This window comes from Anser anser (assembly GCF_964211835.1).
Source record: "Anser anser genome assembly, chromosome: Z".
Classification (NCBI taxonomy): Eukaryota; Metazoa; Chordata; class Aves; order Anseriformes; family Anatidae; genus Anser; species Anser anser.
Window position 1 is genome coordinate 54289595 of NC_139723.1, and position 72089 is coordinate 54361683.

A 72089-nucleotide genomic window follows, 5' to 3' on the forward strand; every position below is an offset into this window, starting at 1 on the left:
ATCTGATGCATTGTTATTCTTTCTCTGCTACTTTGCCCGTGTACATACATGAATTCATTAGCCATTACAGCCACCAGGCAAAGATAATAAAATGAGTTATATAACCCAGTATTTACTCCAAAAACAGATTGAATATGAACTTAATCTATGGCTCACGCTCAATATGAAGGGGTAGGTTTTATGGCAAACATCTATCTCAGAATTACCGTAGTTACTATACACTGATATATATAAGGTTCTAAGTAACACTGGGGTCTGTAGAGTCATGCGCCTATTAGAGTAACCTCCAAATACAGTGGTTTAACATTTTTTTTCCCAATTGCAAAATTCATAATTATTTTCCTGCAAAAATATAGGTCATAGTACAATAGTTTTAAACTTACTGATAGTTCATAGATCCCCCAATGTTTGTGAGCCACTGACTGAAAACCAACTCCAATGAGCAGTATTCCCAATGAGCTGGGGAGCTTTCTAATGCACCAATAGGAGAATCCTTTAGCTGCTGTGCAATTCACAATTTGGGTGAGTTTTATAAATAAAATGAACAAGAGAACTCTAGGCAATGTGACAGTTCAGATTGAAGGTGGCTTTTTTTTTTTTTTTTTTTTTTTTTCCCCTGGAAAATAATTAGTAAGAATTAAAACAAAACAAAACACACACACACAAAAAACATTCTGTCATCCTGTTTCCCCTACAGTTGGGCCAAAACTCTTGTATGAGACCCAACTGTTGGGTTACATTATGTCTACAGCATAGAGTAAACTAAACTTCTAGGAGCAGAAGGATCTGACACATAAGGAAGAAGCAGAATAACAGCATCTTATGAATCATGCTTATCCTTTGCTGTTTTGACATGTTCCAGGAAGAAATGTGAGAATTGCCTGGGGGAATTTCTAAATTTTTGACCTAATATCACAGATGCATCATAATGCAAAACTTGAGTATGAGGATTGCTTTTGCTGTGAAATTGAATGTGTTTTATTCCAAAGCCATTTCCAGACAATGTCACTTTGTAGCCATTTTCATTTTACTGCAGAATAAGTTGACATGAACAGAAGTACCACTGTTTTATTCTATTAAAAATCCCTGCCTGTGCATTGAGCTGAGAAAACAACATTCATTGTCTACAGTGAAACATATCTAAAAAAACTAGCTAGGGAAGATCTGTGGGGACAATTTTTAGTTTCTGCCATACCGACATAGAAATGTTACCACTTTTGTGCTGGATAGGAAAAAAATCAAGAGAACAAGTGAGATGCATCAACATAGCACAGACAATCTAAAAACACTGAATTGGCATTCAGTAAAAGGAGACTTTAGTTTAGTGCTCAGGCCTTCTGAACACTGAGAGAATCACTTCAGATCTGTTTATACCAACCCCTGTATGTGGAGTGAATTAAATAGGGTCTTAAATCGGAAAGGAAGGAGGAAGGAAAGGAAAGGGAAGGAAAGGAAAGGAAAGGAAAGGAAAGGAAAGGAAAGGAAAGGAAAGGAAAGGAAAGGAAAGGAAAGGAAAGGAAAGGAAAGGAAAGGAAAGGAAAGGAAAGGAAAGAAAGGAAAGGAAAGGAAAGGAAAGGAAAGGAAAGGAAAGGAAAGGAAAGGAAAGGAAAGGAAAGGAAAAGGATAAGGAAAGGATAAGGAAAGGATAAGGAAAGGATAAGGAAAGGATAAGGAAAGGGAAAGGGAAAGGGAAAGGAAAGGGAAGGAAAGGAAAGGAAAGGAAAAAGGAAAGGAAAGGAAAGGAAAGGAAAGGAAAGGAAAGGAAAGGAAAGGAAGGAAAGGAAAGGAAAGGAAAGGAAAGGAAAGGAAAGAAAGGAAAGGAAAGGAAAGGAAAGGAAAGGAAAGGAAGGAAAGGAAAGGAAAGGAAGGAAAGGAAAGGAAAGGAAAGGAAAGGAAAGGAAAGGAAAGGAAAGGAAAGAAAGGAAAAGTAAGGTAAGGTAGGTAAGGTAAGGTAAGGTAAGGTAAGTAAGGTAAAGGTAAGGTAAGGGTAAGTGAAGGGTAAGGGTAAGGGTAAGGGTAAGGGTAAGGGGGAGGGGAGGGAAGGGGAAGGGAGGAAGGGAAGGAGAAGGGAAGGGAAGGGAAGGGAAGGGAAGGAAGGGAAGGGAAGGGAAGGGAAGGAAGGGAAGGGAAGGGAAGGGAAGGGAAGGGAAGGGAAGGGAAGGGAAGGGAAGGGAAGGGAAGGGAAGGGAAGGGAAGGGAAGGGAAGGGAAGGGAAGGGAAGGAAGGGAAGGGAAGGGAAGGGAAGGGAAGGGAAGGGAAGGAAAGGAAAGGAAAGGAAAGGAAAGGAAAGGAAAGGAAAGGAAAGGAAAGGAAAGGAAAGGAAAGGAAAGGAAAGGAAAGGAAAGGAAAGGAAAGGAAAGGAAAGGAAAGGAAGGAAAGGAAAGGAAAGGAAAGGAAAGGAAAGGAAAGGGAAAAGAAAAAAAAAGAAAAGAAAAGAAAAGAAAAGAAAAGAAAAGAAAAGAAAAGAAAAGAAAAGAAAAGAAAAGAAAGAGAAGAGAAGAGAAGAGAAGAGAAGAGAAGAGAAGAGAAGAGAAGAGAAGAGAAGAGAAAAGAAAAAAGAAAAAATAGTAAAATCTAAGGATATAAATACAGCTTCCGTGAAAAAGCAGTGTTTCAAAGAAGCTTTATTCTAATTATGATAGTTATTACCCAAATGTGAAATAATGAAGTGTATTGTTATTGTCAAAGTTTATCATTATTTTGGTTCTGGTGATTTACTTCCAAAAAAAATAATCTATTTTGTCTATCTTTGTCCACAAAGGGAAAGAGTTTCCATACTACTGAAAACTCACCCACCTTTGTGAGGCCCAGAAGTCCACAGTCTTTCCTCAAACAATCCTCACATATTCTCATGAAAGCATCCAGTGTATCTCACACAAGTGCCAAAAATACCTTTGCAAACAGCAACAGTTTTTGTTCAGTTTTTGTGACAGAAGTACAACTTTCGGTTGTATAGCAAGTTATAGTGAAACAATAAAATTCAGCAGGTTTCTGAGAAGTTTTCTTAGCAGCATGCAAGAGAAGAGGAACAGTTGAGTTGACTGGCAACTCAGTAGGTTACTCAGAAACTGTACATAAAAGTGTACAATTTTGCTTATTGCTTACTCTAAAAATCAAAACGAACAAACCAGAAAATGTTTTCGAAGAACTTTTCCTGAGCACTTAAGAACATGTTACCCTTCCATATCTCAGTTTTCTTCTTGTCAAAGAAGTTTTGGCAACTTTACATGCCTGTATGCAGCCTTACACATTTGAGTCTTGGCTACATGAAGTCCTGTGCTTTCACATGCTTTGCAGAACATGCATGCTTTGCTTTCACTTCTCTTTCTACATTATCAGCTTTCTACATTACCACATCTGACGGTGCAATTGCATTTGTTTATACTATCTATATAAAAACATTTTTCTGTAAAAAGACTTAGGAAAGTGGTGTCATGAGATAAACATACTCTTACAAATGAATCCTTCAAGCTTCTCTTGCTCACCATCTCCAAGATTAGCATATATAACAAAATAGTAGACCATTGTAATGTTTGATGCTTTCATGCTTTTGATTGTAAACATTGAAACCAACTGTACTGTATCACTGAACTCAGTGACTTTGCATTTTTCTTCAAGTCTTTAGAGAAAATATACATCTTCTATGACAACTACAATTAAAGGCTAGTCACTATATAGCATTAGTTTTCATTTATGATTTAGCCCTACTACCTCTTTATTTGCTAACAAAGAACCTCTTCCTGCCTACAAGATGTATCCATTCCTATGGTGATTCCAGAAATCAAGCACTTGGAAGTTAGGAAGTGTTGCAAGAACACACATAACTGTGCAGGTCATTGCAAACTATCTTTATGTATACTTTTTAAATTGTCTTTAATTATATGATTACAGGATTTATTTTCACCCACATCTCACCTCTTCCCATTCAATTCAATTAACTTATTGACTCAACTTCATTTCTCTCACCTGACTCATTCAGTTCCTGCCCTCTTCTTAGGTTTCTCATCTCAGTCTTTCTCTCCTTCTGGCCAGGGACATCAAGGGCAACAAGAAAGGATTCTATAGGTATATCAGTGATAAAAGGAAGACCAGGGAAAGTGTGTGCTCTCTCCAGAAGGAAATGGGACACCTAGTTACTTGGGATATGGAGAAGGCAGTCTTCACTGTCAAGTGCTCTAGCCACACCACCAAGATGCAGAAGGCAAAGACAGAGACTGAGAGAATGAAGAACCACCCACTGCAGGAGAAGATCAGGTTCAAGACCATCTAAGGAGGTGCTCAAGTCCATGGGACCTGATGAGATGCATCCGAGGGTCCTAAAGGATGTGGATGAAGTTTTTAAGCCACCGTCCATCATACTTGAGAAGTCATGCCAGTCTATTGAGGGTCCCACTGACTGGAAGAGGGGAAACGTAAACTCCATTTTTAAAAAGAGAAAAAAAGAAGACATAGGAAACTACAGGCCAGTCAGTCTCACCTCTCTGCCCAGCAAGAATATGGAGCAGATCATCCTGGAAACTCTGCTAAGGCACATGTAGAAGAAACAAGTGATTGGTGACAACTAGTATGGTTTTACTATGGGAAAATGGGGTTACAGCATTGGTGAAGAGCAACTGACATCATCTACCTGGATTTGTGCAAAGCATTTGACACTGTCCTAGATGATATCCTTGTCTCTAAATTAGAGAGACATGGATTTAATAGATGGACCATTTGGTGGATAAAGAATTGGCTGGATGGTCACACTCAAAGTGTCATTGTGGTCAATGGCTCAATGTCCAAGTGGAGATCAGTGATGAGTGGTGTTCCTCAGGGGTCAGTACTGGGACTGTCACTGTTTAACATCTTTGTCAACTACATGGACAGACAATCAACACGCTGGAGGGAAGGGATGTCATCCAGAAGGACCTAGACAGGCTTGAGAGATGGGCCTGTGTGAACCTCATGAAGTTCAACAAGGCCAAGTGCAAGGTCCTGCATCTGTGCTGGGGCAATCCTAAACACAAATACAGGCTGGGTGGAGAATGGATTATGAGCAGCTCTGTGGAGAAGGACTTGGGGGTGCTGGTTGATGAGAAGCTCAACATGAGCCAACAATGTGCGCCTGCAGCCCAAAAAGCCAGCTGTATCCTGGGCTGCATCAAAAGCAGCGTGGCCAGCAGGCACAGGGAAGTGATTCTCACCCTCTTCTCTGCTTGCATGAGACCCCACCAAGAGTACTGTGTTAAGTTCTGGGATGCCCAGCACAGGAAAGACATGGGCCTTTTACAGTGATTCCGGGCCTTGAGGATGATGCCTTGAGGATGATCAGAGGGCTGGAACACCTCTCCTATGAAGACAGGCTGAGAAACTTGGGGTTGTTCAGCCTGGAGAGAAGAAGGGGAATTCTTATAGGAGCCTGTCAGTACCTAAAGGGGACCTACAAGAAAGCTGGAGGGGGAGTCTTTATCAGGGAGTATAGTGATAGGACAAGGAGTAATGTTTTTAAATAAAAGATAGGAGATTTATATTACTTTCCTGCTTTCATATCCGGCACCTGACTCCTCATTTGGACTTGCTGAAAACAAACATCAGGGTCTGTACTGACAGTCAGTGACCAACGTAATAGTGCATATGCTTTCTCATTGACTGTGGTTGTATGAGAATAGAACAAACCCCCACCCTGCTCCCTGAAGGAGCATGTTACTTGAGGAAGCATAAATCACTGAGAGTTTTGTGAGTTGAGGGTAGAGAATGCCAGAGAGTGCAGGTGAGTTACTGTTCTCAACAGCTGCCACATTTACAAGATTTGGAGGTATATTGTAAATATTTCGACTGGACAGCAAAGATATGCTAGAAGAGAAGCAACAATTTCCAAGGGGAAAAATTAAACATAAAAAAAGTGCTTGTCTTCTCCCCTCCCCCTACTCTAGCTCCCAATTTCTTTTTCCTGGTGAAAACTGTTGGACTGTGTCTTATAACTCTTGATTGAGTTTTCACTTCTATTCTATCTCTACCCTGTCAAACTAGAAGGAAAAAAAAATACAACTTCCCTTATCTTATTTCAATAGTTGCCATGAAAATCTACCCTTTTACTAGATGTCAAGCAACTACAAAGTTGCCTGAGGCTGCTGCAGGTGGAACATGCTCTGCAAGCCAAGAGGGCATGTCAGTGCCGTGACCAACGTGTCCTAGCAATCCCATAAGACCTTCATATCACCCCTTGCAGGTTGCTTCCTCTTACAGGTATGCCAGGTCTTAGCCTTGTTATTGGAAATTGTCAGACATCTGGTGAACTCATTGTTTTAGTACTGTGAAACAGTTAGAGTTCCTAGTGCATTTATAGAAACAAACAAACAAACAAAAATGCTGTTTATCTGAATTATCATTAAATTATACACTCATCACACAATCTTCACGAACTTCATTTACACCAACAAAAGGAATTCCCAACACCAAAATCAACATAATATCATCACAACAAGAGTAGAAAATTTAGACACTCCAGCTCCTGCCTCTTCACCAAATTACAACACATTTTCCACACTGAAGTCATGTTATGGCTTTAGGATTCACAGTTTGATCCTGGAATGGATCATATACATATATATATATATATATATGTATAATTTGTAGGTATTTGTCCAAGACGGAGTTAGAGAAGAAAATCTGTATTTTAAGAAATGACTATCACTGCTGCAAAGCATAGAACATGATTACAGATAATGTGAAGCTACTTAGGGCTTCCAGAACTCATATGCTCACTAAACTATTCCTGGGAGGATAGTCATTCTTATACTTTTGAGAAATAGCAAAGGAGCAAACTAGAGGTAGGTTCAAGTGGGGTCCAGTTAGGTCCAACTCACTGGGTAAGGAATACAAATTCTGTTTTCCACCTGAAAGACCTGGATGGAAGCATCTTTTCATACTACATTGAAAATAAGTCTCTTTATTTGGAAAATGGCAGCAAAATAGTTAAATACTGCCTGGAGCAACAGATGAAAAAAGAAAGCATGGGAAGTGAGATCATTAATTTAAAGAACAGCTACAATAATACCACATACAGTCACGCCAATCCAACCAATAAACAAAGAGTATGTAAGATTTCCTTTATTAGACTGATTCATAAGGAACACATGACTTGCAAAGACATTCACATTTCTTTTGGTTCAGCTTGACTGGACAGAGAAAACTTTGTGGCTTTGTTAGCCAGTTGTGATATTTTACTACTCTGGCACCATGAAGACTTTCAGCATCCTGAAACTTTTGTATGACATGAAACTTAGTAATTTGGTGGTGCATATTTGCAGTTTCAGTGAAAACACAGGAAACAAACTGCTCATTCCTATTTTTGTTGTTCCAGCAGTATAAATGAAAGGCATTCCACACATTAGTCATGTTAATAAGTGGAAGACAGGGTTGTTCTTGCTCCACAATTATATATTTATCAAGCATTATGCTCATTTCTAGACTTCAAAATAAAAAGATTCAGGATAGCCCTATTCCCTACAGTAGGAGCTGGTCAGGTATTCAAGGGAAAAATGACTCCCAGAAAAAGAATCACAGTAATAAAGGACAAAACTTCATCACCAGAGGCTACACGGTCTCAGGAGAAGCTAAGGCATATCATTCTCAACTTCCACCAACTCAGTCTCAAGGGAGGGTACTCATCAGCTCTTTTTATATGGACATACTATTGATATCTAAGCTGTAAAACTCTTAGTGAAGAGAAACTATAAGAATGCAACTTGTCACTGAGACACCCGTTGAGACACCTTGTCTAAATACATCTATCATTGTTTCCAGTCGTGCAAATATCCATGCAAAGTCTGCTGCATGCCATCATTTAGGTATTGTCACCTTGATTCTCATTGCTTCATTCCCTCCCCCAGGAAACTGCTGATCATTTGCAAAACAACTTCCTTCTGTCAGTCAGGCCTTTGCTGATTTTATGTCCTCAGAACCTTGTACTGCTCTTTGCTCTGGCTCCTAGGTGATATCTGAAAAGTTTGAGGGTTTGTTATGATCCATGTTTAGTTTCATTTAAAAAGAGTGTTAGTGTGTTCTTGGTTATCAGCAAGAAACTGCTTTGCACGTCAAATCTTCAAGAAAAGTTTTGTCTATCAGCACTGTGGGAGAGCTGAGAGGGTAGAGAGAGGAAGGAAGATTCATGGGGACAAAATGCTTTTGATATCACTGGAATTTTTACACCTTATAAAGGTGTACAGTTTACAGTCTGTCTCCAAAAATGTAAATGCAAGTACAAAGGATTTTTCCCCCTTACATCAGAAGTGTAAGTGAATGAAGTTGTTTCATTTTTGAGATATAGTATTGGATTTTTTTATTTTTTTTTGGATTAAATTCTCCGTGTTCTGATGTTAAACAAGTTCACTTCAGGAATTAAATATATTCATGTTGGTCAGTAAGCTAAAATAGTCTCTAGGATTTGTGGGATTTCATAATGCATATTAATCATAGTGGTTTGCTGCTAAGAACAGCTTTCGTTCCTCAGGAATTTCAAGATGATAGCAGAAGTATTGTCTTCTGAGCTAGGAAAGCAGTACTCTTGCTGCAAGCACATTACTCACTCTGCTACCAGCTCTGAGTTTTCTAAAGAAATAGAATCTCCCAGGGAGAAAATAACAATCCAAACCCAGACCTGGCTCAAACCTTCTGGGCCCTCCTAACTAAGATATCACATTCATTATTCAAATTACAATGCTTCTCACCCTCCCCAGGCAGATAGTGGAAGAGCATGGGAGGTCAGGAAATGCATGCAAAAGAAGTCATGAATGCACTGTCCTACTTCATCTTGCTGTTGAAAGATTCACTTTTGACATTTTATTAAAGATAGTCTTTATGCAAACTCTCCCTTTTTCCTTTGCATACCACTTTATGTTAGCTATTCTTTACTTATTGGATAAAGGAAACAGATGTTTATTCACTGCAGTAGCAGCTATGCAGACAGGCTCGAGATCTTGCACAAACACAGTAAGCTCTGTGTTTAGCCTTGCAGTGACAGAAAACATAGTATCACAAGATAGATGTCAATGAAAGTGGTGCTGAAAGCTGGTCCTATTTATTATGGGAAATGAACAGTGTTATCAAAGCTTCCAGGTGTAGAAGACTCATTTATTACAGACAGCTTGGGTATCTTTGAAAGGAATGAAATAAAGAGAACCCATTCAATTATTTCCAGGAATGACTCCTCAGCCTCCCCCAAGACAATTATTTTAATTGCTGGAAGGAGAGGAAATAGCTCATTATTTTAAGTGGCTTGAATTGTTTTCTATCCCTCCCATTTCTACTGGGAAAATATTAAACGTGCAACAAACACAATGGGATCAATAGTCTTCCTGTTGTCAGCTTTTAACAGTAACTTCACTAATATTTTATGGGCAGGGATCAAGGGGAAAAATAATTTCTAGTCTGACTTATTTTCTGCCTAGATAGGTAAAGCATACCCAAACTGTAACACTTTCCTGACTTGTTTACACACAATTTTCAGCTGATGGTTTTCAGGTTATGCATTTGTCAAGTATAAACAGACACCACATACCAGTGTCTGCTCAGGTTGACCAAAATATCTTTATCAATGGAATGCTTTGCTGTGAAAAGATCAGTTCCAAATGCAGTAAGCAGTTGAAGCACTCCTCCAACCTCATTTCAGCCTCAGCACAGTGGCCCTGTATCCAACAAGCAAATTCAACCAGGAGGATATGCAGATCTGTCACAATGGCCTTAGCCCTGAGTGTCAGTCTTAAATGAGCTGTAGCCACACCGCTTGCCATTTTGTACCCAGGTCTAACCATCTCATTTGCTCTGAACGGCAGACACACCCATGATGTAGATTTAGCACTTTTTTTTTTTTTTCCTCCCTCCAGCTACTAAAACAAATTCTACTAATCCAAGTTATCCAAATTCTAGTTACCAAACCAGCTGAGTTCTGGCTGGTCTGAGCCCTAATGCCATGATTAACCTGTGACTCCTGACAATCCCTATGGATTTTATTATTAGGTTTATTTTCTTTAATATAGATCTGATCTAATGTTATAGACAGACAACCCTAATCCAGACTAGGAAACCTGTTTCAGAGATTATAGTATGCACTTTCCTGCAAAGCATCTCTTAAAGGCATTCACATACTCACCAACTGCAGCCAGGACCACAATGACCTGTATTTAAATTTTTCTTGGTGGCCTTGGTCACGTAACCTTCACTATCACCTTCACTAGGCCCACAGGCCTAGTCTTGAAAACTTCTCTTTAGAAAAGTAATCCTTCCTGCTCATCTCCCCTGCCAGAATGAATGTTAATCCCTATACTATCGTTGTTAGACCATCAACTGCCTGCAAGTTTAAGTGAGACCTATACAAAACCTTTCCAAACCAGTTATAATACCTTACACCTTTACTTAAGTTCAAGTTTCAAATTACAACCATAGCTATAGATGTATGGGTTAAGTAAGTAACCCTAATTTCCTGAAATCCCTTATCAGCGTCCACCTGCAACCCTGAGCAGGTCCCTGACCATGTTTGATTTAAACTATCAGCAGTAATCTGGAATTGCACATACATGCACTGTGATATTACCCCTACCATTTAATCTTAGCTGATGGTGCCTGCATGCCCTAGATGTGGAATTATATAGTTAACAGAAGCCCCTCTATGAGCATTAAATTTCTCAGGGCAGCCCCTACAAAGCCTAAATGTAACTCCAGTTGATCCCCTCCTGATGGCTTGGATTGGTTAATTCAAAATCTGACTCAGGCACATATAAAGATTAGTTGCCCCTAATAGCAGGAGTTGCCTAGCACAAACTGTAGCCCAAATCACCTCTCCTGGAGTTTCCTGATCCTAATTAAGGTCTGCTTGCCTCAGGAGAAGAGTCAGACTGCAGCCTGACCAGGTGACTAAGTCCAAAGTTCAGGTGTAAGTTTGATTTCAGGCCAAGGTTAATTGCAGCCACCTGATTGTTACCACAACAGATCTAAATTTTGTCAGGTGGCTCTGGGTGGGTCTGTCAAGTCTTAAATATGGTCAGACATCTCAGATATCTGTCAAAACAATTCTCAAGCTTACTTTTGCTATCTTTGTGGACCCTAACTGCAGTTGTTGGGAATCTCCTGCCTCTGACCTTTCCCCTAACTGGTCCGTTCCCTCTCAAGCTTTTATGTCTGATAACCTAAATCTAGCAAGGCAATGTCTAAAAGCACATTTTAAATGGAAGAGCGCTATACCTAGCCACAGCTGAGGAATGTACCAGATGAAATTCTAACACTAGAGTAGATTTAGGAATTTAAATTCTCCTTCTGTGTTGAATAGAATTTACCCTCTGTGCTTTATGAAGAGACATCCAGAAGCAGGATCTCTGATAATAAATTAAAGAATGTACTCTTCTCAGTGTATCTGCTAGACAGGTTTAAGTGAAAATTTAACACCATCAACATCTGGTTATGGGCAAAATACCTCCCAGACTGCATACCTGGGACAGCAACACAATTTTATCTGAGTCTATTTGCTTCTCTGTGGTGGAAACACGGTGTAAATCGATTGAGAAACCAGGTGTGCCTAGAAGTGCCTGAGCACAGGGGCTGAAGTTGAACTGCTCGTTAAAAGTAGGAAGCAAACACACTCGGCAAAGGGCTGGAGGGGCTGGTGTGGGGAAGGAACGCTGTGGTATTGCTGCTGCCAAAGCTGAGCACCTCACTCCCAGAGCACAGCCCTGCCCAGGATGCTGCGGCGTGCGGCCGGGGAGGGCACTGCTCTGAAATATTGCCATCTCGTGGCAGGCCGGGGACAAGGCACCGATCCTGCTCCCGAGGGTGGCCTGCGCCATTCTGAAGCCACATCCCAGAAGGCAGCCCTGGAAAAAAAAAAAAAAAAAAAGAGAGGCTCTGGCTGGTAAATCCAGCTCCTCGGGAAGATCTGCGAAAATCCAGTGCTGTGTTGTTTTTCTTCCGAGATTTTACAAGAGGCTGTTGCCTGGAGAAGGAGATGATTAGAAGAGGCTGCTTCAGCTTGGATCTGGAGATTTTGAAAAAGTTATCAGGAGGCACAACACATAGTTTTGCACAAAACTCACACATGTCAAACGATAAACATGTTTGTCTGTTATCCTGAAAAGAAGGCTGTTTTAGAGCTATAGAGAAAGAGTTACTTGAACAGGAAGAGCCATACAGAAGGGAAACTACTGCTGCTTAGACAACTATTTCCACTATGGAATAGTCATTACTTCTCTTTTTAAACATTTTACCAGAACTTGTTTAAAGTAAGTAAAACTCATTTAAAAGTTAGTTCTCTTTATTGCCTTCCATCCCTAGGTTCTTTCTCTCTCCCTCCCTCCCTCCCTCTCTCTCTCTCTCTCTCTCTCTCTCCTCTCTCTCTTTCCTCTTTTCCTCTTCCTCTCTTTTTCTTTCCCTCCCTTCTTCATTTGTCAGCTAAACAGTGTTATACTCCTTTGGATAGAATTTTTAAGGCCAAACTTTGCATGATTTTTTTTTTTTTTCAGAATGGAAAGTTTCCCCTCAGATAAGTGAAGTTTACCCATGTGCAGAGGGCCTGCTTTCAGCAACGCGTGATCCCAACTAACATAAGTCCTTTGAAAACTCAGATAGCAAATGGACATTTATACATTAAGGTGAGTTTCCCCGTGAATGAACCAGCAATAGTTACTTTCTTTCTTTGCCCCTGCTTATTGAGGTCTCCTGAACAATCCAGCTCTCCAATACTGTCATTACCAGTATCTGTTCACGTTTCCATCACAGACTGACAACATATTTGAAAAGCAAACTCTGCTCTTACCTGTTGTCTGACACATTAGCCTCAGAATTACTGGACTGTATCTGAATAGGTCTGGGAGAAGAGGAAAAACAGGAAGGGGGCTTTTCAGAGCAAAGGAGGATGAACCACAGTGAACAGTCAGTTTAGGAAGCTGCTGTGTCCTAACATGACAAGAAAATTTTAGAACTGAGGTTTCTGCTTGAGGGGATGCAAAATGTGGCCCCTGCTCCATGAGGTGCAAAATGCAACCCCTGAAGATGATACAGGGCATGACCCTGAGATGCCAAGCCTCACAGTGTTCATGCCAGATAGCCACTATTTGTTGATTACCAAGAACAATATTTGAACTTTGTTTTCCATGCCATTATCCTTCATTGTTCCACATTTTACTACATCTCATCTTTTGTAGCTAAGAGGACAGACTCTATCTTCCCTGCCACTTTGTTAACATCTAAAAGGCAAGAGCCATAATTAACATTTATGGCCATTTGCCTCTGGTTCAGAAATATTTTCTAAGGTCATTTTTGTGCAGAGACAGCACTTGCTGTCTGTGATAAAGCTAAAATGTGAAGTACTTTACTCTTTGACCCTAAATCTCCATTCCTAGAAAAGACATTTTAAAGAGCCTATTAAAACAATTGTAACAATCCTCAGATTGATGTCAAAACATGTGGAAAACCTATTCAGAAAGGAATCTCCATTGGTGAAATACTATTTCAGTCTCTTTTCTGTAGTTCATGGCCTAATTTTAGCCTGTTTCCAAATTAATTTTGATTAATAATTACCGTACAGTTTTTCACATTGTCTGTTGGGATGTATGGGCTAACAGGTCTCCTGTTAGATTGCAATCTCTTTCACTCACCATTTCAGAGAATACCACAGGGGAAAAGACACAGTGGTAGCAACAACAGCATGGTCTGCAGGGACCTCTTTAAAGTCCTCTTTAATATTTTTATCGATGATCTGGATGAGGGGATTGAGTGCACCCTCAGTAAGTTTGCAGATGACACCAAGTTAGGTGCATGTGTCGATCTGCTCGAGGGAAGGAAGGCTCTGCAGGAGGATCTGGATAGGCTGGACCGATGGGCTGAGGTCAACTGCATGAAGTTCAACAAGGCCAAGTGCCGGGTCCTGCACCTGGGGCGCAACAACTCCAAGCAGAGCTACAGGCTGGGAGATGAGTGGTTAGAAAGCTGCCTGGCAGAGAAGGAACTGGAAGTATTGCTTGATAGTCATCTGAATATGAGCCAGCAGTGTGCTCAGGTGGCCAAGAAGGCCAACAGCATCCTGGCTTGCATAAGAAGCAGTGTGGCCAGCAGGTCTAGGGAGGTGATTGTCCCCCTGTACTCGGCTCTGGTGAGGCCGCACCTCGAGTACTGTGTTCAGTTTTGGGCCCCTCACTACAAGAAGGACATGGACGTGCTCGAGAGAGTCCAGAGAAGGGCAACGAAGCTGGTGAGGGGTCTGGAGAACAAGTCTTACGAGGAGCGGTTGAGGGAGCTGGGATTGTTTAACCTGGAGAAGAGGAGGCTCAGGGGTGACCTTATCGCTCTCTATAGGTACCATAAAGGAGGCTGTAGCGAGGTGGGGGTTGGTCTATTCTCCCACGTGCCTGGTGACAGGACAAGGGGGAATGGGCTAAAGTTGCGCCAGGGGATGTTTAGGTTGGATATTAGGAAGAACTTCTTTACTGAAAGGGTTGTTAGGCATTGGAATGGGCTGCCCAGGGAAGTGGTTGAGTCACCATCCCTGGAGGTCTTTAAAAGATGTTTAGATGTAGAGCTTAGTGATATGGTTTAGTGAAGGACTTGTTAGTGTTAGGTCAGAGGTTGGACTAGGTGATCTTGGAGGTCTCTTCCAACCTAGACAATTCTGTGGTTCTGTGACCTCCACCCATACCACGCTAAGGTGAAAATTTAGGTGATGGGCAGCGATTAAATGCTGGTGTCCAGATGAAAAAAATAAATGTATCTGGCCACCTTTATGCCAGCTTGGTTGTCATCAGCATCACTTTTCTGAATTCCTGCTTGAAGAAGTGATACTTTCGATGGCTCTGCTGTTGCAGCAATTGGTTTATCTTCCAAAACTGACAGAAGAAAAACATTAGCAGTGTTAAAAGGACAAACTCAAATAATAAATTGCCAATATCAAATAATATCAATGTTTGGTAGTCCCACATTTTCTTTTTGCTTGTATATGTAAGAATATAAAAAAAGAAAATATTACAATCACTTTTATGCTTCTGCTAAAAAAAAAAATCGTCAATTTAACTTTCCCCAATAGGTTGGTTTTACTTGCTCTTATAACAAATTAATTACAGATATGAGATAGTTGGGCATGTATTATTTCTTGTAAGTATTTGTTTTTAAAACAGTGAGCCTGGAACAATTTAAATAATGTCCCAAAAATAAGAAGGTAAACTTCTCTTAGTAGGAAGTTGAAAGTAGGAAGCTGAGGGATACAAGCTAAAATAATTTTCTTCTAGAATTTAAAATGACTTTTTTTAGTTAACAACTAGGAAAATTTTCCATCTCAAGTTTGAAAACAAGTTGAATTTTTTTTTGGTGAAATGCCACCATGTGGTAAGTAGCAAACCCTGTTTATAGCAGAAGACCACTGTGTTCTCTCTGCTTGGACACAGTACTAGTGGTTTTGGAGGTGTGGTGTAAAAATGTGGTTCCTAAAGATATATAAAATGGAAATTTGACCATGTTACAAACATGAGACTTTTGTTTAATGCTCATATTAAGTGCAATTGCATAGCAGTGGTTAGCATAGGTGACATTTTCTTCCATTTAAAAAAAAAAAAAAAAAGATCCCTGTCATCTAAAGTACAGTTGAAATCAGCATTTTCACTTTTGATTCCTGCATGATGTAATCTTTCAATCACTAAGTACTATTTCCTTTTATTTTATTATTTGCCTTTAACTATGCTGCTCATACTGAGAATCATTCCCATTTATTGATTTGTAGAAGGTGTTACAGGCCAAATTCCACTTGAAGGCCTTAGGTGTCAGGATATTGTTTGGAGCTACTTGTTTCAGGTATATTATTAACTGGTAGTCTAGAGAGGATTTATTTATTTATTTATTTATTTTTTTCTTTCCCTGCAAACTTCAAGCTTAATAGCCTGAGACCATTTCAGCTACAACACAACTCACAACTTTCACCTCCTAAACAAACATTTTCTTCTCCTGCCTTCCTCTCCCTTGAGTTTTCTTTCTCTGGGAAAAAAAAAAAAAAATCAGCACAAGGTTTTTTATCAATATCAGTAGTTTACTCTCAAACTTTATGAACTGAAGCAAAATAAAGCTTAACACCAGTAGTAAGCAGGAAGCTTGTGTGGACAGATTAAAATATTATTAGGCTGTCATCCTATCACCACTTCAGCCTCAAATTAAATGTGTTTAATTTTGCAGCATTGCTTCTGCCTTACCTGTGTAGCTTCTTTGTTCTTGCAAACTACCTTGGTTCCCTGTTCTTGAACAGGAGCATTGATTTCAGCAAGATATAGGCCTTATTCCTTGATGTGACTGATCTTACTAGTTGTAAAATCCAAACTCAAGCTTGGCTGATTGCCAAGGGTCTTAAAGTCAGTTCATATGTGCATACAACCATAGCTTACTGCAGTAAATTACTATTTAGATCCCTTCCTTTGTCTGCAATATTTGAGGGATAACAGAGACACACATTTTCAGTGGTTTACCTCTGGACATCAAGGATGGGATTTACAGGATGACATAAAATGTTGCACGCTATGTTCTATGTTTGAAAATACACACAGAAATAAATGCAAGGTTTATTTTAGTTGGAATTCTGATCTTTTAGTTTCCATTAATGAACATCAAGAAACAGTTGTTGTGAATGCCATTTCCCTTTACCATCTTCATAAAACAGCATGTGAATAAAGCATCTGCCAAGGCCAGGGTTTTCATTCTATACTGGAGATTAAATGAGATTTGAAGTTAAAATTCAATTTTGAGAGAGAGGCTCTACACATTTTGCTACAAATTAATATTCTGAAAATAAACATTTCAGTTTTCATCAGGCTTCCTTGCCAGATTATTCTTTTGTTAGTGAAATCTTTAGTTGGGAGGCACTTTTTTGGAGAAAAAATATTGGGATGACAAACTGAATATATTTCAGCAATGCATCTTGTTTTGGGATGCATTCCAATTCCATGTCAATTCTATATTCTATGTCAGTAATACCATTATTGACCAGTATTGCTTATATATTATTCCATATATAGAAGAGGTAAAATTTTCAGGATTGGAAATATTTCTCTAAGTTACAAAATTGTTCAGTTCTGTGTCCAAAGCAGATGTTCGTGCAAGCTATGATTTCATGACCCACCACTAAAGGAAGATACCTGGATGGAGTAATCTTCCACCAGCTTCTTCTAGATTCTTTAATCTGCCTTTGAGTGTCGTTTCTTTAGAACTTTTTTTTTTTTTTTACCAGATGCAGCCCTTACTCTAGTATATATAATACATTTATTGAACAAACTATGCAACATCATATGAACAATTACCTTTGCTATTTTCATGCTAGTATCATATTGGTGTCAAAGGATTTATTTGAAATAAACTTATTTGATTTTTTTTCTTAATTATTATTACTTACTTGCAAATTTTGCATGTGGGAATAGAAATTAATTTTATTGTAATGTAGGAAAAGTGGGAAGATATCATTACTGTGCCATCTCACTTTTTTTTCCACTGTTCCTCAATTTGTAAAGTTCACAAGTTATTTATGTAAGTTTTCCTTATTCCTTTGTATGTTCTCTTCCAGCACTGTCGTATGGGTGATGACTAACCATGCATTGCTGTTTTATGTATCAACATCTGTCTTGGAAAAACTAAATAAGGCTTATTCAGTCTTCGTAACTCAGTACTAAAGGGCTGCAGGGCTAGTCCTTGTAGCCCTGGTATTTCTTTCAATACTGTATTGTCATCTCTGGTCTGGCTAGCTCACTACCCAGATCTCAGATCCCATTCAGATTCCCAGATTTTTGGATGTAAGCACACAATACTTTGTCGAAGATTTCAGCATCAACAAAATTCCTAAATAAAATATTTAAATTATTGTATCAAAGAGAGGTATTTAGCTAGCTAGCATGGTATGACTTTGATAAATCTGTTCTGTGTTTGATTCCAGTGGAATTTTTATGGTTGGTTATGGAGCCTGTCATACTATTGATTCTAAATAAGCTTGTAGTTTCATAGAACATTTTTACTTTTCCTTCACTTCCCCATAAAATAGTGCTGCTCTCAACTACACAATACTTTTGCTGACTCGATAGTTATTCAAACACCTTAGAGATGGACTTACAGATTTGTATGCAATTTTAAGAGTCCTTGGACAGAAATCACCTGCTGTCTCGTTGCAGAAATGCTAATTTTAGTTTCTATCTTTAGCAAGATAGATCTTTTTAGATATTCTGTCTTTAGCAAGATAGATCTTTTTCTATCTATAGCAAGACAATTTCTGTACTCGCATTCCACAAACTCTTTCTGTCCACGATCAGCATAGTTCATCATACTGAAGATGGAGGTTGATTGTCACTGACTTAGAAAGATGTATTTGGATCATGCTAATCTTGACTCTGCATTTACTGCATTTTCATTTATGTGGTCAAAGAACATTTATAATATTTCCTTTCCAAGGCCAAATGCTCAAGAGACTTTGTCAACTCTCCCTTTATTTCTATGCTTCCTGACCTTAGTTCATTTTCTCTTTTTGCAGATTCTCAAAACATTTATCTATTTAATACTGTGTGGATTGAGTCTGAATTGCCTTTTCAATATTTTAATTCTCCACTTACTGTCTACATTTCTTTTTTAATAAGAAAAAATAAATTTCGAAAGGCAAAACTTAGATGCTGTCAGAGAACTAAGAAGGCAAATAAACTCAAAAACTCATTAACAAGCTTAGGTACAGCAGACACCTAATAGGCCTAAACACACACACACACACACACATATATTTAGATACTTTCACTGCCAACTAATTAAAAACAATAACAATATGGAATGTTATTCAGCCAGTAACTACATGTGGAAGAAAGTTCAATCACCATTTACATATAGGGGTTTCAGTTCCCTTAGAATCATTATCAGCATTTTTTTTCCAGTCTCCCAATGTTATATCAATTACATAGTTCTAATTTATTTGTAAGACTCTGTCTGACAACATTTCAGAGACCTCTGGTCATAACCAAATCGAGCTTCCCTTCAGTTTTTCCTCTAATAGAGTCAATCTTTTGGTTCTTATGTTACAATTGTTCTGGCATGGTCTTCAGTTCAACATGAACTTAGTTCTATTGTCGCATTATTTCCAGGTATCCTTTACAGCTGCCTGTATTACAGCCCTTATAAAAATAAAACTTCTTTTTGATATCCCACACTTCATGATTACTACACATAGGACTTCTCAATTAGTTTATTTTCCAGCTCTTCTCTTCCTGTCTTCCCCTTGTGTCTTTTGCTTCCTGTCCTTGCCCTCACATAATAAGTGAGACTATGGCTATATATTTTCTAGTATATCTTTTTTTTTTTTCTTTTTTCTTTCTTTTTTTTTTTTTTCTTATATGTAGTAGTTTCAAATTTCAAACCTAAATCAGTTTTCCCATCAGATTACCTCAGGAGCAAACACCGAGCAGCTTCAATGAATGGCAGGAACTTTTTTCTTCATATCCAGATATAATTCAGAGTACAGCAAAAAGTGACTGAAGAAAGGACTTGTGAGATTCTTATCATGAATGGGTCACACACACAGTTCTCTACTTTTCTTCCCCCTCTAATTCCCATGCTTACTGCTTTTTTTTTTTTTTTTTTAAGAAAAAAAAATCTTTTGTAAAAATCTACCTTGCCTTGTTCATTTATGTGCAGCAGCTCTAACTAGTAGGCAGGTCTTCCCAATCCCTGACCTACAAGACTCATGGTATGCTCAGAACATGAGAGTATATTTTTGCTTGAAGGATTGAATAGCTTTAATGTCTGAATTCCTTCTTGTAAGATCTGATTTTGTCATGATGTTTTCCTTCTGGTATCAAACTTCTGTACATTTCTTTTCATCCACAGAAGTAAAAGCACCTTATAAAGGAAGCTCTATTATCTCCATTTTATAAATGAGTAAAATGAGTCACAGAGGTTAAAAATATATTTAGCTAAGAACATTCAGAAGGTCACTAAAAGAGCTAAGAATAAAATCCAGGTCTCTTGACCCCAATCCAAAGTACATTGGATCACCCTGCTTTAATCCATTGAAATCACTAAAGTGGATGACTTGTTAAGTTGCTACTCAGTGCAGGCAAGAATGGTAGAACAGGCATTTAAGTTGAAATCCAAGCTGCTGCTGGTGTGCCTGCTGTACTAATTGATAGCTAAATCCAAGAGTGCAACCGAAAAGACTTTTGTCCAATTTACTTTTGTGCCTTGGGTATCAGAGATGAAAAATTTCTTCCTAAATACAAGTTATGTGTGTAAAATTTTGCTGTTGTCCACACCCCCTGCTTGGTAAATTGAGTGTTGGGTACTTGTTTTCCTATTCACAAAATCCTTCATGTATAAAATATGCATCTCTTTGCAACTGACTTAGTGTGCTTCAGCACGCCTAGTACTCTCTGAAACTGTACAGGTTAGGACAGTACTTAGAAGATGTAGCTGGAAGGAGACTGTAGGAGTTCAATCCAAATTACTTGCCATTTCTTTTGAAGCTGGGGTCAGCTGGAAAGAGAGACAAGACAGATCTTAGCTTTATAATTTGACAACTAAAGGACAGATTACATGGTATGGGATTCATTAATTGGACCCCAAGGATTTATCTGCATATTAACTAATGAATGCTAATTTAGATTCCATAAGCTATCATAGGAAGGTGATCAGTTGGTTTATTTGTATTCAGCATGATGAAAGAGAGAGGAGGTGAGGCTGAAACCAGGCTTCCTCAAGCCCTACTTCAGGGTGTAAAGGCAGGTGTCAGAGTGCTGCTCTTTTGCTGGCTCATAAATCCTGAGATTCTGGTGCAATAAATTCAACAGCAGTTGCATATAGCTATTTTTACAGGTCTATCCTACAGCATGATGCCTAGGTACTTCTCTTAAGGTATAAGAGATGTATGTTTAAATTCCCTCAGAAGGAGAGCATTGAATCAAGGTCTCTCACTGCTGGGGAGAATGTAATCTGCCATGGAGATAATGGGAGAGAGAAAGGAAGTGGGTGACTGAAAAATTAAAAAAGAAAATAATAACATTTAAAAATGTATATATACATAAAGAAGACTGTTTTCAGCTTCCTTTAAAAGGGGATACACCCTTTAGGCAGCTGCGTTTGAATGCACAGCTGAAGTGTCCAAATGCTGGAGTAGGTTCTCAGTATTGATCTCTTTTCACAGAGACACCTAAAAGCAATGAGATCAAAACTAGTATCTGAGATGAAAGATGGATTTTATATGTGCTGTTATCCTTGCATTCCTTGTAGCTCCCTGACTGGCATACTGGCTATTTCAAAACACATTTCCATGCATCTATTTGAGATGTCTGACTTCTGTTTTGGATTCTATTTCTGAATCAAGCTGCCTTTGCTACTCATATCTGCAACTGCTCTGTCCCATTCTAGACTTTATTTTATGTTTTCACAAATGTGCCCTGTGAAAGAATTCTAGGCAAAAAGGCTAAGCAAAGGCTGATGACATTAGGTGTCATCAGGTTACTAAATTTTACCATATTTGTCAGAAATAAGCAAGAAAAGACCTGTGGGTGAACCCTGAAAAATTAGTGAAGTTCTATTAAATTCAACATAGAATTAACATTTCAAAATGTGTTTTATTGACACCTAGCTGTGACAAGAGAGAAGGTGAATGCTGAAGCAAATATATCAAGACAGCTGACAGTTTATGCTCTTTATTTTAAAGCAGATGGATGACCACCATTTACAAAATACAGCAAAATAAACAGTTACAGTCACATGCAAAAAGTGCCATCTCTTCATACAACAGACTGGCTTGGTGTTGCTATGCCATCATAATCATCTGAATAGTGTTGATACTGATCAGTGAGAAGAGGCTGATGCAACTCATCCTTATTTTTCTTGACACGTACAATACATGCAGCAGCAGCAAAGATAATTGCAACAAGAACCAATGCAGTCACTATTGCAATAGTTATCATCTCTGTTACACGGAGAGCCCGACCTACAGGAAGGAAAGCACAAGAAAAAGTTATTAAATGTCATTAAAGAGACAGGACAAAACTCAGTATCTGTCATTATTTGTCATTATCACATGATGAGTTGTGTTTTAGAACTATTTGAAATTTTGGTTGATAATATTTGTTCCAAAATGTGAGAAAAATGCAGTCTCTCTTGTTACACTCTGAAAATAGACCTGGACCTTTCTTCTGTTACCTGGTTTGTGAGGGGTTTGCACTCTCTCTAGTGATTTAATGAAGACATATGATATAGGAATAAGCATGTGGTGCAAGGGTTAGATCTAAATGAGAACTTCCCCAGAAACTGAAGTGGTTTGTGGGAGCTGTTTGTAATGATTAGCTATATGCCTGTACTAAACCCCAAACACAACTGATTTGGAAAGCAAGACAAAAAAGAGAAATAGGCCTATACAAATACATCAAATATTAGTGAAATTTGAACCAACTTTGTTGTATGATGCATAAGCTTTCAGGGAGGAAGACATGATGAAGGAAAAAGAACACCTAGGTTCAACAGTTTACCTGGCCACTCAACCTCATAGCTGTATCCCAGGTTTTCTGGTGCAGTAACAAACATTTCATTATTGGTTACTGGAGGCCAAAAAGGCACCATGTTGTATTGCCGGTTGTGTCCGATAGGGGCATTCTCCAATGGATATGTTGAGGTATCTAAATCAGAAAGTCAAATCACACTTCTGTAAATAAAATTAAAATAATTTGAAGTATTTCAGCTTTATGAAATAGTGACTCAGGGTTTTTGATTCTCATTTTATTTTATTTTATTTATTATTATTATTATTATTATTATTTTATTTACTTACTGTTCCTAAACTGAATTATTCTAGAAGGATTGGTGGATTGATAAAAAATTCCAGCATGGAGGGCTCAGCTTTGTCAAAAAGCAAGACTGTCCAATAATACCTCTGTTCCATTAACAGAAAACACTAGTAAAAATTTAGGCCTGCATTGGACTTTTCATTTTTTCTTGCATGAAAAAGGAGGAACAGATATATGAAGTACATGGGAACCCTTTTTTCTACAATCTGACTTTGTAGCAGTGATAAAGAGTTCTCTTAGGTAGTTCAGGAAGGCAGCTGGTATAATCTCTAGTGGAAGTTTTTTGAAATTCTGTGGTAGATCAGGAAAAAAAGTCAGCTGCAATAACAACAAAAAAATCCATTTTGGTAAGATAATGCAAAGCTTGTGACAGGTCATGTAAGTACCACAAGGGGATACAGTTGGTTCCCTGAGAGTTGGCATGGGAAAGCCCATGCTGCTGATTGTGGAAGCTGCACAAAGAAGTCTCAGTTGTGCAACAGCAGCTGTCTTCTGTAGAAGTAGGAGGGGAATGGATTATCCCAAGAGTAATATAGTTGCTGCTTTGTGCAGAGCAGTGCACAGACATTTAGGTTATATAGAATTCTCTCTCCAGTTCACTGATGCCAATTTCTTTTCTTCTTTCTTTCCTTTTTCCTTCCATTTTTCCTTCCATCCTTCCTTGCAGTTCCTTCCCTCTGTTCTTCCTTCCCCCCCTTCCATTCACTTCCTCTCTTATTCCCTTTCTTTTTGCATTTCAGAACTGACGAAGGAAAGGCAGCAATATTTAACTATTCTTTGAATAGATATAGATGTGGAAATAATTACAGAATGCAAGTAGTAAATTGCAAAGGTGGTCAAAAACAGTCATGGGGGAGTGCAAGGCATCTGATTTTGTTTGTCAAGAAGAAACATAGAGATTTATGCCACAAAATAACAGAATATCCACAGTGTTTCAACCTGTCATGATTACACTGTCTTTTCTCTACAGAGACAATGAATTTGCACACACAGGTTTGTTTTTTTTTTAATTGTACCTGGCATCTCTGGTCAAGTCCCTTCGCAGAGAGTGATTTGAAAATGGATAATGGATGTCAGTGGGGTGAGAAGACAGGCTTGCTTGCTATTACCCTATCTTCATTAACTTTACTGTTAGAATTCCAGTCCTCTCTCCTAAGCTTAGGGGCACCTTGCTAACTCACAAGAAATAATTGATTTCCTGTGACCACAAAGACTGAAAACCACCCCTCCCTCTTCCATCCGTGAGCACATCTTACCAGCAGAATACCTTCTCAGCCACTCATCAAAAACAGCATCTGTAAATGTGTGCAGAAGGACAAAAATGGGATCATTTGGTGATAAATGAGTTTGTCCTCCTGTCCCATTCAAAAATAGATGAGCCAAGTTGTGAAGACTTCGAACTGCTGGGTCATATTTCCCTGAAGGATCACTGTACCCTGAATATGGAAATAAAGAACAACACAAAAAATCCCAGTGAACCTTTTGTTTAGAAGCTACAGTCCCAGATGGATACCATTTTTTTTTCCCTCTGGAAACCTTTCATGTTTTTGTGTTGCCTTGTTTAACATAAATGAGTAGCTAATTCTCTACCAACTGGCATTTGAGAAATGTCCCTAGCATGTGTAATCCCCATGTATAACTCCCATGCATAATTTTCAGATTAAAATAGACTTTAAAAAAGAATGCTGAGAATGTGGGGTGCAATGCTGGTGGGATCTAGTGTATAGATAGCCAAAATAAACCACTTCATAGTATGAACATAGATTTTTATATCTGGGACCTAAATATCTCTCAGCATAACAGAATAGCTGTGTGTGTTTTCTGACTGCTGACTAAAATGTGAAGTTGTTGACATCTGTCCTAATTGGCCAGCTGTTATGTGTTACGGATCATTTCCTTATGTGCTGCCAATACATCTCAGAAAGCTTCACATACTGTTTTTTTTTTTCAAAGAAAATTCCCTACAAAACACTGTCAGTATCTACCACCTAGTAAACCTGATGTCAGAGGTCAGGATCTGAAGAATTCTGAAAAGTTTTCCTGTTTTCAGGCTCTGGCCAACCTTCCAGAGAGGGGTCCATACACTTAATTGGCTAAAGCCATGTCTAGATACCTAGATATTGTTAGGACATTTTTTCAAATGAGGTAAGCATCTAAAACTTTCATATATACTTAAAAGATTGGTGCAAATTCTTGGTTTTGTTCTCCAAGAGAAAGAAAATGGAGCAGGTCCACTGTCATATGAATGATGCTTTTTCAAAAGAGCCAAAGGATTTGCAGGAGGTCTGACAGTGATCTGAAGTGTCATTTCATAAATGATTCCCATGAATCCTAGTTTTCTATTTAAAAAGTGTGGATTATTAAAGTGCAGAAGCAGTCAGCAGGATACTGCCTGAAAAATGTGGATCAAATCTTTAGGTTGGATTCTGTGCTGGGTTCTGTGTTCAGATGTCAGTGACTGAAAACTTCATTTGAAAAGTGTGGAGATTAGGGGAAGAAGAATAGAGTTATATAGCACAGTGAGAAGGACTAAAATGTCTGGCAGTTAATCTAGTAGACCTCAATTACTACTACTACAATGCAATTGCATGCAATTCCCTAAGCACTACCAAAGCTTACAATTACTTTTACTTTCTTTTGTTTGTTTTAATTATGATACAAGAGTAGCTACTATGAGCACTTGTTTGACTCACTTAAGGATGATGCTTAAGTTTTAAATGCTTCTGCACCATTCTGCAGTCAAGGGTTTTCTGTTCTCCACTGTAACAACCTATTACTAGCAGACTTGCACTCTGGCCATGATCTCAGCTAATTTCTGCTTAGTGACAGTGACAGACTTTTAAGGCTTTTATACATTTCAAGAACTGGCATAAGCTATCAATATAAAATAGTTCATCCAGAGCTTATTTGCACTTAATAGTAAGCTAATACTTAATGCTAAGAAAAATGTGTTGTTAGTGTCCATAGACTGTCTCCAAACTCATACTTCCAACAGGAAGAATGTTAGGTCTGCTCCCCTGACTTATTTGGAGTTGTTTCAGGTCCTTTTGTTTGCCATGCTTACCTTCTACTGTGTTACGGAAACTGTCTGTTGAATTAGAGTAGAAAGGAGGAGTATCAAATACACCAACTTCCAAACACTGAGCAACATCCTCAGGCTCTGGGAGACGTTGTACCATAGGCCGTGCAACATTTCCAGCAGGATTCCTCCGGATGGGACCACCTTCAGTGCCTGTGAGAGAAGACAGAAAACAATAATGATGAAGAACAATAGACCAAAGAAGGCATCCTTTTAATGACTGAATTGTGAGAAAAAAAAAAAAAGGAAAAAAAACCTCACAAATGACCTTAAAATTGGACCAAAGGGTCAGATCTTACAGTTAGGCAAAGAACCTGAATCTTCATAAGGTTCTCTGAACTGGTCCTTTGATTAAAAAACAAACAAACAAACAAACAAAAAACATCAAAATGCTTCTTACTTAAATTTTTGATTCTATAAGTTCCTTGGGAAAACTTTTTGTTATTTTTCAATGTGATTTCTTGTTAAATTGAGATAAAAGTTTTGTGGACTTCCTGATAGAGTAGCTTGGTAAAGGATTATAGAAGATTAGTTAGGCAACTAACCCCCTCTTTTTTTTTTTTTAACCCTATTTCCGTGCAGATGCTGAGTTGTGGCTTGATGGTGATGAATAAATAAGAGTCTTATTGGGACTTTATAGATCTTGTAGCCAAGGTAGGTGTGTTAGCATTCACTACTCTTGTATTCAAAACATGCTCCAAACATTTAACACAGGTATTGTTATATGTTTTCCATTTAGAAACAGGAAACCTTGAAGGTGATATGTGGAGCAGGAAGAAGAAAACTCAAGCTTCAGTTAAAACATGATGCTGCCGTATGTAATTATACATGCCATCAGAGATGAACAGGTACTGCAAAAGAAGGGAAGTCAAAGTGTTTAATTCTTTCTCTGCCTCAAGCTCCTGATCAAATATTGAGCTGTTTAGTGCCTCAGTGCAAGACAGATAACTTTTTTTCTTTCTCAGAAGACTGATGTATGAAACTAAAGAAATGTACAAAAGCTACTTTAAGACTTTTTTTTTTTTCCCTAAGAAGAGCCATTGCAATGTAAAGTGTTTTATTAATTTATTATTAAAGGGATATTCTCTCCAAATATCTGTGAGCAGTCATACTTACTGTTACAGATGGTTCCCAAGGTCTCATAGTCTTCTATACTTTCACAGAGCACACGCCACTGAGAGAAGATTGAATTCTGACTGATCAGAGAGACATCAAAATTGCTTCTAGCTCCCATCAGGTCATCTAAGCAGATATCACAGGTGTTTTGCCCTGTTGCAAAGTTCCAGTAGGGAAGGCCAAAAGTGGGGTCCTGTAACATATTCTAAACCACATAAATATGGCATTAGTACACATCTGTCCCAGATATCTACAGTATGTACTGCTTGAGAGATTTTCAAAACCAGTTAAATACATCTTAGTAAGAGTCAGAATCTGGCTTCATGAAAAGGAGGAAATCTCAGGAAATCTATGGAAAAACTTTCAGTAGTTTTTCACTTTGATGCCTTTGTCTGTTCAGTAGAACAGATGGAATGCTGAACTAGGCTGTGGATTCCCCTCTAATGAGATAGTACCCCTTCCATGAAACCATATTGTGGATAGTAAGAAACATCACTCAATACTGATGAACACAATTTTCCAAATATTTTTAATGACAGCAATATTTTTAAAAGCAGCAGTGTTTGTAGCACTCTGAATAACTAACTAAGCCAATTGTGGAATGACTGAGCAGGTAGAAAAAGAAGGAAAAATAATAGTGCCCTTTCATATTTGCCATTGTTTGGTTCTAGTATGGGTTGGAGTTTAATAATTCTGAAGTATTCACTGGTTTCCAGTATTTATTAACCAGGATGTTTTGGCCAGACAATTTAGTTCATTAATGATCTAATTTACTAACATAAGCAAGAATATATATTAAGTCATTAAGAGCTAGAACTCCTCAGGGTTTCTACATAATGAAATTACACTAACGTCAAATATAAGTTTTGGTTTTGGAGGGAATTTGATCTGCTGGAACCTGAAGCAGCACCACTGAAGCTACTGGAAACATTTGAAATGGTTGCCAGGACCATTTAATCATGACCTTGAAAACCTAATTCTCTCTTCTTTAGAAATAATGATAGTACATAAAATAATGTATTCTTTTTATAGATAGGTCTACACAAAGAAAGGGAAACAAGAGAACCACTGATTTATGGAGCAGGGTCTCAAAAAACACTAATTTCTCTAACCAGTTGCACTAATTATATAAATAAAATATGATTCAGAATCTCTGTAATATTTTTGTTTAGAATTTCTGCTGCTTTGATTGGTCTATCTAAGCCAAGGATCATGGCCTTGATATTAAAAATAATACTAGCAATAACGTTTGTTGGTCCAATAAAATATTTTCTGCATATATGTTGAGAATTTGTATCTACTTTTACAAGTGAGTTTTATGTAACTTTTATGTTTGCTCTTACTCTGACTGAAATATTATTTTTAACATCTCAGTAACAATGACTGTCTAAAACTTAAATGCACTCTATTTAGTGTCACTAATACAGTACTGAAACTGAAGCAAGATTACTTTGACACAGAAAGAGTTGCTTTCAATTTTGTCAACTGGAATATGTAGATAAGTTTTTCCACATGAAGCACAAGAACACATGGCTTAACATTAACTCTAACTTTACCTGCATGTCTCTTTCAAGCTGCAGTAGATGGTACCTATGCCATGTAACAAAAGCTGGTCCCTCATGAGAGAAATCAACTCCTCCAAAACTCTGCTGCCCAGTACCAAGAAAAGTCTTCCTGACAGAATAATAATGAGCCCACACAAAGTAGTTATAAATAGAGATATTCTCAAACTGTGGTGTGTTTCCATCTGGTCCAAATATTTCTTCACGTCTCCTTGTGGCAATAACAATGTCAGGGTGGATTGTCACCTTGGCTTGGTGCAAGGCATTCACAAAACGCCTCCTCTCTTCTGCATTCAGATCCAAAAGATTCCTCCTGACTGTGAGGTTACAGAAGAAGTAAGTTACCAAAGTCTTAGACACTGAAGTCTGATCTCACAAGACAAATTTTTTTTGTTCCTAATAATTCTAAGTTCCTTTTTCTTCAAGCACTCCTCCAGTTTTTATTGGTACAATTAAGAGAGTACTGAATATAAATAGAAAATATTGTTTTCTGAAAAGTTAAGCTGAATAAAAATAAAGCCTGAAGCCTATTATTTATTTATCTGTCTATTTATTTATTTATTTATTCATTGCTTTTAGAAATATTGTTGTAAATTATATTTCCTGTCAGAGAAATGATGAAGACAGTTCTTTGTTCCACAAATCTCTCAGAACTTAATCCAATATACTTAAGGTTTCTTGTGATAAAACTTTAACAAGAGGAAAATAAATTATTGCAATTTATATTAATCAGAAACTCTACCACTCAACCATTTAGTGAAGTACATTGTATTTGAAACTTTGCAGTGAAAATGGCAGATCCACCAATGAGAGTTTCACACATTACATCATCCCTTTTGAATGTCATTACCTGCTATTATTAACAAGCCTTTTTTTTTTTTTTTTAGCAGTGTATCTCCAAATCATTTAAAATTATTGTTACCTATATACAGACAGGGAAATTTACAAACAAGGAGAGCAGCTGACTTGTTGAAATACCAGTATATCAGTAAAAGGAACAGAGTCACCTCAGTACCAGTATTCAGTACTCTCTTACCTGGATTGATAAGATTTCAAGGTAAGTTTAGACTGAGACTCAGATAAAAGTCCACACAGCTGTTTGTCATCATGCACTCATTTTCACAATTAAACATACTGTAAAATCTAAAATTGTCAAATGAGTTTATGTTGATATAAGAAACAGCAGGTCTCCAGCATGAACCAGTATGAAGAATAAAAGTAAATTGCATTTCACTATATAAAGTGAAGTTGATTCAGTGAGGGATATTTCAGTAATGTTTATACATATTTTAAAATACTAAAATGCTTTTCTGAAGCATGAATTTCATCCAAGGACTGCGTATCTTGAAACACATGCTTTTCTGTCTTGCAGACCTTAACTGATATACTAGCCCTGCTCACTGAAGGTTTTTGGTTGTTGATTTCAAGTAGTACACTAAAAATAACCATCAAGTTTTGATTTATGCAGACATCTTAACCTTTTCATTTTGCAAAATATGTCTGAAACACAATAAAAAATTGGGACTATTATGAAAGTTAGGCATGAATTTAGAAGATATAAAGGCACCAAACTGCATTTTACAGCTATTTTATATGGATATGCCAACAGTAATCCAATAATTATTCCTAAAGTCTGAGCAGCTGGGGCCATCTTTCTCGATGGGCAGTAGAGGTGACCTTCATGTGTAAACATAACACATAATAAGAAGATAATTTCTCCTATTTAAATTCATGTTGTCATGCATGATAAATGTGATTTGCTTAACATTTTAGTGAAAAATAAAGGATTTTATAAGTGAGAAAGCTAAAAACTGCTTTTATATACTGTAGAAAATCAGCTACAGCAGTTTTTTTCTTGCCCTCATATTTACTATTATAAATTTGTGTGTTCTAATATTTATTTCTTGGTTAGTTTTTAGAGTTATTATCATTGTTAATGAGAACAGGCCAGAGAATCAGAGAGTGAAATCTGGCTTAGCATATCCAATCCATGAGGCATACTTTCTGCTTTCTAGTTTGCTTTTTGGAGCTTAAAGGATGAATAAAATCCTAAGGTCTTTCCTGCAGCCCTTGATAAGGCATTTTTTAAAAATTTAAGTGTTAAAATTTTGAATTGGTAAACAATACTTTGTTAACCCTTGCTGGAGCATGTACTCACATTCTTGAGTATTTCCCATCTCATGAAAATAATGGCAGTGCTGATTTTTGTTTCTGCAAGAGGCACTACACATTTGTGATACAGACCTGTTGTTTCTCATGCCAACAAAATCTATCACTCATTTTGAGGATTATGAACTTTACAAGATCTCAATAACACCTTTGGACTTTCAGTAGAAAACACTGAATTTTTGTTCATTCAGAATGCTTTGACTTAGGAATAAGGATTTGTTCCCAAGCCTGTTTGTCTTTTCCAATTTACCTACAATACTCAACATTTTTTTCAGTCCACAAGTATTTTGTAACCATTTCAAATTCTGTTTTAGACATCTGTTTACTGATAATCTGGGCTAAACTGAAACTGGGCAGCTCTTAGAAATATCCATCATCTCTGCACTGATTCACCTGCATAACTTATAGTCATGAGTTAAGGCTTTTACGAACATTGGCAGAAACTAGGTAACTAAAAAATTACAAGGTTAGGTGCATAGGCTGGAAATGCATTAAGGGAATCTGAATCAAAATACCTGTTGTCATACCTTAGATATTTATAAGATATTGATCATGATACGTATTTGTAGATATACTCACAAACACACATAGATGTCTATATATGGTTTTACTCTAAAATAATTCCCCAAATTACAAAAATGTAAACATTAATACGTCCTATTCTTTAATGGGGTTGATCCTAATCTTGTTCTGACTACAGGCGTTGTTTCTTCCTTTTACTGGGAGGTAAATGTAGATATTTGCCAACAAAGTAGACAGCTTATCTAGTAGCTGTCTTAATAACCTCTATTGTACATTTCCTATATAAATATAAGGGATATTTCAAAGAAAACAAATAGTCTAGGTGCATTTACAATGAAGTTCTGCCAACATATGGTTTTTATGTCATATTTCTAATGTTCTTACCTATATTGATTCGTTGGCTACAGGTAGGTCCACTCCATCCAGGGCGACATGACCCACAGTTATAACCAGAGAAGTTACCACTGCACCTGCAGGTTTGGTTGAAGAAGCGTATGGGCCACTGCTCGCGGTCATCCCTCCCATCATGGATGTACTGTGGGCCATGGGGTCGCCAGTCTACAGTCACCTGCACACACCGTCCCCTCCCTGTAGACACACCACACCGATCGGTACCAGGCCCAAATACAGGGAAATAGTCTGGGCAGCACATGCCACTCCTCAGAGACTCAACGGTAGCACACTGGCGAGGGAACTGAGCTCCAACTTTGTTGAACATGCTAAGAAGCGGTGGCAGGGAAAGGAGCAGCAGCATGGGGAGCTGCATGATGACAGATCCAGCAGAGCCGTCTCCTTCTGAGAGCTGGTGGTCCGCACACGCTGTTGTCTCCTCTCCGTCTACACGACAGCCAGCTCCCTCTACACCAAGAGAAAGACAGAAGAAATGAAAACGACTGATACAAACCTTCAATCTGCCCCTTCCACCTCAGAAAGTGCCGCTGAACACTGCACTTTGATAATCTAACTGGAAAAGCCAACAACAACTTGGTGGATAGCAATACTCTTCCCTCCTCTAATTGTCTGCACAAAAGGCAGTAACTACCTACAGCTTTATCTACTCATTGACTTCCAAGTATTTCCCAAATGTTTATTCATGTTGTACATCTGCCAGCCAGATTTACTTCACTACCACAATATGCTAAAACTTCTCTATGGCACCTGTTTTTTTGAACATTTTTTTTTTTTTCCCCAGTTAATTCTTTCCCTTCTTCATTTAACTAGCATATCTTGTTTTCTAGTCAGTGTTACAACTCTGTGTCCCCTTGCAGTTCTTAAAAGCAGTTCTGCTGGAAAGTAAAGCTACAAATCTCTGTGTGTTGTACCTCTTCTCTCTTTTTTAGTACCTCTCCTCTGCTGAGATCCTGTTCTATCTCTGTGTGTCCTAGGGCTGTGTCTAACCCCAAATCAGCACTACTAATTTCTTTCCTGTTTCAGTCTGCTTGCTAATCTGTGTTCTACCAACACAGCATGGTTTGGCCTCACCCTCCTCTTCTGTTAATCTCCCTTTCTACTTCAGTGCATTTCCCTGGACTTTAAGTACTTGAACAGCACATGATTTCTTTCATGCTTATCTCCTTGTGATTTTACAAGTTTTAGCAAAGGTCAGAGACAAGTACTTGAATTCAAAACAGAAGAACTATGAAGTTATTTTTTTTTTCTTTTTTAATTACTTGCAAAGAAAGGTTCATTTGAAAACAAACAAAGAGCACTGGGGAAGTTCACATTTAAAAGACTTTTTTTTTTTTTCTAAATACTTCAAATGGTTTTTCAAGATCAGGCTGAAACAAGTGACAAAGATACATTATTTGGAAAATGAAACACTCCAATATTAAACTTATGGCTTGCTGTTTAACTATTTGCTTTGATAATCAAATAAAAAGACAATGCCAATACCGGAATATCCTGAAATACTAAATTCTGAGCAGGTGCAGTAAAATATATAGAAACAAAAATAAAAAGAGGAAAACAGTCTCTGAGCTGAACAAAGTACTTCTCTAGTGTTTTCAGAGACCATTCCCATTAAGCAAAACTGGCTTCATTCAAGCTCACATCCTCTTTTTTGATCTGTCAGTAAAGATGGATTTCAGTGAGGCATGGATGTTTTGTCAAGATACATCTTAACTGGCACAAAGACAATAAATTAGCAAATTCACAGAAAAGGTTCAACCACAATGTAACTGGCATTCAGCAGAGAATTGGTTACCTGTTCCTACAAAAGTCAAAACATGAGGGGTACCCAGTGGTAGCAGGCCATTGAAATAGTTTTTCTGAGCACTATTTATTCATGTCAACCTGCCATGGACCACAGTAGTGAACTTTCCCATTATATTTGTCATTTAACTAAACACACTATATCTTGATTCAGTGTAGTACAAATGCTTTTAGGACACTTCTCCATATCTATTCATTCATTGTCCACTTGCAGAGAACTATTTGACAACCCTTAAATGAAACTCTTTACTTTTCCTGGCTTTCATTTTATTCCCCTTTTGAGCTTATCATATTTATTTATTTACTTTTCCCTAGCTTGTTCTATATCTCACTTCCTTCCAAGCTTAAAGCTTTTCTCTTTGAACAAGTCTATTGGGACATATGCGACACAGATTCTCTGCTATTGTATCATAAGGTAAAGCAGAGCTAGTAAAGAACCTCTGGAGTTTTCATCTACAAGTAACTCCCAGATCAAAGAGAAATCATACTAGTTTTAGCTATGAATATTCAGCAAATGCAGCAAAATCATAATAAGCTTAGAAGGTATAAATCTTGCTCCTTAGACAAAGCCCTGGTAAAAAGAACAAACAGAGACCAACTGAGAACTGATTGGGGTTGCCTGGCACCAGAAAACTTCCCATTACAATGATGGAAATAGTGTAGACCTTCTGTAAGGCTTCTCCAACAGCCAATGCCTAAAAATGTTGTTCAGCGAACTATTAGAGCTGTGTAGCTAAAGATCACTTTCCTTCTCTGAACCCCAATGTTCCATTGGGTTTGCTGCTGCATGGTTTGGTGGTATGCAAGCCCTGTAACAGTCTTTTTTTTTTTTTTTTTCTTGCTATTATAGCCTCCTTCTCCTGCACAGTGCCTAGAAAGATTTGACCTTGGAAATTATCCAATTGCACTGACTTTCTGTTTCTGTGTCTCTGTTAAGTGAGGGCTTGTCTACATACATCAGGTAATGGGGAAAAGCTGGTGTGTGAATCTAGCTCACTAATTGACTGTGTGGACTAAAATCCCTGCAAAGAGTGTTAGTTTGTATGCTAACCATTTGCATCTAATTTGCAAAATTTTCCTTACAGAAACATTACTACTTGATGCCTGTAACATGTCTACGAAGTTCCATGAGGTTTAGCTGTCGCCTGTTCCCTAACTACCATAGAATGTTACAAAAAAGCAGGTAGTTCTAGTTGGGAGTGAGTGGCAATGAAGATGAGATGGAAGGGACCCACAAGGATCATCAGCTACAGCTCCTGGCTCTGCAAAGGACACCCACACCATGCATCTGAGAGAGTTGTGCAAACACTTCTTGAACTCTGGCAGGCTTGGTGCTGTGACCACTGTCCTGGGGAGCCTGTTCCAGTGCCCAACTACCCTCTTGGTGAAGAACCTTTTCCTGATATTCAGTCTGAATATCCTTTTCATGATATCCTGCCCTGCTGCAGCTTCATGACATTTCCACTGGTCACCAGAGCGAAGAGTTCAGTGCCTGCCCCTCTGCTAACCTCATGGGAAAGCTTGCAGGCCACCATGAAGCCTCCCTTCAGCCTATTCTTCTGTGGGCTGAACAAACCAGGCAACTTCAGCAGCTCTTCATACTTCTTGCCCTCTAGATACTTCACCATTTTTGTAGCCCTCCTTTGGACACTCTCCAATAACTTTATGTCCTTTTTGTACTGTGGTGCCCAGAACTGCACACAGTACTCGAGGTGAGGCCACACCAGTACAGAGCAGAGCGGGACAATCACTTCCCTCAACCAACTAGCAAAGCTGTGCTTGATACACCCCAGGGTACAGTTGGCCCACCTGGCTGCCAGGGCACACTGCTGGCTCATGTTCAACTTGCTGTTTACCAAAGCCTCCAGATCCCTTTCTGTGGGGCTGCTCTCCAGCCTCTCATCCCCCATCTCTACATACAGCCAAGGTTGCCCTTTACAGGTGCAGAATCTGGTACTTGTTCTTGTTAAACTTCATATTGTTGGAGATTGCCCAGCTGTCTAATTTGTCAAGATCTCGTTGCAAGGCCTCTCCACCCTTGACTGAATAAATAGTTCCTCCCAATTTAGTGTCATAAGCAAACTTACAAAAAACATATTTTAGTCCTACATCCTAGTTATTTATGAAAACATTGAAGAGAATTGGTCTTCACATAGAGCCCTGGGGAACCCCACTAGTGACTGGCCACCAGCCTGATATAACCCGATTTACTATAACCTGATTTACTATAACCCTTTGAGCCCACTTCTCAGTTTACATAGCTACTCAGTTTACATGGACAGATTTGAATTGTTTTGGGTTTCATCTGGATTTTGTTTTGCTTCCTAGTAGAAGAAAATCATGCTGTGCTGTATAAAAAAAGTAGAGCTAAATATCACTTATTTGATAAGTGGGTGCACTGGAGATGAGTCAGAACCAACCTTTTGCTTCCTGTATCTAAAGACCTTAAGCCAAACTTATGCACAAAATCTGGGTTCATGTATGAATCCAAATGCTACATGGGATTTTTCTTTGTGTAAAGGGCACACTTAATTCTGCATCTAGGTCTGAATGTGAACACATAATTTTCCAGAATTAAACTCTATGCATTAAATAATAAATAAAGGCCTATTTTCATTTGATTTTGGATATATTATTGTGTCAGATAATTATGAATAAAACTGCCATTTCTTTTATTGAACATGATATATAATTTCAATGTTTTATAAATAGATAGGTATTATTGTTAACAAAAGTGGTTCTCTCTTGCTTTACTTATAAATTAAATAAGGTTTGTAGATGTTGCAGTTAAGTTGTTGGGAGAAAAGTACTCGGAAAAAAAGATATTTCTGTCAATCATTTTAAAAGTAAACTTGCATTTTTCATGGAAAGGAATTTCCAGAGATGACAGATGTGCTAGTGTTAGGATTTGCTGATGGATCATGTAGGACTGTAAGACTTTTATGTCAGCTTGAAAATGCCTGCATTTCTTGATATCTGTCATAACCTGTGATGTATATACTAGAAAACATAAGAAAATATTTTTCTTTTTTGTTTGACTAAGTGAGGCTTTCATATTCAAAGTTAAATTAACAAGGTCATTTTAACCACTACTTCACCCCCCACCTCAAATAAAAATCAAAAAAAAAAAAAGAGAAAAAAATCAGTTGAAGAGTGGAGCTTCTTCTACACAAATTAGAAAACAAAGCTGAAAGAACTGTCCTCTGAAATGTTTGTGACAAATGTGAGTGGTACTCCATGTTCTGTCAGCACTATGGGTACCTTCCGCCCTCATGGTGGTATTAAGAAAATGAGCTAAGGTGCTCAGTGAGACAGGGTGAGACAAGACAGCTCCATCACTGATGAGAAGAGAGCCCTCCTTCCCTGAGGAACTGTGGTTTAGAAGATGCTGTCTGTGCTGTCCCTTCCTGAGCTGTGTTTCATCTGCACAACAGTCATGTCTGTGCGCTGGTTTATACTACCTTGATACTGACCCAGACCTTGGATGTGACATCCTAACTTGTTGGATCTGCCTTGCCACAATGTGTGCCTTGTATCCCTTGCCACAACGGACTTACTGGTCCATTGCTAATGCTGGCCCTGAGCACTGTCTCTGACCCTGATACTGACCCTGGTTTGCTGCTTCAGTACCCCGGCTCTTTGTTGGGAGAGGACATTACCCTGCCTGCCTTGCTCCTGTCTCCCTTCCCACAAGGAGCAGCCAGCCCTTCCTCTGCTGTGACACCTTCCTCTCCCAGAGTTGTGTCTCTGTCATTGCAAGGGTGTCATTGTGTTCTAAGATGACTGAAGCAGTGCTAATCAGAGAGAGATTGGGACTCTATACCATGCTTGCTCTTGAGCTCTGCTGGGCATCCCTCAGTAGCTATGTTTGTCTATTTATTTATGTCATCAAACGCAAGTATCATAATGTAACACTGCATGGTTAGATAACTGAAAAAGATGAGGAGTACATGGTTTCATGCAAAACAAATTGGCTAAAATTATGACTTTAATGATTTATACTTTAATGGTCCCCAACCAGATGTTCTTATCTGCAGGAAAAGTATAGTATGGCAGCCATAGTTTATATTAAATGTTCTGGTTATGGTACTAGTATTACAGCAAGCCTAGAATTATCTTTTACAGAGAGATAGGATGGCTACAGCCATTTGGATCATTAATTTTATTAGGGTTTCTTATTAAGATGTTTCTTTATTTTATTTTATTTATTTATTTATTTTTTAATTTTTCCCCTGAAAAATCAAAGAATTCCATAAATTTCAGCTTTTGGGAAAAAAAGAAATTTCAGAAATAAACAGAATACAAGTGAATAGATTTACAATTTTTAACTAGAAGGCTATTCTGAATCCATTTCTGTTTAATCAAGGCTAAATAAATAAGTGATTAAGCAAAAAGACTTCAAGGTCACAGAAGAAAACAAGCATAAAATAAAGTCAGAGACAAGTAATTTTTGCAAAGTAGAATGCTATTCTCATGAAGGCTCAACAATCTGAACCCTGGATACCTATAATGGTGTTAAAAACATTGTCCATTTCTTATAACATCACTTCAGGATGAAAAAACATACCAAACCAAAACACACATACACACACACACAAAGAAAGAAAACAAAAATATGTAGCTGTTTATTTATTTATTTACATATTTACTTTATGTTTATTTGCATCTCTAACAGTAGCAGAACTAGAAAGATCATGCAAAAAGTTAACAAATCAGTTTTCTTTTTGATTTGGTTATTTATTTCATTTAGCTAAAGAAATCTAGAATTTTATGTGAAATGAACTCTATAAATATTGAAACCACTTGACCATATCTTATGTCTCAAAAATTCCATGTTTAATGACAAAACTGTTGCAGAAGAATGAAGTAATATATACATAAACAATCCAGCATCTGAGTTTCCAGAGGAGCGGTGTTTCTGATATGCACACAGAGATTGATAACAGAGATAAAACGGTAACAGCACTAGCAGCACATTTTTAAATGACTTGTATGCATTTATGAGTAAATGTCAAGGTCTGGACTTGATAGACCAAATATTCTAAAGCTTCTTTCTCTCTTTTTTTTCCCTTCAGCTTCCACTTTTTCATTAGATACTATTGAAAGGATAAGTCTAATGTGTGGGAACCAAGATAAAATGAGGTCTGTCTGCTCACAGTAAAGAGCCAGGTTTTCCCCTGCTTGGTATTGGTAAGTGTCCATTGCTAAATGTGTACCAAAACACAATTAAGTATTTCCTTGTCATACATATCTACATCATTAAGAAGAAGATGCCAGTTTATAGTTGTGATACTGGATCCTATGGTAAGTAGTTTTTTTTTTTTTTTTTTTTTTGGATCATAGACCCCTCTTTTTCCTTTTTCTGACTTAATGCCAGCCTACTCACTGGGAAAGTATTGTTTTTCTACTGTTCTTCTAGATCTGCTCTTTCTCTGTCTTTCTTTCTTGTATATCACCATTTCTTTTTGGTTTCCACAGCTCCACATTATGTTCCAGAGAGCATGATTTTTTTTTTTCCCAAGAGAGAATATATTTTTTGTATTGTTTTTCTTTCAAGCACCTATCCTGGGACCTTGGGTTGTTTCTTGCTACTTTTTCCTATAAGAGTCCTGAATAATGTTTTTCCTGTGCCAAATTAAGTCACTTTTAGTCCTTTCTTGCCCCTCTTCCTTGGCACTTTCTCTCAGTCTTGCTGAGCTAGTTCCAGTTCTTAACAGGTTATGACTTTCCTCCAGTTTTCCTTACTCTGGGTCAGAACCTCTTGTTTAAATTTATAACCACTGTCTCTCATCTTGTTATCTACACCACTGTAAGGAACCCAGGCATGTCTTTCTGATAACATTCCCATGTTTTTGGGAAGTCAACATTGGTAGATTGCTGTTAGGTGCCCCCAAACCTCTCTGTTTTACCGGCTGAAACAGACGTAGTCCTGCAGCCTGTGCTCACAGAGGAAGGGCTCCAGCCAGAGGTGGTCTTGATAGCCACCTCTGGATTTAGTCTAATGGAGGTATCTGATAAACACTGAGCAGAGGGGACAGTCCCTGTCCACCCCTGGCTCTTGGGGCCATATTCTGCCTACACTGCTCTGGCAGCTGCTCGTTCATGTTTCTGCCTGGGCATATGGTTGGCACCCATTGAGCTTGCTGCCTGCAGGGCCCAGGACCATTTCCCAGAGCTGCTCCCCAGACCCAGCCTGCATCCCTGCAGGGCTCTTCTTCATTCTTGCTGAATTTCCTGTGATCATGTCACTCACCCATTCCTCCTCACTGTCCAAGTCCCACTAATCATATTTTCATATCATATGACATTCATCTTTTTACTGTTAGTATTAAGAGTGGAAGCTCTTCCTGTTGCCCTTTATGTCTCTTGCAAGGTTTCAACTTTGCTGAGCTTTAGTTTTCCTAACACTACCCCTGAGTGTCAGGCAGTGCTTATTCTATATTCCTCCCTTGTTATCTATTATTGTTTCCACTTCCTGTACATATTCCTTTTCTATAAGATATATTATGAATTTCCTATTTTGCCACATTGGTCTTTTGCTATTCATATCCTTTTTTCCATCAGTCCTTGTGACGGAAGGATGTTGTCCTCAATACCTGCCAAATTTTCTTTATCCTTCAGTGCTGTCTTCCATGGTATTTACAGAATAACAGAATGGTTAAGTTTGGAAGGGACCTCTGGATGTGATCTGGTCCACCCCCCCCCGCTCAAGTAGGGATACCTAGAGCAGGTTGCCCAGGACCATGTCCAGATGGCTTTTGAAGATCTCTAAAGAGGGAGACTCCACAACCTTTCTGGGCAACCTATTCCAGTGCTCCATCACCTGTACAGCAAAGAGGTGTTTTCTGATGTTCACATGGAACCTTCTGTGTTTCAGTTTGTGCCCATTCCCCCATGTTCCCAGCACTGCGTACCACTAAAAAGAGCATATGAGCGTTTAGCATACCAAGTCCATGAATCCAGAGTCTGCTGTCATAAAGTCCAACGTCTCTACTCTAGTGCTCTCATTCATCTTTCTTCTCAGGACCTTGAGCTCCACTATTTCATGGTTACTGTGGCCATTGGTTATGTTATTCACAACCAGTTCTACCTTATTCATGAGTAACATATCCAACTGTGTGTCAGCCCTGGTTGGCCTAAAAAGTACCTCTATCAAGAATACCTTTATTCATGATAAACTCTTGATGTCCAGAAATCTAATCCAGAAATCTCCTTGACTGTGTAGCCTTACCATTAGATGTCAGAGTCAAAGTCCCTCATGGCAACAAGGGTTTGCGTTTCAGAGACAGTGGTTTTAAGAAAAATTCTCCCACTTCCTCACTTCAGATATGCACACCATACTCCCACTATGATGTCAACTTAACTGGTCCGAGAATGAGTCAAGAACTCCCACACAGGCCTGTAATCCATCCTATTATGAAGAATACATTTGAACTCTTCCTTCACACAAACAACAATCCCCTCCTCCTTGTCATCCCTTCCTGTCTTTTCTGAAAAGCCTGTATCTCACCATTGGAGGACTCCATGAATATGGAGTCAATTAAATTGTGCAAAATCTATGACTGCTTATGGAGGTCTAGCTCCTCTTGCTTGTTTCCAAGTTTGTGTTCACTTGTGTAGAGGCACTTAGTGTGAGTTTTCTTTCAATCTGTTTTATCCTTTCCAAAACTTTTTTGCTCCATCTCTATGCATATATCACCTCTGCTCTCTGTTGCTTGAGCTAACTGCAAGCAACTATCATCAATTCCCACTGGTAGCTCATTTAAAATCCTTCTTGCCAGACTAGCAGGCGTACTTGTTGACAAAGATGCTCATACCCACCTTTGTCAAACAGATCCCATCTCCTGATAGCAGTCTTCTTTCCTCAGAGAGTCTCATGACCATAAAAACCAAAGTGCTGCTTGTAATAACAGCCTCTCAGCCAGATGTTCATTTTCGGGTTATCCCTTTCCTACTGAAGCCTTTCCTTTTAATTTGCAGGATGTAGATGGATACTATTTGGGCTTCTGTAGCTGTTGGATCTTGTCTCTGCAGGTTTTAGTTGCCTTCAGAGTTATGTAATGAATTCTCATTTAGTACAAGTCTCCCTTGACTTGCTGATGACCAACAAGGAAAATTATCCAGAGACCCAGAAAAGCCTTGGCAGTATCCCTCCAGTATCCCAGTTCTAATTATCTGGCAGTCAGCAAATCACCTGTGACAACATTCCAGGTTAGCAGTAAGGTGATCCATTCCCTGCAAGAAAAAAAATCTCCAAATACTGTCATCTCCCATGTTTTCTTGTTGCTTCCTGAGCTCCATGCTTAGGTGTAATGGCCTCTGAAACCACTTCAGGAAGAGTTCCTTGAAGGGCAGCATTGAGTACAGCACATGGTCAGTTAACCAAGGTTTTTTCTCTCTAAAATAAGGCTGGATCTGAAATAAAAAAATACTGCTTAGAACAAATGCTCATCTTTTCTACAGCAGCCTCCTGATAACGGCTCTTCAGTATATTTTCAAAGTAGTCAGAAAGTTCAGAATGTGAAGACACATTCTGTTTGTTTAGAATATGAAAACAGAGTATTCATTCATAAGCTCCATTCCAGAACACATGAAAAGACATATGATTGTAATGATTTTGCTTCATGTATTTTTATTGCTGTGAAACAGTACCTTAAAGAGTCATTAAAGGGCAATGTCAGGAAGCAGATCTTTGTTGACCAAACTGCTACAAAATATATAGTAGAAATCGTTTCTATTCGGATAAACAATATTTTTGCAAGTCTTCAGCTGTAAGTTTGTTCAGTTCTGCACATTGGAATAAGCACACTACATTTTGAGCTATAGTCTATTTCTTCCTATTTTGGCTGGTGTATTCTAACAGTAAAAAGCAAGGCTGAGGTAAAGGAAAGCAAAACTAATCCAATAACATTTTTTCCTGAAAAGAAGTTTTTCTGGTATACATAAAGCAATGAATAGTCAAAACAATTGTTTCAAAGCATTAGTAGAGAGCTGCAGAGATTACACCAATTATCCACATTTCAGGACTTGGTCCTGGAGTTTTATTAGCCAAACATTTGAAATGCATAACAGTGTGAATTCATAAACAAATTATGAAATGACATGGAAACAAGCAACACTGGTACTAATTGATGTAAATCAGAAAAACTTATGTTTTCCATTGGAAGTGTAACTTATGGCAAACTCATCAATGGAAAACTTTTACCTAGTTTAGTACACGCAGAAGAGCTGCTGCAAGATATTTTACTGTTATTTGTCATCCAAAATATAAAAATATATAATCATAAGCAGCAAATAAAAAATCTAATTTCTCCTTGCTAAATAAATTCCAGGTGTTTGCAGATTACTTCCACTAGTATTGGTGAGTGGAAATACAAATATTTAAACCTGTTAAACCTGTGATATGTTTGATATCAAATTTTCTGTAGTGATATAAAGCTAGACTGCCAGTCTCAGATAATGTATATCAACATAGCTCCGTTGGTTTCAATAATAGATAGAATTGCAATGAGCTCTAGCAATTTGCAATGAAGACTTAGCTCATTTGTGTAGTTTATCATTTAACAGGTTCATTTGCTGAATATAACACCACAAAAGTAATGTTTACTGTTAAAAGCAACCACAGAGATTCTCAGTTCTATTTTGTGTCATCACAGTCTATATTTCTCTCTTTTCGTTAGGGAATTAAAAGGCAAACCAATGGTCAACACCAAACTCTGAATGGTGAGATGTTATAGATTGGCAGTACCAGTTAGAAAGAAGAAAAATAAAAGAAGTTTTGTGTAGTTCAAATTATAGCTTTCTATACACACCCTGAGTAGTTCAGTCTGCTTCCTGTGTCTTCCCTCTGTTGTGTCAGATTTTGAAAGTCCCATTCTTATTAAGATACATCTCACGACACTGAGCAATCTTATTAATTTTTCTAGAAGCATATGTAAATAGTGTACTCTAAGATTCATTTCTGGATTAATGGTAATTAAAATAACATTAACCAGTCATTTGTCCTGTGGGCAATAATTTTCTTATCTTCATTCAGCAAACTGAATAATGGCTTTCACAGATATCTGGAAACCACTTTACTTTGCAAATAAGGCTAAGTCTTCACTGGAAAATTTATATTCTTTTTCTTGAAAACAGGACAAACTATAAGTTCATATCTAGAAAATAAAAGGCAAAGGGCAAGGTTTTTCTTTGAAGCTTTGGATAACTATTTTTTAGAAAAAATATATCAAGTTGAAACATTTCAGTATAATTAATATTGCTTTTCTTAAAGTACTGAATCTTTTTAATTAGTCTTGAGTAGGCTGTAAGCAGTTTGCAACAGAGTAATTTCAGTCATATCTACTTCATAAAATGTATTAAATACTGTTTGATTCCACTATATGAAAGCTGTAGTCACTGTACTTAAATGTATGTCATAAGAATGCTAATAATTTCTGAACATGTTCTCCATATTTTCTCATGTTTCTTATTCTCAGATGATATCAGTAAGCTTAAGCGTGGCTGAAAAATGAAATTGCCCTGCAGTGGCTTCTGCAAAGTGAAGTGCAGAAAATTTGGTCTATGTCTGTAGTTCAAGAGTTCAGCTTCAGCAGGGAAACTTATATAAGTGATTGGAGTTTTTATTACTTTCACCAAACACAGTCTTAGTGCCTAGAGAGAGATCTGCAGTTTCAAAATGATGCAATAGAGGTGACAAATGAGTGCCTACAGAGGAATGAGTGAGACCTGGAAGAGTGTAGCAGAGAGGCATAAAATGAAAATAAGTAGCACTTGTCTAAGAGTTTGAAATAGCTCCAAAATAACACACATCACCATTGCCTCTTGAGGATATATGTAAGATTTGAAAGCAGTATTTCAGAAAAACAGTTGACTGACAAAGGCACAAGATTGGATTGAGTTTCGAGAATGTAGAATATATATATATATATGTATATGTATATATATATATATATGTATATTGTCTCCTGAATTTACAGAACAATTCATACAATGAGCCTGGAGTCATGAATTTTACTTGTAAGTGACAGTTGATGAAAGCTAACTTTTTTTTTTTTTTTTTTTTTTTCAGCCTAAGATGAAGGAATTAAGGTCTGTTATAGACCCAGGGAGAAACCTGATAAAACTGGATTTGTGTTGTGAACATATACAGTGAATATAGATTTTTGACTGGCATACAGCAATGGCAGCTTGACAAAGTAAACCTCTGAACTTTAATATCGTAAACTGTCTAACATACTTTCTCTGTGTCATTGAAACCAGAATGGCTGCCGATGAGGCCCTTGGTGTCTCTTCACACAGCGATTGAGCCTAAAGTAATTCAAGAGTCCATCACCAACAGTGACATGTACCTATCACCTTACCCTATGGTCTCCTCCAACCACCTGCCAGCACAGTGTTCAGCAAATTTCTCCTCATCTGCCTGAACTGTGAGGAGTTGTTTATCAAAGGTGTTAGCACTATATGCTTTGTTTTTATTGTAGATGTTTTTTTCACAAGATCCTGACCTACTGAAGTAAATGGGAGGTTTTGATTTAAAACAACAGCAAAAAACATAATCCAAACAAACCTAAAATAAAACAACCCCCCAAACAAGTTAGCTGATTCTGCTGATTTATATTGTCCTCTTTCCTGCCCTTTCAGATCAAATCATCTTCAAGGACAAAGATAGCATTTGTCTAACACATTTTATCATCTATAAAGTACCATGAAATTGAAGGCACAAGAGGCCAGATCATTGTCTGGAAGAAACTGTCATAGCTCCAACAAATTACTCTGTTCAGGATGTGTCCATTGATGTCCAAAATGCTTCAGTGATTTATATTTAGTGAGAATCTAGTCCTCTGTACTTCAAGAAACTGAAAAATAATCTTACAATGTTAGGAGGTGAAAGACCTGCTGGATAACCTTTACTGTCACTTGGCATTTTGTTCCAGGCCTTGAAAATGTAAAACGTACTTGCAGAAGATTTTTTTTTTGTAAATTTGTATTATTCTACTGATAGCCAATCACAGCACTGATCATTAACAATCAATATAAGCTTCACAGATTAAAATACTTTGTGGAGAATTATTGTAGTAAGCTAATGTATTATTACTTTGTAATTTATCTTCAAAGAGTAATCATTGACATATGTACAAAGTGGAAAACAAGCTCGGTTCTAGGAAAGCCACTTATTTATTTGTAGAGGAGATAGAGGAGTAACTAATTAATAGCTACTGACTCCAGGGTCAGTGCTTTTCACAGAGCCCACTGAAATTTATAGCAGTCTTTTGTTTGACTTTGCTGAACTGTAGACCGGGTCCACCATGACTGACAGAAATTCTTAATACACAGCTGCAAAAGACATGCTCTATGGAAGAGAATATTAAATCCCTCCCTGCCAAGCTTTACAAATGTGCTTAGTAGCTTTAGAAAAAATCACTTAACTTTTATGGGTTAAGTGGGTGCAGATCTTTCAGTGCAAAATGAACCAAATTTTTCTCTCTCATGGGAGATAACAGTATTTGGAGGGTATTCATGCTATCTCCTACTGCATATTATTAACTTTCTGACACCCCCCCCCCCCCCCCCCCGTTTTTTTTTTTGCAAGCAAAACAAAACAAAACAAACAAACAAAACAAAAACAAAAACAAAAAAAAAACCAAAACAACCCAACCCAACCAACCAAAAACCACGTGATATCCACTATAACCTACTAGATACTTTATGCTTTGAAATCTAAGAGGTTAGGATTATTGCAGATTTAACTTCCCTATACACTTGCTCCATTTCTTAGTGTTGGGTAGATGATTTACCATTCTACTTTGGTTGAATTTTGAAAGAAAATCTCCCTGAACAAAACAAAGAAATACTGACTCATCTTCCATTTTGTGTGGAGTTAATAAAAGACAACATGATAAAACATTTTTGATGGTGAAACTGACATCAGTTCTCTTCAGAAACTCTTCAGAAAGCTGCAACAATGAAATCTGATTCCACTACTAATGGTCAAAACTGTGTATATGTGCATTTCAGTCAAGGATCACAAACTACCTCTAAATGCCTTAAGCAATAATGGCTGCAATATACAGAAAGTTTTATTGGTACATCGTAGTTATCCTTTAAAACTTCATAATATTATCTGTTGACCAGAAGGTTACTTTGAAGAAAGTGACTAAGAAGAGAACTCAAGAGAATTAAAAAAACGGATAGGGCAAATATGTATCTAATAAGGGCAGACATATGTGACTTTAAACAATCTTGAAATATTTGCTGAACCATATATTCCTAAGGGTAATTACTATAAATGTACTTTCAGTTTTTCAAATTTGGTCTTTGTAGGTCGTAATTTTGCCATTGACTTTACGTCAGACACAAATGAGAGGAGATTTAGCCATAGGTAGTTGATTATATGTTACTGCATTTTTTTGGTGAATCTGTTGGTATGCTTTTAATAAATTTTGGAAGAAAAAAAAATCCTTCTCTTAATATCATTATATTGATACTGACTTCTACTAATTCTATTCCACCTTCTTTTAACTAGAAAATTTAACTTTTCCATATATATATTTCTTGGATTGATATGAAGTTGACCATCCTAGTCATTCCCCCTCTCCTTTTTTTTTTTTCCTTTTCTTTTGCATTTTGTTTCATGATCAGCGTACTTTCAGCCTTCTGGAATCCCAAATCCCAAGAAAAGATCCCTTGCCGAATTTTCAGACTTGTTTTAAATATTGATATTTATTTGCTGTTGAATCTTGCAAATTTCTTAGCACCAGCAAAATACTTTTTCAATTAATTTAGCTACCTATATGCATTTTCAACAACTTTTCACTGTATATAAAGAATATTTCCTGTCCAGCTAGGAATCAACTTGAATGTAGAGCTAACAACCACGTTCCCTCTAAACAAAATATTGTCAAATGTAGGAAATGTAAGGCAACCTCACCCAGAACTGAATCTAGTTAACAAAGAAGATATTTCTAGATATAAAAGAAAAGAATAAAATTCCATTCTAACAATTCTGAATATATTTGTAATTAATACTTGTTATGTCAAGATATGATATCAAAAAAAAAAACACACAACAAAACAAACAAACAAAAAATCCACCTCTATCTTTTCAGAATAAGAATGACATGGTTTGCACTCAGACACTTCCAAAGAATCAAGTTGCACTGGCCTTCTTTGGCTGCATAATGCTCTGAATACAATGAAGTAATTTTGTCAGCAAGGGTCCTTACAGTAGACTGAACACATTCAATAATATTGTCATGAATTTAGATAATTAGCTAAAAGATAAAGCTAAAAACTGACCATCTTCACATACTATCTGCTTGTATAAAGTAACATGGTCAGAAAACTAAATGTTATATATGTACTTTTTACCGTTATCGAGAGAGAAAAAGAAGATTGATAACCATATTATGTATCATCTTTCAGAAAATATGATTTTTGAAAGGACAGGTCTTTAGAGAAGTTATCAGAAACAATTCAATCAGTGTGACAGAGAACAAGGCCTGTTACAAACCTGTTTGAAAAGTGGCCATTGAAAACCTAGGGAGTAAGAAAAAAAATGTGAAACAAGTTTAGAAGTATGGATGGTTTTCTTCTGCACTTCATGAAATCCTCTTCAGTGAGATGTCATGGAAACAGGATTGCTGAAGTGATATAGATTTCATTTGGAGCACCTCTGCCTCATTGCCTTAAATCCTTTAAATTGCAATGCACTCTTATGGCTGTATTTCAGTATCAGCTCAGCTGATACTAAGAGGCAACTATAGCTGTGCATCTGTGATCAGCAATTTCTGCAAAGAGGAATCTAACAGTTGAGAGCTACTAACATGCTTGAATTTTGGAGTCTGTATTATGGGTTAGAAAGAAATAAAGGCAATTTTCCATTTGAAAGCATCCAAGACTTTTGATTTTGTGTGCTTTGCTGAGAGTATCCATTTCTTCAGATTGTTTTTGCTTTTAAGGATTGAATGAAAAAGAATGATTTACTGTACATAAGAGAACAAAAATACCTGCTAAGACTCAACATGATGACCAATATAGATCAGGCACCAGGGCTTAGATTTATAAAATCTAGCTGCAGATGTTGAACTAGTCACTGTAGGCTCACTTCACAATCAACAAAAAGAAAGATTCTTTCAAAAGCAGTGTATTCTAAAATAAAGTTATAAAATGGGTCAGATGAATCTTGTTCTAACAACACCTATTTCCTTCCATTTCCTACAAAGAGTCCCACATGCAGGTAATTTGGATGTAGAAGACTAAGGTTAGCTGACATGAACTGAACAGTATCAAATCATGTGCACAAATCCAGGTAGATGATATCAGTTGCTTTTCCCCTGTCCACTAATGCTGTAACCCCGTTGCAGAAGGCCACCAGATTTGTGGACAACAATGGCATGATCTGCCCTTACTGAAACAATGTTGACTGTTATCAATCACTTCTTTTTTCTCCATGTGCCTTAACATAGTTTCCAGGAGCATATGCTCCATAATCTTGCTGGGCACAGAGATGAGACTGACAGGCCTGTCGTTCCCTGTGTCTTCCTTTTTTCCCTTTTTTAAAATGAGGGTTATATTCCCCTCTTCCAGTCAGTGGGAACTCCACCAGACTTCCACAGCTTCTGAGAGATGATGAACTTAAAAACTTCATCCATGAGTTACCACAGGACCCACAGATGCATCTCATTAGGTCCCATGGACCTGCATACTTTTAGGTTCTTTAGATGATCTTGAATCTGATCTTCTCCTACAGTCCCTGCCTTTGCCTTCTGTGACTTGGGCTATGTGGCTAGAGCCCTTGCTGGTAAACACTGAGGTATGTTGGTAGAAGGTATACTGTTGTATCAACTCATGAACTCCAAACTAGGTTAGTTATTTTACAGATATAGTATATATACTTCCATGGCTCTCACAAGTGTTACTAAGTAGTAGACATTGGTAATAATTTGTAATGGAACTACACTATAAGTTGCAAGGCCCAGAAAGGCTCTCTGTCTGTATGTTAGAGGATGACAGGCAATCACTAACGGAGAAAATGGTACAAGAGCTTTCAAAGAGCAGTCGGGTGTCCAGGATGTGCCTTCAGTGTCACAGCATTTCAGCTCCTACACTGAGGTCCATTGTCTTCCATGTGTGTCTCTCTACAGGGAATGGACCTTTTCCTGGGACTGGCCCAATGCAAGAAGTTTCCCTGATGGGGAAGAGACACATTTTTCTAAGCGATATTCATGCATTATGGCAGAAACTTTAATAAAGATAGAGCTGCTTTACTTAAAACAAGATAAAGTATATGTACTTCAAACTGTGAAGAAATTCCTTTGAACGTTTGTCAGTCTTGTACCAAGTCACATGAAACATATTAAAAATTGGGAACGTTTGAGTTAAAAGAAAAAAAGAATGACTGCTTTGGTCTTTTTCCCACACTTTTGACACAAGCGACACTTTTATCATTTTCTACTCATAATATAAAAGTAATGTCTAGGAAAAAATAGTGTCATTCATTGGACTTGTTTCATTAAACAATTTATCAGACTGCTCTTTTCAGCATGTCTAAGTTCCTCTGGGCAGCAATGATATGGCAAGTTCGCATTTTACACTGCTGAGAAATTGTAAGAAAGTTATTTCTGTTTCATATATGATGAAGTAGATTAGATTCATATGTCCCTGACCAAAGCAGTCACATTGTAATGCATAGGTCAAGCATGGATTGCTTTTACTAATGTAATTCGTTATTATTGTGAAAAATTCACTTAATTCTCAATAATTAAGTATCAGACATTATGACCACGCATCTTAAGAAGTGAAATATGTATCATTAATGACTTTCACCTAAAACACTTTGTAATAGTTGAAAGATTAAAAAGAATAAGTAGATAGAATTTAACAATAGACTGCATATATATATTCTTTAAAAATAGAGACAATGTTTGATATAAAATGTGAAAACAAAGAAAATAACTGCAGTTAGTGAAGCAAAATCTTATAAGACAATTTTAAAAAGTGTAAAAAGTGTGGTAGGATAATGTGTACTGTGTTAAAACACAATGATAAAGTCGATACTGGGATGTTAATGCTGGTATGGTCTGAGACACCTGAGGCAAATCTAATTTGAGAGATTCTCTGCTTGTCCTAGCATAAGAAAGAAGAGAATAATAACTATGTCTGTTTAATCCCCCATTTAATGTCCTGTGCTGTTTCACTCAGCAAACTTATTGCTCTAGGCCTGTGCAGTAGGAAAAAAAATATGAATAATAAATTAATGTATGCAGACCTTCTTTTACAATTTTCGATACAAACTCTGAGGAACCTTGCTCCATTGTCTAAGCAAGCACACAATTAACTGAATCTACATTCAAATCCAAGTGTAAGCAGAAAACCAGGCTGGCTTTGTGCTGGATATTAAAAAGGTGTCAGCTTAGCTGCTGACAGCAGCACAGACTTCTCTGCATTCAGCTTTCCCATCCACTATGCATGTGATATTTTCTCTTAGCTACCTCACAGAGGTGATGCCTGAAAAAGGGGGAAGTTATATAGCAAAATCACTGGAATTAATATACATTGAAATACCTTGCTACTAAACTGCAAAGAATAAGAATAAAGAAACTAGAAGAAACTGGTGACTATTTCCACAAAGTGTGATCAGAACAAGCTTTGAAACTAGGTCAGATTTTTCCCTGATTTAAAGTAAGACAAGTTTTTCTTTTTTGTTTTTCTTTCTTTTTTTTTTTTTTTTTAAATCTTTAACATATATAGGTTTTGTATTCTGATTCAGACTAATGCTAGAAGAAACCAATACAAGATAAAATTGTTGGTAAAGACACAACATCTTGTTTTAAAGCCTTTAAAATATATTTGTTTTGGCAAAAGGCAATTAAAGCTTTGTACACTGGTGTTCAGTTCTGTCTCATTTTCCATTGTGAAAAGTTTAAAAGAGTTTTAAAATTACAATTTCTGATTACCCCATTACATTTTTATTCCCATTGTTTTGGGGTATAAATATCACACTAGATTTTAAAATGTTAAATTCTGGCAGAAATTATATGTTTTCACTGCATAAATTAAATGTTAGAGGGTTTTTAGGTCATGTGATGCTTGTAGTAGGAGATTGGAATTCTTACAGGTATTAAGAAAAATATGGGCAGGCTTTGACACCAGTCATGAGTTTATCTCATGGAAGAGGTTTATTGCAGAACACCAAACATGAAACATGTGAAATAGACTTTTGCATTAAAAAGTAAGTTAAAGATTACAATTTAAATATTATTTTATTTTATTTTATTTTATTTTATTTTATTTTATTTTATTTTATTTTATGAAATGGCATTTGAAACATAGATTTTATGCCCTATGATAAGAACTGATATCTTCATGAAAAAGGCATCCGTGGTAATCATCATCAACACTAAGGTCATCTCATGGGTGGAACACAAGCACTGATTTCCAATTGATAAAATTGAACCTGGCTAAACTATAATTATAGGTTGTTTTTTAACAAGAGCTAATTTATTTCAGTCCATGTTATACTACTCTGTTTCTTTGAATGATACTGGGGGCCTGATTTTTAGAGACAATGAGCACTCAGAGCTCAAGATTTTTTCAGTTAACAGCTTGGTTTCCCCTGTCTTTTTTTAAAGCAGCATTTAAATAAAGCTGTAATGCCTATTACAGTGTATTATTGACAAAGAAGGTGTACATCAAACAAGAATCAAAGTAATGGATCAAAATGTTCCCAGTAGACATCTAGTTAAACTCTCAGATTGTATTTAAAATGATTCATTTGAAATAAGGCTGCTGGGGTCTACTTTATATTGTATTCAGTAATCATGTATTAGCATTAGAAGATGTCAAGTGTATGAATGATATGATCAGCTTTCAAATATATTCAACCCTCAAAAAATAAGAAAAATGAAAACAATTCAATTTTTGTTTCTGATGTAATAATCACACAGAAAAAAACAACCATAGAAAACAATAAATATTACAAAAATAGCAATCATAAAAGTTTAATTTTCAGCCAAGGTTTGAATACTTTTTAACAAGAAAACCGAGCACTTGCGATGGATTGCTATCAATATATTATTCTTCTAATCTTACCATGGAGGATTTGTCATTGTGCCCAAGAATACTTCAAGATCATGAGTTCAATAGGGAACAGAATGATGGACTGTGCTCATTCTACCCAAGGACATAATCTCTCATAGAAGCAAACAAACAGATTTCTTGTCAAGAATACCAAAAGTAAAAGTACATTTAATTTCTTATGGGACTGTGAAATACAAAGACAAAAGTCAATGTGATAGTGGTCAGAAACAAAAAGATTTTAGAAGGGACCAAGACCAATATATTTATGCAAAACAACGATTCTTGCACAGGCAAGTAACATTTCTTGTATGTTCATATATTTCTTGTATGAACAAAAATACTTGTGTGCCTATGAACCTTATAATTTTCAGCATCATCAAAAGTTTTTTGTTTCCTTGTTTGTTTGTTTGTTTTTTAAACAAATCAGTATACCCAGAAAATATTTTCTAAATCAGGCTTAAAAATAGATTTTTAGAATTATAATATGATTGCAGTAGACAGTTAAGCTTACGGAGATTATGAAAACTACGGCTTTTTTTCCTACTTCCAGTAAAAAATGTTGTAAAAGAAGACAATATTTTTGTATTCCTGAACTTATTATTTGAATTGTAAAGGTAAGATTTTGCTAAAACAGTTTTAGTTGCATTATCAGTAAACATAACCTAGTTTATATTACATCACTATTTATACTTACATCAAATTCTTACTCTACCTCTTCCTACATCCTAGTGAAGAAAAATGTACTACCTTAACGAACATGGAGAATAACATTGAGTCCAACAGTTCAAATATTATATTCTGAACTTCTGTTTGGGTGTCAACATATATAAGTATTTAGTCTTTACGAGTGAAAATAATCTTCCTAGTCTTCAGATTTTTTAACAATTTTTGGGCTTTAGTGCAAGCAGTTTCATATGTATTATAGGGATACAGTGATACAGGCATACACATAAATAAATATAACATTTGTAATTTGTGAATCTGCTGTATGAATTTTAAGTATAACATTTCAAGCAAGAATTAATTGTTTATAGTTTCTAGAGATAGAGTTAGAAATGTAATATTTTTATTAAACATTTTTCTTGACCTACTTTCCCCTCCCCCTCTTCTTTTTGAGCTATATATAAGAAAAAATACAACAATTTTCTGATTTTTTATTTTACCGGCATACTGTGAACACCAAACAAAATTATCACAGTTGCATATAATGTATAAATAAAGATAGATTTCGTCTAATAATTAGATCTAGATTTTTAAAAAACTTAAACTGTCAAACAGTTTCAGAAATGTTTATGTTTTTGGGAAGACTCTGATTACGTCCCATTTTCACATTGTATGAGTACTTCTAAGCATATCAAAGAGTTTGAATAATAAATGTATTACTTCCAATTTATCTTTATATTTCCTCATGTCTGGTTTTTGAGACAGACTTCACATTAGTCAACTGTGATAAAATTTACTATTCTGCTCCTCAGATTTTCATATTTTCTCTGGGTTTAAACCTTTCTAAATAAGGTATTGTGTTAGCATTATTTTATTTACCTGAGGGAAACACACTTAATTAGAAAAAGAAGTAAATATTAAATAGTCAAGCAAAAAAAATCATATTTTCAAATTTTTACTATTTTGTGTCTCATGAACCGTTATTTTAATAATACTTATTTCTAAACCACTGTAATTATGTGGCCATTCTTAAATAGTTATAACAGGTAGTATATTATTCATAGGCAAATACCCTGTTAACCTGAGTAAAGAATCATTAAATAGCTTTTGATTTGTTGTGGTTACTAAAGAATTTGTTTACTGATCATGGATTAATATTAACATCATACTTTAGTATGGTTTTATTTTCACCATGTATATTGTTTTATCCCTTAAAAGCCTCTGCATGCATTTCCCTAGTGTCTGTTCAAAAATATTTTTCCAATGTCCTATTTCTGTTAGAAACAACAGAAGATAGATTATTTGCGTCTCATACTTAACCGTCATCACAGTTCATTTCATTTAGACAAAACTTTAAATGCACTAAAAGAAAATGAAAATCCATATCATGTGCTTCTAATGTGATCTCAGGGGAGTAATCCTCAGTATTAAGATAACAATTATTATAAATGTAACACAAGTGCATATGCAGATCAAGAAAGGAGACCTGCTGTTTCAGTACCTTATAGATGCCAGACTTTTCATGTGACTGTTACAGGTAAATAAATCCTTCTTCCAAGCTGAACCTGTTTTGTTGCTTTACTCTTCTAAATACTATGTGGCTCCTAGGAGATCTTGAAAACCATGACCTGAGAGTATCATTTTAATTATGTGATCACTTGGCAATTTTTTGGAGTAAAAAGTCAGCTGTCTTCATAGACTAGCACATACCTTTGCGCTATATTTTTCTAACATGGCCATAGTTCTCTGGAAGATTAAATTGGCTTAGATCATGTTTCATAACCATTCTGCTATATCATTCTCACTGCCGTTTTCCCTTGCTTGTGAACAGCAGATCGATCTGTGTGTCACCCCAGATCATGATGTGTGCCGGGCATTGTGCCTCTCCATTGTCACTGCTTTTATGTTAGTTGTCCTACCATATCTCAGTTTTTCATACCAGCTGGGTCGCTGGAGCGCTACTCCCTCCTGCTTATTTCCCAGGCTGCATAAACTCGTGAACAACTTGAGGTTTGGCCCCTTTCACCGCGTTTCTTCATTCCTCAGCTTTCTCTTGTTACCATTGCCTTATATGCTTTCCTTTCCACCTGATACCACAGTTTATGTGTTCACTTGACTGTGGTTTGCAATCTCACTCTTCCACTGGCCTGACACCAGATAAGTGCTCTTGCCCCACTTTGCCTGGATGTTGTTGATGCTGTTGATGTTTTACCAAGTAACTTTTATTATTAATTACTATTACTATTACTATTACTATTAAAAGTGACATTATTTTTAATATGTTTCTCCTTTAAAAAGAAGCAGATTCTCACAATGGTTCATAGTGTAATTGTAAATTAGAAAAAGAGCTACCAATGCATACAGAGTATCTGTTTTGAAATTTTTGTTCTGGTTTCACTGAAGATGCTGATATTTTTGTCAACATTTTGCACTGTTTTATTGGAAATTTTCTATCTCCTCCTCAAACATTAACTACATTCAAAGGCAGTTTAAATCATAGAATCACAGACTCACAGAATCTACGTGCGAATGATTTTTCCCTTTTCCCAGTCACCATGGACTTCACCTGACTGCCAGAACTTTTCAAATATGATGGAGAGAGGTTTGGCAATTACATTAGCCAATTCCTTCTGGACCCTGGGATGTAAGTCTTCAGGCCTCAGAGACTTATACTTGTTTAGTTTCATCTGGTAGTCTTGAACTTGCTCTTCGCTTAGTGTGGGAGGAACTTTGATCCCCCAGCCTCCCTTTATGGGTTCAGGGAAACAAAAGACTTGGGAAGCCTGACTAGCAGTGAAGACTGAGGCAACGAAGTTGTTGAGTACCTCACAGCCTTCTCCATATCTGTCATTACCAGTTCTCCCTTCTCATTTATCAGAAGGGGTACAATCTCTTTTATTTTTTTTTTTTCCTAAGCAATGTATCTATAGAATCTCTTCCTGTTCTTTGCATCCCTTGCCAAGCTCAGTTCCATCCATGCCTTGACCTTCCTTATGCTAACCCTGCACATCCAAACAGCATCCCTGTACTCTTCCCAGGCCACATGTCCCTGCTTCCACTGCATGTGCATTTCCTTCTTGTGCGTCAGTTTGACCAGCAGGTCTTTGCTCAGCCATCCCTGTTGTCAGCCCTCCCTACCCACTTTTTTATGCAGGGGGGTGGAGAGTTCTTGTGCTCTAAGGAAAACATGCTTAAAGAGTCTCCAGCTCCGCTCAGCTCCTTTGTCTCTAAGGACAGCGTTCCAGGGGATCTCGTCTACCAGGTCTTTAAATAGCTTGAAGATTGCTCTGTGGAAGTTCAGGGTCCAAACTTTGCTCTTTGCCAGGCCCATACTCCTTGAGATCACAAACTCGACAATGGCATGGTCACAATCTCATGGTCACTGCAGCCAAGGCTGATACCAACCTTTACATCTCAAGCAGTACTTCTTTGTTTGTTAGTACAAGGTCCAGCAGCACACTTCACCACAACCAATGTCAAAAAGCTATTGTCAATGCTCTTCAGGAGCCTCCTGGACTGTTTGTGCCTAGTTGTGTTGTCTTTCCAGCAGATGTCAGGAAGGTTGAAATACATGAGAACCAGGGTCTGTGATTGTGAGGCTACTTCCAGCTGTCTGTAGAAGGTCTTGGTTACTTCCTTTTCCTAATCAGGTGGTCCATAGTAAACAGAGACAACACTGTCACCCTTTTATTCTTACCCATAATTCTCAACTCACTGCAAGGCAGAGCTTGATGCATTTCAGCTGCTCTCTCACATAAAGAACAACTTCACCACTTAGTCTTCCTGGCCTGTCTTCCCTAAAAAGCACATAGCTTTCCATGACAGCATTCAAGTCATGTGACATATCTCACTGTGTTTCTGTAACTGCAATGAAATCAAACCCCTGCAGCCATGCACAGATCTCTAATTCTTCCTGTTTATTTATCATGTTACATATACTGGTGTACAGGCACTTCAGAAAGATTCAAGTGTGCCAATATCCCAGGAGGGTTGAAAGAAGACACCTCATAGTCATGTTTGGTGTGCAAGAGGACACCCCATACACATATTTTGTAGACACTTCCTTGACATGCACTTGCTGGAGGTATCCCCAGTTAAGTCTTGCTTAGGGGCCTGGGTGGTCTCTGTAACTCTCCCCTTCCACCACCTTTCCTAGTTCAAAGCCCTATTCACCAGCTTGTTTACAGTAGATCATGCAGTAAATTCTATAGGCACATTGAAAAAAAGGCCAAAGAGGGTGAACCCTGCTCTGATAAATGAGAAAGGTGAACTGGTAAAGACAGACATGGAGAAGGCTGAGGTACTCAACAAATTCTTTGCCTCAGTCTTCACTGCCAGTCAGGCTTCCCACATCTTTTGAATCCCTGAACCTCTAGGTAAGTGCTGTGGGAGAAAAGTTCCTCCCACTCTAAGCAAAAAACACGTTCAACACCACCCGATGAAAAGTTCTGGCAGTCAGGTGAAGTCCCTGGTGACTGGAAAAAGGGAAACATCACTCCCACATTTAAAAGGGGTAGAAAGGAGAACCCAGGGAACTACAGACTGGCTATCCTCACCTCTGGGCCTGGCAAGATCATGGAACAGATCCTCCTGGAAGCAATGTCAAGACACATGCAAGACAAGAAGGTGATGTGAGACAGACAGCATGGCTTCACCAAGGGAAAATTGTTCCTGACCAATCTGGTGGCCTTCTATGATGGAGTGACTGCATCAGCTGACAGGGGAAGAGCAACTGACGTCATCTACCTGCACTTCTGTAAGGCATTTGACACTGTCCTACATGGCATCCTGATCTTCAGTTTGGCGAGATACAGATTTGAAGGGTGGGCTATTCAGTGGAGTTGTCTTGAGTTGTCTTGAAGTATAGAGTTGTTTTGAAGGCTGCACCCAGACAGTTGTGGTCAATGGCTCTAAATCCAAGTGGAGGCCGGTGACCAGTGGTGTCCCTCAGGGGTCTGTCTTGGGACTGTTACTGTTCTATATCTTTATCAGTGACACAGACAATGGGATTAAGTGCACCCTTGGCAAGTTTGAAGATGAAACTAAGCTGAGTGGTGCAGCCGATACAATAGAAAGAAGGGATTCTATCCGAAATGGCCTGGACGAGCTAGAAAAGTGAGCCCATGGGAACTTCATGAGGCTCAACAAGTCTTGGTGCCAGGTGCTGCACCTGTCTCGGGGCAATCCCAGAGAGGATTCCAGACTGGGTGAAGAACTCATTGGGAGCAGCCCTGCAGATAAGGTCTTGGGGATTCTGGTGGATGAAAAGCTTGACATGAGCCAGCAGTGCCCGCTTGAAGCCCAGAAGGCCAACTGCATCCTGGGCTGCATCAAAAGAGGAGTGGTCATCAGGTGGAGGGAGGTGACTGACCCCCTCTACTCTGCCTTTATGAGGCCCCACTTGCAGTACTGCATCCAGGTCTGGGGCTCCCAGCACAAGATGAACATGAACCTGTTAGAGAGCGTCTAGAGGAGGGCCACAAAGATGATCAGAGATTACTGTGATTACTGTGTGCAGCTCTGGGCACCACAGTACAAAAAGGATGTGAAACTGTTGGAGAGTGTCCAGAGGAGGTCTATGAAGATGGTGAAGGGCCTAGAAGGGAAGATGTATGAGGAGCGGCTGAGGTCACTTGGCCTGTTCAGCCTGGAAAAGAGGAGGCTGAGGGGAGACCTCATCGTGGTCTACAGCTTTCTCACAAGGGGGAGTGGAGGGGCAGGCACCGATCTATTCTTTTTAGTGACCAGTGATGGGACTCATGGGAATGGTGTCAAGCTGTAGCAGGGGAGGTTCCGGCTGGACATCAGGAAGAGGTTCTTCACTGAGAGGGTTGTCATGCACTGGAACAGGCTCCCCAGGGATGTAGTCATGACACCAGGCCTGCTGGAGTTTAAGAAGCATTTGGACTGTGCACTTATTCATATGGTCTGAAGTTTTGGGTAGACCTGTGTGGAGCCAGGAGTTGGACTCGATGATCCTTATGGGTTCCTTTCAACTCAGGATATTGATTCTATGATTCTATGATTCTATGGTTCTATGATTCAGAGATCCTATGATCCAGGGAGACCTTATTGGAGCCCTTCAGTACTTAAAGGGGACTTATAAAAAGATGGAGAATGACTCTTTGCTCAATCAGACAATGACAGGACAAGGGGGAATGGTTTTAAACTAAAAGAGGAGAGATTTGGATTAGAGATTAGAAAGAAATTCTTCACTCAGAGGGTGGTGAGGCAGTTGTCCAGAGAAACTGTGGGTTCCCCATCCCTGGAAGTATTCGAGAAAAAGGTTGAATGGTGCTCTGGACAACCAGATCTAGTGGGTGGCATCCTTGCCTATGGCAGAGGGGTTGGAATTACATGACCTTTGATGTCCCTTCAATCCCAAGCCATTCTATTTTTCATACTTATATCTGTATGACATGGTCCTCTGCAATGTGCTCTAGGTGCTTGAGCAGGAGGGTTGGACTAGATGATCTCAAGAGGTGCATTCCAACATCAGGCATTCTGTGATTTTGTGATTCTGTAATTTTGTGGATGAAAATTAAGTGCGCCTTCTTTTCTGCTATACCTCTTGTATGAACAGAGGCACTTCCAGCAGGAGATGCAGCAGGTGGAGAGTTTCAAAACCCACCTGAATAGTTCTACAAACTGTATCTAGCTTATCTACTAAGAAATATATCTCTACTTTATTTAATAATCATTCTTGCCAACTTAGAGAAAGAGATTCAAATTTCAGATGTCCCAAAAAGAAAAAAAAATAAGAAAAGAAATAAAAAACCTCTTATAACTGATAAAAAATGATGAAAGGAGACAGATAAGAACTTTGGCAAAAGAAGCTGGAGATAGTGAAAAGCAGTGAAAGGTCTTTGCTGATGACATTAGGAACCTAGTTTTGCTGAGTGACTGATCAAGTGATATAAAGTAATACAGAGTTACTCTGTGAAAATATATCATGAGTTACTTTGTGAACAAAGGACATACTGTGTTTGTCTCATATGATATGGAGATCATCAGCTAAAGATATTAAAGTTCCACTTTAATACAATGTGTAAGTGAATAAATGATAATGGTCTGCACAGTACAAATACCCTGAAATGGAAAATAAGTGCCATTATATAGAAAGATAAAAGGAAAGCCAAAAAGTATGTATTACTTGGTCTAATGTGGCATCACAGTACTTAAGAAGTTTATGACCTTTGCCTAGCTATACAATACTTTTATTATTTTTTAATTAAAAAAAAATAGTTTTTACATAGCAAAAACACTTCATGTTACCTTGTTAATAAATGCAAACCCGGGCATAAACATAACATTTAAATTAACATTATTATTAATAGGAAAGTATTTAGATTTTTGAGGGTTGAATATTGACAAGAAAATTAAAAAATAATAAAAAGCTTGGATAATACGTTTACCTTTGTGTTGAATTAACCATAGGCTAAATCATTAATGATAGGAGTGGGAAGTAATATTATTCCTCTTTTTTTTTTTTTTTTTTTCTTTTTCCCCTGAATCTTTGCTTTCTCTTTAGAGGTCCTTTGATCCGGACTGATGTTATGACAGTGTTTGTTTTTTTTTCAGTCTTTGTTTTTATATGCTTCTCTTTAATAAAAAATAATCACCTACATGAGATTTTCTAATCAAATGAATTTGCACACAGGATTTGTTGCCTGTGGGAGCTGCTACACCACAGGAATGTAGGAAGGAAGGGGCAGAAAGCATAGGAAGGACAGAAGGAAGGGAAGAAAGGGAGGCAGAGAAGAAAGAAAGGAGGGCAAAGCGGAAGGGAGAAAGAAAATCAGGAAGGCAGAAAGGCAGACAGGAAGGAAAGAAAGAAACTTTTCCTAGTTCTCATGCTCTTTTAAACTCTTCGCTGTAATATATTTTCCTAAGAACATATACTACATATAGTACTCTAGTGGCTAGACTGGTACTTAACATTTTGGCTCATTATGTGCTGATTTTCTTGTTTATTTGCGTGGATATTGTTTGTTGTTTTCGTCGTTGTTGTTGTTTGTTTTATTTTGTTTTGTTTTCTTTCCCATAAACAATGTTCCATTTTAAGTTAAGGTTATGTATGCAGAGAAGTCCCCAAGGGAGATTAATCTTCTTAGAGCTTTGTAAGTTTACAAGAGATTTGCAGTTTGAATTGGTACTTTGTTTCCTGGCCTCTACAGAGTAAAGGAATAGAAAAGAAATATTTTGCAAATGTGATCATTAAATATTCTTAGTTGATAGTTTCTTTTCATTTTAAGAAGAGAAGAGCAAAGACTGGATTTCTGCTTAGCTCTGATGAAGTGATATATCGAGACATAGCTGATTTGCAAATAAATGCTTAGGTATGAGAAGGGTCGAGGTACTTTTGTCATCTTCTGGAGTGGAATTAAGGAGTAGAAAAATACATGTAATAACCTTGCACCGAGGTTCTTCTGTATGGTAGTAATCTTTAAACCCTTTACAGATCAGAATATCCCATTTTTTCAGGCTTTACTGACTATATACTTTATTCATGGCCATCACCTAGTACTCAGTGGAAAAAAAGAAGCAGTGAGGAAAATAAGCTGAGCTGAGGGGGAGGGAGTGCATACAGAGTGAGAGGGAATTGTTCCAGTGGCCTGAAGCTGGGTGGGAATTGCACAGAAATTGAGCTGTAGTCAGTATGAGATGGGGTGTGGTTAGAGGGACAGAGTTGAGCCTGCTGGGCTTACGGACCTGGGGCATGGCTCTAGTTCCCCACAGCTGTGAAAATCTGGGGAATAAGGAGCATCTGCCAAACACATATTTATTTATTTATTTTCTAGGAAGGAGCTGCAGAGACAGTAAAGTGCAGTAGTGGGAGAGCTTGTCAGGACTCCTCCTAATCTATGTGTTTATAGACATTTCACTTTGATTTTGTCTGCCCCTTCATGGGGCTGAAACAGATATCAACATGTCTTAAGATTTCCGTATTTCACAGCCAGCAGCAGCAACATGAATGAAATTTTCAGGGTCAAGGCAGCAATCATCTATTGATAGGATACTCCAACCAGTAATAGCAACACATGGCATTCAGAGAGTGAGTACTGTACAGGAAAGCCTAGCAAAGCGATGTGGTTCCTGTATCAATGCATTTGTGAGGATGAGCACTAAGAGCTCTGTCTTTCTGTTACAATTTTTAGCAGTCACTTCTCCAGAAAGGAACTTATCATTATTTTTTAAATAGTTCTAATTTATTCTTTCACAGCTTCTGGAGTCTGTGCAGCCCAGTGTCTTTGAAGCCCTTCAATGGGAAATGGTATCAGGAAATTATTGATTGTCCCTGAACACAGCAGCAGTGGCCACCATGTCTCGCAGAACCTTCTTGAAGGGCAGCAGACACTAAAGCTGGAAATACCAGCAAGTTAGGAACAAGTTTCATATGGCAGCAGTATCCTTCACTCCACAGTGTGGGATACTGGTCAGCCCTGTCCCTTCTTTTTTTTTTTTTTTCTTTTTTTTTTTTTCCCTGTATATACCTTCTAAGAGTTTCTTTGTTATGCAAACATATTTTATTTCCACCTAGCTAAAGCTGAGGGGGTGGCAGTTAGTCCCCACTAGCTGAAAGGACAGGGTGCTGGTGGCAGTGTGTTGACAGGGGAGGCAAAGAGTTACTGGCAAACTTGTGATGCAGTTATGGACATACAAAAGGCCTGAATGGTGTAAGCAGAAAGGAACACATAATCAAGGAAACAGGGTTTTAGTGGAGTCACCTCAGACATCTGCATGTAAGCAAGGATGTACCTGCAAAACACCATTGCAAGGTAAAACCCCTGACACTTTCTGGGAAATTGGAATGCTGGGGTATGTCTCTGAAGTGAATGTATATGAATGTGTACAGCATGTGGAAAAAGCATGAGGAATTAGAGATCTGAGTGGAGTTGCAGGGCTATGATCTTTTTGGGATTATACATATGTGGTTGATGGGCTTGTATGCCTAGAGTGCTTTAATGGAGAGATATGGGTTCTTTAAGAATGACAGGACAGGAGGTTGAAGAGGAAGAGTTGCCTTTTGCTTGAGAAAGCATCTGGAGTTCATGGAGCATTGCCTTGGGACAGATGATGAACCAATGAGAGCTTACATGTAAGGATTAAAGAACAGACAAGTATGGGTTATCTTGTAGTAGGTGTCTGCTGTAGGCCTCCTGATCAGGAAGAACAAGAAGTTGAGGCCTTCTAAAGGCAGCTGGAAGCAGTCTTATGTTCAAAGGCCCTTATCCTCATGAGGGACTTTAATCACCCTGCTGTCTGCTGGAGATACAGCAAAGCGGGTCTTAGGAAGTTCTGAAGATTCTTGGAGAGCATTAGTGACAATTTCCTGACAAGTAAAACCTTTTATGCTAGACCTCATAGTCACAAAGAAGAAATGTTTCATTTCAAAACGTGGATGTCAAAATGCCCTTGGCTGTAATGACCATAAGATTGTATTGTTCATGACCCTGAGAGAATCATAGAATCATAGAATATCCCAAGTTTTAAGGGACCGATAAAGATCATCGAGTCCAACTCCTGGCTCCACACAGGTCTACCCAAAACTTCAGACCATATGAATAAGTGCACAGTCCAAATGCTTCTTAAACTCCAGCAGGCCTGGTGTCATGACTACATCCCTGGGGAGCCTGTTCCAGTGCATGACAACCCTCTCAGTGAAGAACCTCTTCCTGATGTCCAGCCTGAACCTCCCCTGCTACAGCTTGACACCATTCCCATGAGTCCCATCACTGGTCACTAAAAAGAATAGATCGGTGCCTGCCCCTCCACTCCCCCTTGTGAGAAAGCTGTAGACCACGATGAGGTCTCCCCTCAGCCTCCTCTTTTCCAGGCTGAACAGGCCAAGTGACCTCAGCCGCTCCTCATACATCTTCCCTTCTAGGCCCTTCACCATCTTCATAGACCTCCTCTGGACACTCTCCAACAGTTTCACATCCTTTTTGTACTGTGGTGCCCAGAGCTGCACACAGTACTCGAGGTGAGGCCACACCAGCGCAGAGTAGAACGGGACAATCACTTCTCTCGACCAACTAGCAATGCCATGCTTGATGCACCCCAGGATACGGTTGGCCCTCCTGACTTCCAGAATACATTGCTGGCTCATATTCAGCTTGCTATAAATCAAAACCCCCAGATCCCTCTCTGCAGGGCTGCTGTACAGTGTCTTGTCAACCAGTCTGTACGTATAGCCACAGTTGCCCCTTCCCAGGTGCAGGACCCAGCACTTGGAAAGAGAGGAAAGAGCAAGACAAAAAGTAAGATCACAACTCTAGAATCCAGGGGAACAGACTTTGGCTTCTTTACGTACCTGCTTGAAAAATCTCATGGGATAACACTGTGCAGGGACAAGTGGTCCAAGAAAGCTGATTGATATTCAAAGGTCACCTACTACAAGCTAAAAATTGGTCTATCCTAATGAATAGGAAATCAGGCAAATTCACCAGGAGTTCTGCATGGATGAATAAGAAGCTCCCGGCAAAACTCAGATATAAAACATTAGTATATGGAGGGTGGAAACAGGGAGAAGGAACCTTGGAGGAATGTCTGAGCCATCAGACCATGAAACATCTGTCTGAGCATGAAAAGATGCAGTTAGGAAAATGTGGGCCCATTGCTGAATGGTGTTAAATAAATTCTTACCAAATGTCTAGTTCCCAGCTTGGGAGGAAAAAAGAAAACTGAGAGGAAAGTGAAGGGGAAAAGAGAAGGTAACGGGAAGGTAATGGGAAGGTAATGGGAAGGTAATGGGAAGGTCAGGTAAGGGAAGGTCAGGGAAGGTCAGGGCAGGGCAGGGCAGGGCAGGGCAGGGCAGGGCAGGTCAGGGCAAGGAAGGGAAGGGAAGGGAAGGGAAGGGAATCATAAAATCACTAATATTGGAAAAGACTTCCAAGATCATCTGGTCCAAACATCCCCCTCCCACCAATATTACCCACTAAACCAAGTCCCTAAGTACCACATCCAACCTTTCTTTTAACACTCCTAGGGACAGTGACATCACAACTTCCCTGGGCAACCGCTTCCAAAACCTGACTCCTCTTTCTGAGAAGAAATTTCTCTTAATTTCCCACCTGAACTTTCCCTGGTGCAATTTGAGGCCTTTTCTTTTGTGCTATTGCTAGTTATCTGTGAGAAGAGGCCTTTCAGGTAGTTGTAGAGAGCAATAAGGTCACCTCTGAGCCTCCTCTTCTCCAGACTAAACAATCGCAGTTCACTCAGCTATTCCTCATAGGGCTTGTGTACCAGGCCCTTCACCAGCTTCATAGCCCTTCTTTGGACACATTGCAGGGCCTTGATGTCTTTTTTGTACTGAGAGGCCCAAAACTGAACACAGTACTTGAGGTGCAGCCTCACCAGAGCAGAGTACAGGGAGATGATCACCTCCCTGGTCCTGCTGGCTACACTATTTTCCTGATGCAAGCCACGATACCGTTGGCCTTCTTGGCCACCTTCCACACTGCTGGCTCATGTTTAGGAGAGCGTTGACCAACACCCCCAGATCCTTTTCTTCTGTACAGCTTTCCAGCCACTCTGCCCCTAGCCTGTACCATTGCACGGGGTTGTTGTGGCCAAAGTGCAGGACCCAGCACTTAGCCATGTTGAACCTCATCCTGTTGGCCTCTGCCCATCGACCCATCCTGTCCAGGTCCCTCTGCAGAGCCTTCCTACCCTCCAGCAGATCGACACTTCCCCCCAACTTGGTGTCATCTGCAAACTTACTCAATTACCTCATCCAAGTCATCAATAAAGATATTGAAGAGGATGGTCCCCAGCACTGACCCCTGGGAACACCACTGGTGATCGGTCACCAGCTGGATTTCATTCCATTCACCACCACTCTCTGGACCATGATGGATCTTTTGCATGGGTTATGAAAGAGATGGAGGGTAGGAGGAATTTGGCAGCTGATGAGAGCTCAGGGGGCCACTTCAGAGAAACAGGTTAATGAAGGTAACGTAATGGTGGGAATGTGTCCACCATGGTGAGGATGTGGGTGAAGCTTTCTTTAAACCACTGGAGAAAATCTCAAATACTTTTTCTCACTGGGGACTTTAACCTCCCTCACAAGGCAGGACATAATTACTCAAGAAGATTTCTGGAGGACATAAAGGATACCTTGTTGATACAAGAATTGGAGTAGACACCCAGGGCTGAGTCACAGTTGGATCTCCTGTTAACAAATGATGGAGAACTTTTTGAGGATGTGGCAATGGTTGCCTTGACTGTAGTAATTGTGGTGTAGTACAATTCAAAATATTAAAGAGTGCAAAGGAGATGAGTAACAGAACAAAGACCAAGGGCTTCAAATGATCAAATGTGTTAAAATAAGACACAACAGATCCAGTGGAAATGGAATATGTGCTGTGGGTAGAAACAGAGACTGGAATACAAAAGAAGTACTGCCCAGGCACAGAAGGATGGTGTTTGGAAAACCAAATCTCCGTTATACTCCAACCTTGCAAGGGACAGAAAGGACAACAAGAAAAGTTTCTAGTGCTAGATTAGTAAGAAAGGGCTGAATAATGGAATTGTTGTCTCACTGCTGAATGGAAAATTTCGAGATAGTGAACATAGATAAAACTTCAGACTTTGGTGCCTTATTTGTTTTGGTCTTCAATGGAAAGGTGTTGTGGTTTAGCTCAGCAGGCAGCTAAGCACCACACAACCATTCACTCCCTCCTCCCTGCAGTGGGATGGTGGAGAGAATAAAAAAAAATAGGTAAAAATTCATGGGTTGACATAAAGACAGATTAATAGGACAGAAGAAAGGGAAGATGATAATAATAAAGATGACAAAAAATATACAAAGCAAGTGATACACAATGCAATTTCTCACCACTTGCTGACTGATGCCCAGCCAGTCCTTGAGCAGTGGCAACACCTTTCCCCTGCCCAACTTCTCCAGTTTTTATTGTTCCACATGACGTCATATGGTATGGAATATCCCTTTGGTCAGTCTGGATCAGGTGTCCTGACTTTGTCCCTTCCCAGATTCTTGTGCACCCCCAGCCTCCTCACTGGCAGAGCAGTGTGAGAATCTGAAAAGTCCTTGAATCTGTGTAAGCACTGCTCTGCAACAACTAAAACATTGGTGCATTATCAGCATTATTCTCATCCTAAATCCAAAGCACAGCACTATTCCAGCTACTAAGAAGAAAACTAACTCTACTGCACCTGAAACTAGGACACAAAACCTCTCAGGACATTGACTTTATAAACAGAGTGCAAGGAAGAGATGTAACTGTACTGAACATGGTTCATGTTAAGAGTTAATTTAGAGAACCTGTACGAGTCTATGGGACCAGATGAGCTGCATCCAAGTGTGCTAAGAGCTGTTGCACTTGCAAAGACAAATCTTGGAAAGGTCTTGGAGATCAGGGAAGGTTACAGGCAAATTTTTCACCTACCTTTGAAAAGGGGCAAAAATACTGAAAGGGGAGATGGTGGGTAGAAAAGACTGAAGTGGATGGACTTGGATCTTAAGTTAAATAAATCCTGAAGAGGCTAGAAGAAAAAAGAGACTTAAACAGGAGGATTCTAGGGAAGGAAAGAAAAACAGGATGACTGTAGTGGCAGGTGTAGAGAATGTTCAGACTTTAAGGAAAAATAAGCAACAAAGTGAGAACAAGGCATGGATTGGCTGAGACATCACTGTTTTGGTTTATTGGTATGTAGAAATAAAGTTTCAGTATTGTATTTATGGATTCATAAGCGGTAGCAGCCTAGAATAAAAAACAATGTAACGATATTAGCAATAAGAATCCTGTTCTCAGAATATGAGGCTTTTTTTTGTTCACTTTAATTACTTGGCCACCAGATAGTGAAGTGAGGTAAGTAATAGTTTCCAGTTCTTGATCCCCTAAGAACAGGAATGCATAACTGCATAAAGCAGAGGTCTGTAACTAGGACCCTTTCATGGGCCTACTGGAAATAGTTGTTGTTGTCACTTGACTTTAAGCAATAATATACTCAAATTAGATTATTTTGATTAGGGATCTGCGTGCTACACAAGATTTTGTTAGTTCTCAAGAATAGTGCAATGATTACAGAAAAAGGATGAATAGGGATAGAGATCTTAGTTGACAGTTGGTTCAAGGTATTCTTGGTTGTTTCCATGTATGTATCCTTCGGATTCTGCCAATTACAAATACACAGAAGAGGAAAGGAACAGGGACAGGTTCCCCATGAAAAGAGAGTAAGAAAAAAGCAGGTGGACTGCCACTCCAGAGGATGTCATTCCTGATACAGAGCCTATATTTTTGTCCTGGGAACAGCATGGTTAACCTATAATTAAGGTATTTATCCTTTTTCATTTGTTGTTTGTGTCTTTAACTGCCTGAGAGGGTTACTCAGAGGGCCTGCCCTGTCATGAGAGGGCAATTGGTAATGACTTGCTTTGTTGTGGAGCACAGCATCCCTTAAAAGCTGTGGTAAATGGTAAGTCACCTTTGTGAGGACCTCAAAATTTCTGCTTGTGTCATTTCATCCCATGGTCTGCAACAGAAAGACTGGCAAGCAGGATCTTTGCTAGTCCATGTTGTAATATGGGCTGCTGTAGTGGGTATAGATGGCAAGGTTTTGGTAGTGGGGGGCTGCAGGGGTGTATTCTGTGAGAAGAGTCCAGAAGCTGCCCCATGTTAGATTAGGGCCAGTTTCACCAGGCTCCAAAGGCATCCGCTTCTGCCCAGAGCAGAGACAATAAGTGATGTTGTTTGTGCCTCTTTGAGAACATATTTAAGAAAGGGGAAAACAAAACAAAACAAAACAAAACAAAAAAATGCTTATCAACAGCAGCTGGGAGAGAGGAGTGAGAAACATCCTTGCAGACACTGAGGTCAGTGAAGAAGGAAGGGGGAAGAAGTGCTTCAGATGCTGGAGCGGCAGTTCCCCTGCGGTCTGTGGAGAGGCCCCTGGTGGAGTAGGCTGTCCCCTTGCAGCCCATAGGTCCCACAGCGGAGCAGAGCTCCACGCTGCAGCCTGTGGAGGACCCCCTGGTGGAGCAAGTGGATCCACCCTGAAGAAGGCTGCGGCCTGTGGAAAACCTATGCCAGAGCAGATTCTTGGCTGGACCTGCAGCCTGTGGAGAGCAGACCATGCAGGATCATGGGGATCTGGGGGGAGCAGGTGCCTGTGGGGGACCCAGGTTGGAGCAGTTTGCTCCTGACGGATGGACCCCATGGTATGGACCAATGTTGGAGCAGTTGTTGAAGAGCTGCTGCCTGTGGGAAGCCCGCACAGGATCAGTTTGAGAAGGACAGCATTCTGTGGGAGGGACCCCACATAGAGCAGGGGAAGACTGACTGAGAAGGAGTAGCGGAGGTGAAGCATTCTAGGCTGACTGCAATCCCTTTTCCCTCATTCCCCTGTGCCACTCAGGGGGAGGAAGGTGTGTGGGTGGAAAGTGTTTTCGGTTTCATTCCTTTGTTTCTCACTTCTCTAGCTTGTTAGTAGTAGACAATAGATTTTACTAATCTCCTTATACTGAGTCTGTTTTGCTCATCATGATAATTGTTGAGTGATTTCCTTGCCCTTATCTCAACCCTTGAGCCCTTTTCATTGTATTTTCTCCCTTTTCCCTTTGAGGAGGGGGAGTCAGAGAGTGGTTGTGGTGGAGCTCAGCTGCCCACCTGAGTCAAACCACCACAACTGTGTGTCAGGAGTTTTAGGTCCCTGTTAAGTGTTTGCATGCTGTTGTGGCAGATCAGAGAGTGTGACATCCTGTAAAATGGATGTGCTTTGACAGATACTCTCCTAGGTGTTGTGAATCCTTTGTGTCACTGTTATAGTCAGGATGAGGGACGTGTTGTTTAATGTAATTCACTCCTGTGTTTTTTGGAGTCACAGTGGCCTTCAGTTTGGGAAGTGTGACAGCCCTACAAGCAGAGTGTCTCACAGTGTTTCAGTGGTTTAGTTTCCTTGCCATATGCTCAGAAGGAACAGGTCTCTGACCATACAGTTTCCTGACAGAGTGTCAGTTTGGTTGGTGAGTTAACTGTATGATCAGGTTGTCTGACACTAGGATGCCCTCTGGTACCGTGGGTGTTGCAGCCAGCCTCTAATGATGCATCAAGTCTCTTGGCTGTGTAGCTTCAGGCTCTCCCGACGTATCTGGGAAGTGACCTTTAACTTAAATGGCTGACATTAGTCTCCCTTGTGGATCCCGTAAATATCATGGATCATGTTGTACGATCTTTTAAGTAGGGATTTTTTTTTTCCTTATGCGATGTTTTCTATGGTTCTACGAGGCACTGTGAAAAATGCCTAATTTCTTAAGGGCCTTGGCCTTTCTGTCAGTTTTGTGGAGTTTGTTAAGCATTGCCCTGGGGCTACTAGGTGTCTGGAGTCACCTTCCTCTTCTCTTCCTTACTGCCTGTAATCCTGCAGCTGAAGTTTTAGCGTACCTCCACCTCCCACATTCCTTTCCCATTGCAAATGCATCATTTGCGATCGTGAACAGTAACTCTTGGAAAACGGTTGCTTGAGCAAATTAGTTATGGATTGATTAGAGAATTGTTGCCTAGGTTGCTCCTTCTGGGAGGTATATTATTTTATTTTCTGATGTTCTGTACCATTTCAATGCAGATGTTACGATACAGATTTTTATATTATTCTGAGCAGTTTTTGAGAAAAAGGTGCAATCATGAAAATACGTATAGAATTATATTTTTAGAGCTTATTTGGGGACTATTTTTGTGAAGGTCTTTAGCTGAAGAATTCAGTAATGAAGCTTGCACAGTTATTGCTGTTCTACAGGTAATAGGAAGTACATGTTTATTTATTTATTTATTTATTTTTATTTTAGTTGGCTCATTTATTATTATTTTTTTCTTTCTCTAAATTGTTTTACTTTTCAACAGTCTCTAAAAGACGAATTGTGAGTATATTGCACCTTGAAACTCAGGGAAATAAATTCTTGAACACTAAGAAAAAAATGCATAAAAATGCAAGAAATTTCAGTGAAGGCTAGAAAGGCATTGGATGGAATAAAGAAGTATAAAAATGTAAACATGTTCATGAAAACTGTAAATCAGTATTTTTAATACCCTGAAGAAAGTTTTGCATAGATCTTTTTATTTCATTCTCTATTAACTGTTATTGGATGTCTTAGAAATAATGTTGCATTGAAAACAATGCTTTTTGCCTTTTGAAACGTATAGCATTCTTTGCACATGAGAAAATGCGGTTGAAGTGTGTCATCTCTTTAATATTAACTCACATGTAACTCATTTAACCTCAGTGAAAGTGTACACTTGCGTAACACTTAAGAAAACCATGGTTAACTACTTCAATGAGAAATTAACTTTAATAGTTGGCTTTACAGTTTTCCTCAAGATTTTTGAAACAAATTTAAATTAGATGATGTTTTCAGAAGTTTCGTGCTCTGATTCTCCTTTAACTGTCACAACAAATTTGCACTAATTTTGCATTTTGCATCCTTTGTGCTAGAGTTACTTTCTAATAATTCTACACATTTTTGAATCTCTTGATCTTGTTCAAGTATAATATATGTGGAAAATAGGTGTTCTACAATGATCAGAAGATGAATTACATTCATATGGAGATAAACTTGACTTGTATCCTTGTTTCAGCTGGGAGAGAATTAATTTTCTTTATGGTAGCTTACATGGTGCTGTGTTTTGGATTTAGGATGAAAATGTTGATAACACACTGATGTTTTATTTATTTATTTATTTTATATTTATTTATTTATTGCTGAGCAATACTTACTTTTGAAGTCAAGGACTTTTCCACTTCTTGTGCTGCTCTGCCACAGAAGAGGCTGTGCACAGGTATCTGGGTGCACAGTCATGACAGCTGACCCAGACTGACCACTGTCCATAACATATGCTGTCATACTCAGCAATAAATTTGGCA

The 72089-nt window shown here is 38.5% G+C and overlaps 1 protein-coding gene and 1 long non-coding RNA gene across 3 annotated transcripts; one reads left to right on the forward strand and one right to left on the reverse strand.

The window, feature by feature from the left end:
• The first annotated feature begins 11635 nt into the window (after positions 1-11635).
• On the forward strand, positions 11636-26971 carry LOC310889541. The gene is made up of 4 exons (XR_014576611.1): positions 11636-12248; positions 12489-12617; positions 26470-26541; positions 26627-26971. It is a non-coding gene; the product is annotated as an uncharacterized lncRNA (long non-coding RNA).
• Positions 21650-32747, reverse strand: TYRP1 (tyrosinase related protein 1). 2 transcript variants are annotated; one of them, XM_083817127.1, is made up of 8 exons: positions 32600-32747; positions 31641-32114; positions 28560-28882; positions 27004-27208; positions 25873-26040; positions 24065-24244; positions 22494-22640; positions 21650-21955 (listed from the first exon to the last, which is right to left on the reverse strand). In XM_083817127.1, the coding sequence occupies exons 2-8, from the start codon at positions 32020-32022 to the stop codon at positions 21750-21752; spliced, it is 1611 nt and encodes a 536-aa protein (XP_083673253.1). In that variant the 5' UTR covers positions 32023-32114; positions 32600-32747; the 3' UTR covers positions 21650-21749. The 2 variants fall into 2 exon arrangements, with proteins under 2 accessions (XP_083673253.1, XP_083673252.1); XM_083817126.1 differs by having other exon boundaries at positions 32579-32747.
• Positions 32748-72089: the final 39342 nt, after the last annotated feature.

Excerpts from the sequence above, each read along its gene's own strand:
- TYRP1 (XM_083817127.1), bottom strand. The coding sequence starts at position 32,022 with ATGCAGCTCCCCATGCTGCTGCTCCTTTCCCTGCCACCGCTTCTTAGC. Across the intron at positions 24,245-25,872 it reads TTTCCGTAACACAGTAGAAG|GGTACAGTGATCCTTCAGGG; the intron begins GTAAGCATGGCA and ends TTCCATATTCAG. Across the intron at positions 22,641-24,064 it reads GCTGAGAAGGTATTCTGCTG|ATACCTCAACATATCCATTG; the intron begins GTAAGATGTGCT and ends TTTCTGATTTAG.